At 39.7% G+C, this 72089-nt stretch overlaps 2 protein-coding genes across 2 annotated transcripts in view; both read left to right on the top strand.

The window, feature by feature from the left end:
• Nucleotides 1-9423, top strand: part of myorg (myogenesis regulating glycosidase (putative)) — a 16569-nt gene extending 7146 nt beyond the window's left edge. The window contains exons 2-3 of the mRNA XM_020533454.2: nt 5272-5371; nt 5830-9423. Of these exons, the coding sequence (XP_020389043.1) occupies nt 5935-8043 (2109 nt within the window). The 5' untranslated portion in view covers nt 5272-5371; nt 5830-5934 and the 3' untranslated portion in view covers nt 8044-9423. The remainder of the gene's footprint in view (nt 1-5271; nt 5372-5829) is intronic.
• Nucleotides 9424-22342: 12919 nt separating this feature from the next.
• Nucleotides 22343-51309, top strand: si:dkey-245n4.2. Its single transcript, XM_048595547.1, has 6 exons — nt 22343-22501; nt 22682-22772; nt 26163-26567; nt 38841-38999; nt 39742-39832; nt 49542-51309. The coding sequence occupies exons 2-6, from the start codon at nt 22712-22714 to the stop codon at nt 49714-49716; spliced, it is 891 nt and encodes a 296-aa protein (XP_048451504.1). The 5' UTR covers nt 22343-22501; nt 22682-22711; the 3' UTR covers nt 49717-51309.
• Nucleotides 51310-72089: the final 20780 nt, after the last annotated feature.

The raw sequence follows: 72089 nt of genomic DNA, 5'->3' as shown, positions 1-72089 counted from the left end.
GCAGTTTTTTTTTTTTTTTTTTTTTTTTTGCAGTCATTCTCCATTTGAATAATATTTCGTCTTCCTGCCAAAGTGCATCACTACAAATTTTCCCATTTTACAATCCATCTACCAAGTTTTTGCCCATCAACTTAACTTGTCTTTATTCCAGGGCAGATTCCTTGGGTCATCATCGGCAATTGCCTTGCCACTTAATTTTTATGCCATCTGCAAACTTTGGTTACAGTCCGCTCACTTTCTCATCCAAGTCATTAGTATCTTGTGTAAGTAATTGTGGCTTCAGCACTGATCCCTGTGGCATTCCACAAGTTTGAGGTTTCCACCCTGAAAAAATCCCTCTTATCCAAACACTGTGCCTTCTATTGACCAATCTTCTACCCATGTTAACTCCAAAAATGTGCTCTTATCCTAATTCGTCATTGTTTTTAAAAAAAAATTAGTTAATAAGGGCGACCGATGAATGAATTGTGCTGAACAGCCGAGCTAACGAATAAAACTTTGTTTAAACAATTTTTTTTTTTTTTTGACTTGTTTTAGATTTGGAGACAGATTAGTTCTGATCACTGGTCATGGGGAGGGGATCGGAGCTGACTAAAGAATTGAATTTAACTGTGCTAGCCTTTTATTCAACTTCTGATGCACACTTTAAGCTGTCTTCGAGGATGGTATTCATGCAGAAATGGAGGTCAAAGGCAGGTTGTCTTTCAGCCTTGTTTTTGTTTCCTCTCACTCTGGTATATGGATAGCTTTATTGGAAGGGAGGGTGAGGGTGTGTGCATGTGCATTCCCAATCTCTGGGTTCTGTCTCATTCTTAGCCACAACCTATTAGACACAGGTGAGTGGAAATGAGTGTGTTAGTTTCTAAGAGTTATTGAGAAGTGTAGGGTCAGTTTTCTATTACTGGTTCAGTGTGGTGCCTTGAGATATTTTATTATATTCAAGGCGTTTTACAAATACAAGTAATTGTTATCAGTGTAAATTGATATCCATGGATGTGTGCGAATCTATTGTGGAAATTGAACGACTCTCTTGCAAACCAGGCTGCCTGACATTGCTCAGTAAATGTCTCTCTCTTTTAGGCCTGTCAAGATAGGCATTTTCATATTGGAGAAACCTGTGGTATCAGAAATGTGCTTGAGGCACAAAGGTTGAAGTGGCATATGAGAAATAACAAAATACACAGTATACATTTACCTAAGTAGTCTTAATTCTTCCCATGAATAACAGTATGTTTGTCATTGATGTCCATTTCAAATGGGCATAATTAACATTTGATATCTTGCAGAAATTAATATAGGTTCAATACCTGCTTCACTTGTGACCTCAAATGCTTTGTTTTTGAAGATGCTGAATGGAGACTGCAGTGTTATTCAGCAGAAATGTGTGAAGATGGAAGCGTCTGCCATGTATTTGTATCTACGCTTATCTGTTCATGACAGTCACTTGCAGGGAACATTTGGCTTTGATTCTATACTGCAGCCCATTTTAGCAGGATAACAGAATGGATGTATTGGAATTTCTTCTATAGATCAGAATCACAGAATTGTTACAATTTGGCCCATGACGTCTGCATTAGCTTTTCAAATGAGCTTCATTACCTAATGCCAATCTCTTTATATTTCCCCATAGCTTGCTCCCTATTTCTTCAAATAATCATTCCATGCCCTCTTGAATGACTTAATACAATTTGCTGCCACAACATTTCCTGGGAGTGCATTCCATACTCCAACTATTTAGAATCAGAGATATGTAGCACGGAAACAGACCCTTTGGTCCAACTTGTCAATGTTGACCAGATAACCTATACAAATCTAGTCCCACTTGCCAGCATTTGGACCATGTTCCTCTAAACCCTTCCTATTCATAAACCCATCCAGATGCTTTTTAAATATAGCCTCCACCTCTTCCTCTGGCAGCTTATTCCATTCCTGCAGCGCCGTCTGCGTGAAAAAGTTGCCCCTCTCGCCTTAAACCTATGCCCTCTAGTTTTGGACTCTCCCACCCCAGGGAAAAGACTTTGCCTGTTCATGAGGGCCTATTCATGCCCTTCATGATTTTCTAAACCTCTGTAAAGGTTACACCTCAGCTTCCACTCCAGGGAAAATAGCCCTAGCCTGTTCAACCTTTCTCTACAGCTCAAACCTTCCATACCTGGTAGCATCCTCGTAAATCTTTTCTGACCCCTTCACAACATCCTTCCCATAGCAGGGAGACCAGAATTGCACGCAATAATCCAACCAGGAATAGGCAAGAAATGTTGGCCAGCCAGCGACCCCCACATCCCAATGTCCTGTACAGCTGCAACATGCCCTCCCAACTCCTCTCGTCAATGCACTGACCAATAAAGGCAAGCATGCCAAACTGTCTCCTTCACTATTCTATCTACCTGTGAATCCACTTTCATGGAACTATGAACCTGCACTGCAAGGTGTCTGTTCAGCATCACTCCCAGAACCTTACCATTAAGTGTATAAGTCCTGCTCTGATTTGCCTTTTTCCAAAATGCAGCACCTTACATTTATCTGGATTAAACTCCATCTGCCACTCTTCAGCCCATTGATCAGATCCCGTTGTACTCTGAGGTAACCTTCTTCCACTACATCTCAAATTTTGGTGTCATCTGCAAACTTACTAGCCATACCTCCTATATTTACATCCAGATCACTTATACAAATGACAAAAAGCAGTGGACTCAGCACTGATCCTTGTGGCACACCGCTGGTCACAGGCCTCCAGTCTGAAAAGCAACCCTTCACCACCATCCTCTGTCTTCTGTCTTTGAGCCAGTTCCTGTATCTACATGGCTCATTCCCCCCGTATTCCATGTGATTAAACCTCGCTAAGTAGTCTACCATGAGGAACGTTGTCAAACGCCTTACTGAAGTCCATATGGATCACGTCCATCACTCTGCCCTCATCAATCCTCTTCGATACTTCTTCAAAAACTCAATCAAGTTAGTGAGACACGATTTCCCATGAACAAAGCCATGTTGACTACCCCTCCCTAATTTTCTTTTCTTATATCACCCGTGCTGCTTTTGCACATCACTTTAAATGCATGCCCTCTCATTCTTGTTCCTTTTAAAGAGCAGGAACAGCTTCTTCCTATATACTCACTCTATCCAGCCTGTTCATGATTTTGAAACCTTTATCAAATCTCTTCTCAGCACTTCTCTCCAAGGAGAACAGTCCTAACCTCCACGACCTATGCTCATAACTGTTTCTCGTAACTGTTACGATTCTTGTAAATCGCTTCTGCACTATTTCTCCATCTTTCCTATGATGTGATGCCCACTACTATAACTTCCAGCTTAAGTCTAACAGCTATCTTATAAGTTCAACATCACCACCTTGCTGTTGTATTCTGTGCCCCTATTAACAAAGTGAAGGACACTATGCGTTACTAACTGCACTCTCCACCTTTCCTGCCACCTTAAATGATCTGTGCACCTATACATCCAAGGTCACTCTGCTCTTGCACACCCAAAGATTTCTTCACCAACCAGTTCTGCTTTCATACCAGGAGGCAGCTGTATTTTTTTTTCATTTGGTGTGTCATCTTGATTTTAAAATTGATCACACTCAATATCTAGGTCAGATGGATGTTTAGACACTGTTTACACAAGTACAACAAATTCCTCCTTGAAATAATAGCATTAAAAGCAAACCCACAAGTCGTTTGATTCATCGTATATCACTGCACAAAATGGATATTACTTTTGCATATGTGAGTCATTATAATTATATAATACATTGAATAATTCACTATATTGAACCATGTAGCGTGAACTAGATAGCATAATTTTTTGGAACAGAATAATTCTTAACGGTAACGGGGCTAATCCTCAGGTATGTTCCTCTTTCCCAGTTGTCATATTTATTTATAGAGATTTTTTTTCCCCCCTGTTAACTTGTAATGTGAATTTGCAGTTCTTTTTGAAGTTGTTCCACCACTGATCAGTTTACAATGACCAACACCTCGAGTAATGATGATTCAAAATGGTCTGGACCTGGCTAGCTGACTTAAATTGTAATATTTGTGGTGATCCACCACATGACTTGCCAAAATCACCTTCTGATTTTTGTGTTACTGTGTCCTTTACCAAACAAAGAAAACTTTATCCCAAATATTGGTACAGTTTCATGGATTAAGCTGCAGAACAGTTTGAAAAAATATTTTCCATGTTTTTAATCAATTCATGACTTGACTGTGACTCTGCCTAAGTATGCTGGTATTAGGGATCCAAGTTGCCGACAATTCCGATGAAAGCTACATCATACACCTCTCCCATGTGCAACATCTTAGACCGCCTAGAATTCCGTGCTTTTCTGACTGGTTCAGGCATGTATTCTATGGCTACTGCGGCTTCACAGGAATAAGGTGAAATCCTCCATGAGGAGTTTCCCACCTACACACAGTTCCAAATCCATCTCGTCATAGATCTGTTTCCATGTTGTATGACTGTTCAGTCCAACCAGTCCACACCAACCATGTTCCCAAACTCACCTTATCCATACGTGTCATGTTTTTATAAACCTCATCAAGGTCACCCCTCAACCTCTTACGTTCCCAGTTTTCAAAAAAGAACCTAGTCTTTCCAATCTATTTTTATATCTCAAACCCTCCATTCCCAGCAACGTCTTGGTAAATCTTTTCTGACCCTCTCCAATTTAATAATATCCTCCCTATAACAGGGCTACCAGAATTAGTCCAGAAGAGGCCTCATCAACATCCTGTACAATCTCATCATGTCATCCCAACTCTACACGCAAAGGTCTGAGCAATGAAGGCAAGCTTGCTGAACCTCTTTTTAACTACCCGACTACCTCTGATGCAAATTTCGAAGAATTATGTACCTGAACCCTTTGGGTCTCTGTTCTGCAATACGACCCAAGGCCCTACCAGTAATTGTAGAAGTCCTTTCTTGCCGAAATGCAATACATCACATTTATCCAAGTTTAAACTCCATTGGCCGCTCCTCAGCCCATTTGACCTAACTGATAAAGCTCTCTTTTGTAATCTTTGGATAACTTTCTTCACTGTCCACTCTGCCACCAATTTTGGTGTCAACTGCAAAAAAAAACCGTGCCTCCTATAATCTCATCCTGATCCAGACAATTCAAGGATAAGGAAGGTGTATGCATGGTATCAATTTTCCCCTTTGCTTGATTAATACATTTAATTACTAGATTTATGATGCAGTTGGCGTCTGTGTACAATAATTTTATTAGTTGAATATCATTATTTAATTGTCTTTTCACATTTACAGGCACCTTTGCTTGCCTAACCAAAGGCATTCAATATTTTCGACACAGTTTATTACCAGAATACGTCAATGATGTCTGGAATGCAGTTTTTTTTATTCCAAAGTAAGCAATGAATTATTGCTGTTTTTAAAAATTAAAATATGAAAAGTCAGTAATTAATTGTGGTTGCTGTTTGATTAACAATAGAATGCAGTGCAAGTAAAATGCTGCACTTTCATTTGTAATACAAGGGTCAATTATTGAAGGAATGTGTAATTATAGCATCTATAATAAGCAGCAAACTGTTTGGGGACCTGAATCCAGGATAAGGTAGATGAAGTTTAGTGAAAGCTTTGGTAGGCACAGAATGAAACAGATCAGTAATGCTATTTAGTTTACTCGACTTACCTATAAGGTTTCCCATTTGGATGTTTTTTTTTAATCTGCTTGTCAAAAAAAATAGATTGGGAGCTGATTTAATTTTAGGCTGTTGAAAATTCATTGGAATATGTAATTGAAATCTGTAACTTAGCAGGCTAAGGATTAATAAAGTTTTTGTTTATATTTCCCCTGTCATCTAGAATTCCTACAGAATACTTTCTGGCTCCATTTGGTGATACGGCAGTAATCCATTTGTGGGTTTGCTACAAAACACCAAAGAGACAAGAGTACCTGATGACAACCTTATGCCTCATAGCTACAGACGAGATCAGCTACAGCGTCGGGGAGAAAACTCACAAGTTGATGCAATGTACCAGGTCGTGCCAGGAAGCTTACCTGCTGCTCGAGAGAGACAATCCAAAGAAGTTAAGCCATTGATATGTACTATTTTACTGGGCTTGCTACTGGTAATTGCAGCAGTAGTTGCATGGTGCTATTACACTGCATCATTGAAGAAATTAAACAGTTTCAAAATAGAAGAGTTGGAGCTCTACAAGAATGGATTTTTCATCAAGAATACTGCTAACATGGTTTTATTTGAAATGGGTTTCAAATCTGCTCCTATTGACCTTGAATCATGTTTTCAAGATGAAGCCGGAGGTGAGGTAAACTGCACAAAGTCTGGTGAAGAGAAGGTGGACTTCTTTATCAAAACCTTTAAACCCAAAGATACCATAACTTGCTACAATATTGAATGGAAGACAGTCGTATTGGACTCTGTTGTTGAACATTGCATGCATTGGGCAGATGGACATTGGTATGGAGGTGCAGAAACTAGCACACAGCATTGGCCTATCAAAATTTCAGGTGTAATGAATCCTAAGCCATATGTAACAGGCGATGTGTACTCCATACGTGATGGCTTTGGTGGAATTTTAGAAAGGTATTGGGTCTCCTCTAAATCTGTGGCCGTTCGAGTTAATGACTCAGTCCCTCTGCACGTTGGTTGGAACAGCTCAGACAAAGAAGCATTTTGCCTGCGTGCTCGCTACAAAGATTCTCCATTTCAACCACCCATAGGACAACAACCATTTGTAGAACTAAGTTATCAAGTCTGTATTGGTTCTGATTTAAAAATTATCCACAGATACATGGCCAAAAAACATTTCGGAAAGCCTGCGATTACGCCTTCAGAAATTATGTTCAGGTACCCTAAATGGTCCACATGGGCTCTGTTTAAAACTGAAGTGAACCAGGATAAAGTTTTGCGTTATGCAGAAAAAATCAAGAAGTATCAATTCAACTTCAGTCATATTGAAATAGATGATCAATACTCCAGTAGCTATGGAGAATTTGACTTTGACCCAGTGAAGTTTCCAAATGCTTCAGAACTGCTTCAAAAACTCAGGGATGATGGATTCCAGGTGACATTATGGGTGCATCCCTTTGTTAATTATAATTCTCCCAGTTTTATCAAGGGTGTAGAAAATTCTTATTTTGTGATGGATCCCAATGGGAGATTTCCTGCCTTTGTGGAGTGGTGGAATGGTATTGCAGCAGTTTTGGACTTCACCAATCCCGAAACCACAGATTGGTTTCAGAAAAGATTGGAATACTTAAGGTCAAAGTATGGGATTGTGTCTTTCAAATTTGATGCAGGTGAGACCAGTTACCTTCCTGCAAAGTTTAGCACTCACAAGCCTCTGTCTGATCCTAGCATGTTTAGTAAGTTGTATGCAAAAATTGCAGCTTCGTACTGTATGTTGGCTGAAGTGAGAGTAGGATATCACACACAGATGCTCCCTTGTTTTGTTCGTATGATTGACCGCGATTCTGTTTGGGGTTATGAGCTTGGTTTAAAGTCTTTGATTCCAACTGTCCTCACCATGGGTATTTTAGGGTACCCCTTCATATTGCCTGATATGATTGGAGGAAACGTTTATCCAAACAAAACTGATAGCCCTGATGAGATTCCAGACCGTGAACTTTATATTCGCTGGCTGGAACTGTCAGCTTTTCTTCCAGCTATGCAATTTTCTATTCCTCCTTGGCTTTATGATGAGGAGGTTTTGAAAATTGCGTATAAATTCACACAGCTTCGAGAAAGTTTAGTTGTGCCCCTTATCCTTCGGTTAGCAGAGGAAACCACAAAGACAGGTAATCCAATTATAAGGCCCCTCTGGTGGATTGCTCCAGATGACAAAGTGGCACAAAAGGTAGACACACAGTTTCTCATTGGGGATTATCTTATGGTAGCCCCCATTCTAGAAAAAGGTAAAGAGGCGAGAGATATCTACCTTCCTGATGGTAAATGGCAAAGTTTCAATGGAGACCTTTTTGATAAGACACCAAATTTGCTAACGGACTTTGCAGTTGACCTTGATGAAGTGGCCTATTTCATCCGTATGATCTGATTTCTTTATTTTTAAAGTTTGGAGTATTTCAGTAACTAGTTAAATGAGATTTTTTTTAAAAACAAATGATTACAGTATCTATGTTCGGACATAAATTCCAGGATTATCCACAGACAGACATGTTAATGTTATACTTGGGGCACCTTAAAATTTTAAGAGTGAATGGAGTTTTTTTTAAAAAGATCTGTTTCCCTAAATGAGCCTGTCATTACTTTAAGTAATGACTCCAACTAAGAAGAAAATAAGTGAACAATAAAGCTAAATGAAATCAAGTATTTTTTTTCCAAAATTTCTTTTAAAGAAAAGGCTTGATTCTGTTAAAGTCAAATGAGGTGAGATAGCAGGGAATTGGGTGAAAAAATCCAAGTCTCATGTTTTTAGTAAATCAGATAATCCTAAATTATTTTAGCAAGTCACAGATCAAACGAAACACATTCTATTTTGTGTATATAACAAGTTTGGATGAGGTGATGGAAATGTCACTGAACTCATAATTCTTTGGGACCTGGGTGCAAATCTCACCATGATGATTAATGACAAAAAAATCTTAAAATGAAAGTTAATTTCATGATCTTTATTGAGGCTATCATTGTGAAAACCCATCTGGTTCATTCATATCCTTTTTACTGTCCTTACCTAGTTTGACCTACATGTGACTCCAGATCCATAGCAATTTGGTCGACTCTTGGCTGCCCTCTGAAGTGGCCTAATAGAGATTCAGTTAAAGGGCATTTGAGGATGAACAAAAAATGCCAGCGATGCCTGCATCCCATTAAAAGTTAGAAAATAAGCAGAGAACAATTGAAGTAAAACTAGCTATTGCCAAATAGGGAGCATACAGGAGAGACTACAGGAAATCATACATTTTCCCAAATCTCTTACAAACCAGTGAACTGAAATTAGTTTTGTAGTAGAATTGGCAAAGTGAGTCTTTTCTCACTGCACCTGTTTTCTGCTCCCATTTATGTGAAACAAATCAGAACAGAAAGCAGTATTGACCGTGCAACTTATTGGCCATCAATACCTGAGAATGGTAAAACTTTCTAGTGTGAGGAAATTTGGGCATTATGAATCTTTGAAAGTGAATTACAAATGGAAAAACAATAAAATTGACAGTAGGTTATAGTTGTGAGAAATGTAAGAAACTAGAAAACTATTAAATTTCTCTGCTTCCAGTGATGGAAGAATCTAACCCACAACATTTTGAGAATATATGGGGAAAAAAAACTTGTTGTTAACACTGGGATACAGACTGTCTAGATTAGGAGCAGGAATCTAAGGCTAGAAGACTCTTAAAAACCGAAAGAACTGCAGATGCTGTAAATCAGGAACAAAAACCGAAGTTGCTGGAAAGGCTCAGCAGGTCTGGCAGCATCTGTGAAGGAAAAAAATCAGAGTTAACATTTCAGTTCCTGTTCTGAGGAAGGGTCACCGGACTCAATGTTAACTCTGATTTTTTTTCCTTCACAGATGCTGCCAGCCCTGCTGAGCTTTTCCAGCAACTTCTATTTTTGTTAGAAAACTCTTCTCAGACACAAAATTATTAGAAAATTGAATGTGTTAGACAGTGACTTTGAAGTTTAGGTGAATTATGTATTTATAAAGGATGCAAGGAGAAAAACAATAGAATGAGAAAGGAATAGATGGCACCAAATGAGGAAACGATACTGTCACAGATGCAGTTGGTTGTGACATTTCTGGGACTGATATTTTCAGTTATTTCCTGTCGTAGTTGAAGGAAATTTGAAGCATGAGGAATGCGATTTAGCTAATGTAAGGGCAAGGAAGCATTAGACAATGTAAGTTTCTAAATTTGTTGAATGCATAAGCGAAACAAAACAGTTGTAAATCACCTGCAAGCTCTTGTTCATGTTGCACATCATTCTGACTTTTGAACTATATCACTGTCCTTTTGCTATTGCTGGGTCAAAAGTCTGGAGCTTCCTTCATACTAGTATCATGGGTGTACCTAAACTACAAATACTGTACCTATGGAATTCAGTGGTTTAAGAGCACTTACCACCACTTTTTTCAGGGCAGTTAGAGATGACCAATAGATGCTTGCATTGTCAATGCTTACATCCCATGAGGACATTTTAATAAACTAAAAACAATCCATTAAGCCTAGACATGATCTTGCAAATACTGTAGCATGTACGCTGAATGGACTACTATTGTTCTTTAAGTTTTAAAAAAAAAAACGTCTGAAGTTAAACTTAATCAAATCATACATTTTGAGCCATACTCTGTTTATGGTCTTTTCTCACTGCACCTGTTTTCTGCTCCCATTTATGTGAAACAAATCAGAACAAAGACCAGTTTTGACCATGCAACTTATTGGCCATCAATATACCCTTTTAACCCAGGATCCATACAGTGCAAAGGGAATACAAGACTGCTGCTGTGAAACGACAGATCTTCTCATGTAATGATGACCCCTTTTCTTCCCTTCCCCTGTAATAGAAGTAACCTAAATTAAGATAAAATAGTTTCAAAAAAAAAATCAAGTCAATCTCTAACACTCTTTGGTGAGGAAAATTATCTCTGCCACAACTGGAATAAAGCCAAAGTCTGATTAAATGCTCCCAGCAACCTAAACTTGCACAAATAATAGACCAGCAAACAAAACAAAAAATAAATCATTGCAAAGGATTCTCTCCAATAATCTCTATCACAGAAAACAGGGACAGCGAAATGCCTGGTTAGCCCATCAGTGTCTTATGAATTATTTTGTTAAACTAGCTCAGTACACATGTATGTAAATATCAGTATACGTATCTTTTCAAGGATAGTTGTGGTATATCTAGCTTAAAAATTCAGGATATCAAAAATCTGAAAATATGTTTCTCCTGATCCAAAATTTTGAGCTCTACTAGCTTAATAAAAGAAACTTTTTTGTTCCTAATTAATTAATTAGAATATTTTATTGAATACTGACTGCTGTAGTTTTGTCACCAGTGCTATAATCTAAAAAAGAAACTCCCATTCAGTTCTTTTCAGAAATGGGTGAGAAATTGGTTAAAATCTCAATTGAGCACAACACCCAATGCATGAACAAAAGTACTTAGGATATTTTGCCTTTTAGAACCACAACTTTTAAAGGATATGGAAGGGATGTGATTTAGTTCTGTGTAATTCAATATATTGAATTTTTGCTGTACTTCTCCAATTAAATCCAATGTACAGTTGAAAAATTGCTTACTAGTCGTGCATGCAGCATTAATTAACCGCAATCTACTATTGTTAATTCTGTATATCCTGTTTCTCATTCACATCCCACCCCTCTGTTACATCATTCGAAAACAGTTAGTTTCAAATGTTGATAACACAACAGCAGTGGAGAAATCAAGAAACAGGGTTAAATTTTCAAACTATTTATCCAATATCCAGGACTGGATGAGCATAAATTTATTCAAATTCAATATTAAGAAGACTGACATTGTTTTCAGGCTCAACTCCAAACTCTGTTCTCAAGCTACCAATTCCATTCCTCTCCATGGCAACAATGAAATTAAGCCAGTTTGTTCACAACCTTGGTGTCACACTTCATCCTGAGATGATGAGTTCCCAAACTCATTCATGTCATCACTAAAATCGCACATTTCTACTTCTAACATCACTCAATTACATCCTGGTCTCAGCTCGTCTGCTCCAAAACCATCATTTGTACCGTTTTATTTGTTTCTTTTAGATTTGCCTCTTACAATGCGCTCCTGGCTGGTCCCCTATATCGCTCATCTGAGGACATGAGATTATCCAAACTCGGCTGCTGTTCTCTCAATTTGCTGGAAGTCTTGTTCCCCATTTGCTCCTGTGGTCACATTTCGCTCCCAGACAAGCAATATCATTTTTTAAAAAATTCTAGCCTGTCTTTTCAAAACCCTCCATGTCTCAAGCCTCTCTATCTTTTCAGTTCCAGAATCTTCCAAGGTATTTATATTCCCTAATTCTAGTCTCTTATGCATTGCCAGTTTTGATCACTGTGCCGTCCATGCACTTCTCTGCCTTGCTTGTGTCCTTTTAAATCACTTAAAACTTTTCTCTGACAAGTTTTTAATCAGCCCAAATTTTTGTGCCTCAGTATCGTACTTTGTTTTAAAAAGCTGCTGTGAGCACTATATCAATGTAAGTTGGCATTTTTGATGTTTAAAATATTCAACTTATCCAGTAGTTCAAACTAGACAATTCAACAAAACGCTTTATTACAGAAAGCAGAAATAATTTAAAATAATAAGGCTGTAGCACATTAGCAAAATTTGAACATTCTGAAGACATGCAATACAAATTTGACATTTGCAACAAGCTGATTATATTCTGCTTCTTGCCAACCATACGTTCATAAATTGTCACTTCTGTGTTGTATAGAGAAATGTTCCAACAAGCTCCATTGTGGAAAATTTCCTTTGAAATATCACAGAACTGGACCTGGTTTCTATGGTGGAGCCAGATATCTTTACCTCTGCTTGCTTATTGCACTCAGTGACGTGGTCCTTGTTTTCTCTTGTGTATATTCGCAGTTACGTTTGTCCCAATGACAAAATTTTGAATCTGGAAACCTATGTCCATTGGCAAATCCAACAGACACCAAGGTGTACTGTTTGAGTCTGTGAGAGATCCTTGGCTAATAGACATAGCAGCTGTCTCCTCTGATGGAAAGAATTTTCATTGCCGTAAGCAGTTGCGAGTCAATTCTGCTGAAAGCTGCTCCCTTAGTAGATGAACCATTTGGATTATTTGCAGGTGAATAATAGAAATGATTTGTGAGCATCATATGCAGCATCTACTTTTCAATACTATTGAAGGTAGTTTCATAATGTTATTTACACCATCTGTTAGATGGAACATTCAACTTGTCCAGTAGTTTAAATTAGTCAATTCTTAAAGTGAAGCAACAATTTAAAAAAAAAAAACTCTTCTTGGCAGTAAAAATATCAACTGTCAGACGTTAAGATGATTTTTCTGCCTTATTTTCCTATGCTTTGGGAAAATTGTGCAGTCCAATCGATCTCCACTTATCTCTTTCTGTCTTTTTGTAGGGTTTTAAATTAATGAATGATGCTGACAGATTTGGAAGCAGTTTTCTTTTGATTTTGATTTATGTTTTCAGGACATTGTTTCAATTTAAATTAAACAACTTGAATTATGAGTACACCATAGCATAGGTTATAGAGTTTAGAAGAGTGGGTTTATGAATCTTAAGTTCTTTACGGATGACAATCTTATTGAAGTTTTTCAACTTGCCGGGTGAATATTCTTATTAATACACCTCATTTTCTACCTCTGAAAATCTGTTGCTGTAAACTTAATTCACTGTTACAATAAATACATGAAAAATCATCATTCTTTGGAAGACTTGCATCCGTCTTTTAACGTTTGCATAAACTTTTTAATGCACCAAAGCAACCTAATCATAGGAGTTAAATATACTTTCATTAACATGATACCAGAAATTTGCTCTCTTGAATTAATGTATGCAATGCAATACAATAGTGGGCTTCTTTAAATCTGGGTTAGAAAAACTCTAAGTTTAAGCTATCCCTTGTTGTTTTTTAAAAAAAAATGATCCCTGCACTGTACAGAATGGCAGATGTGGGAGGGATAATAGACAAATTTAGAGAGAAAATATGCAAGCATCTTCTTCTGCTTATTAGCTTCATACTTTATGGATCAGTTGGAGCACATTTTTAAAAAAAATGTTCAGCTGTAGTTTCTTGAATGATCAAAAGATGTCTTGTACTTATACAATTTGACAGGTCACAGGTTTGAGCTGCCTAACTTCATCCTGAGCAATCATTGAAATGCTGCAGAATGCTTCAGTACTATGGTTGGAGGTGAGAAAGAAAAGCAAAATCCGACATCTGACCAAATGACTGGAGCTAGAAAGTTTGCTAATAATGACTAGGAAAATGATGTGGCTCCACTGTAATGTCCTCTACGTTGCTATTAGTTGATCTGATACTTGAATATTGCTCATACTTTTGGAACTGCACTCCAGCATATGTCTGCACCTCCTGAAAGGAAGGGGAAATAGGATGTAACAATAATTTTCAATTTAAAGCTAATTCCTAAATTGTGTCTCATGAGTTTGTTCACTTTACTTTGCCCTTGACATGTCCACAATGAAGTAAGGTGAAGATATCTTCCAGTTTAAGTTTTAGATGCGGTCTTCCCATTTTAGTTTACTGTAGATTCATTCATGAACATAGTCATACGAAGATTAAGAGATATCTATATCACACTTCCACAAAAGCGTTAAGTTCTTTTAAACCAGCACTGATATGTATTAATAGCAAAAGTATTAGATAAATTTAAAAGGTGGATTAAGAAATGTTATGTTTGGGGCTTTTTATGAACCAGTGAAGTAATAATAAATATCTGCAATTAATGTTTTAAAAACATTTAACCTTTTATTGGTTTAGGTTTGTTTCCAATTACACCAAGTAAGTTTCAGTGCCCTGAATGGCATTAAAATCTCAAGAGACCTTGTATAAACTGTGCGCGTTTTGTTTATATCTTTTAGGGAAGCATTATTGTATTTTTTTTTATTTTAAAAGACTTGCATAGACATGGAATCTTAATCCCAAATAAGCCCCATTTTGAAATCTAATATTGTACGTAACCATTTGGATTTGCTTCTCTGAAAAAGCACGAACGAAGCATTTAAAGAATGAGAAATGATAGCCGAAATGTACTGTTTCCTAAAGTCAATAGTTAGCAGCCGCAATGATGTTGTCATAAGCGGGTTGAATTACACAACAGTGAGCAATGAAATATAATTTGCTTAATTTTTCCTTTAGAGTTGGATTTCCTTCTTGTCTGCTGCTGGAAAGACAATACAAATTGAATACAAGCACTTAAATGCCTTAAAAACAAAAACAAAACTATTTTTAAGCAACATAAGATTTAGTGAAAAGCACAATTCTGAATGTATTCTAAATGTACATACAATAATTTCAGTCCCTAAGAAAACTGATTTTCTATGACCAGGAAGTTCACTGTATTTAGTTTATGTTTAATAGAACTTAGCCAAATCTAGGAACAAAGGCACAGAATTAAGCCCTGTTTGCATCCAATTATTGATGTAAACAGGTACCCCAAAATCCAGTCCTTTGCCTGAAGAACATCTGGAAAATGTTGAACTGCAAAATTGGATCAGTCTCCTAAAGAAGGGGTTGAGTCCATTATTAAAATAAATGAAAACTTCTGAAATTGGTCTGCAATGAGTGAGATTGCAGTCAAGCGTTATTTATAAAGAAGATATTTTGCTTGGCACAAATTAATTGATTGCTTTTGAAAGTGAAATTTTACAGTTCACATTGTGTTACTATAGCTATAAAATGTCAGTGTAAACTGCTAGTTTGTTAAATGTTAATGGATTTTTCATTGTGTATAAGAAAATAATGTAAAGTTGATTCCATTTAAATAAATTATTGGTTTTTCACTTGTGTATCTATGTATTTTGTATCTGTATTAGCTTACAAATTTTTTTTTTTTTTATTTGCCCTATTTACAATGTGACTGGTGATTAGATTATGTGGACAAAATAATCTGAGTGAGTTGGTCCATTCCATGACATGCTTAAAGCAAGTGTTCCATTGCCATACCAAAGAACTGAAGTTTAACAGCCATTATAATTAAATTCTGGGGTTCACTGCTGGACTTCGGACAACAATGGATAAGCAAATTTAGTCACAGATGCCAACTGTTTGAGCTTTTCAGTCCCAATTTTAAATTATAATTGTGTATAAGCTGGACTGTACCACATATTATGAAGTCATGTACAATGTGTGGTTCCTTTTAAGGGAGTGCTTTTCTGTATAAATATCTAAGCTTAATAAAAAGAATGCCTGCATGTAGCTGAAGATGTACAGCCAGCTCTAAAACTGAAACATCTATCAATTGGCTATGTGGTTGGAAACTTTAAGCTTGTTTTGGCAACTAGCTGGAATCAGCTAATTAATTTAAACTAAGCACTTAGTGATTGAAAGCCAATTGAATTTAAATCTGATGGTTTTGACAACCTCAGACCAATGCTATTGTGAGGAAAATTGATATGTCATCCAAGGTATATAAAGAGAGGGTTTTGAAAATCGGTGTGAGAGTGAATCGCCATCTGAGAAATAAGCACCTAACGCTCTCAAGAAATAGCTAACTTCTCTAAGAAAGTACCATCTTAGCCATAAAAGGTAACACAGCACTTCTAACTAAGAATCTTCACAGACAAAACATCCCTGACAGCAGGATCAGGCAAAGAAAGGCATTTATGATTGGAGAGACAGTGGAGAAGGCAGAGCATTCTGGAAGACACTTTCTGTGTGGACATTGAGAGACTAAGTTTTAATTTTGTTTTTCTTACTAGTTGGGTAATTATAAGTGGGCTTGTGTTTATTGGAATAGCAAAGCAGTTGAATTTTGTTCACTTAGCAAATAGTTAAGAGTTGGGCGGAATTGTTCGGTTTGTTAGTAGTTCTGTTAATTTGTTCATTGTTAGGGTTAAATAAATGAATAGTTACTTGTTACTTATAAAGGAATATCAGGGATTTTCTTTCACTTTAACCTCCCCTTCTCCCTAACACACAGCATGTGCTATTTGTACTTTGCATGCAATCGGAAGACGTTCAGTCATTCTTGTAATTAAATTGGTGTCCAGAGTGACTGAAGCTGAAGGCATGCATCGTCAACTCTAGTCCGACTATTCCTCAAGCCATAACATAAAATTAAAAAATACCATCCCCCAGATACCGAGGTGACCAATTAGATAATATCTTAATGTAAGGAATTAAACATGCATCTATGAATCAGGCTTTTTATTAAATGATTGTACTTATTGGAACAAAACTTAATGAAGATGGAATAATTGTTTACAGTCAGTAATAATATAGAGGTATTATTATATATTATAAATATATATCCAACCGAATACACCTATGAGATGCACATACTTCAAGAAAAGGGTAAAAAAATGTCTTGGCCACTTTCTTTTCAGAAAAATAAACTGCAAAGTGGTTATTCTTGAAGGCAAAAGGAGCGAGTGCAAGATGTTATGGAGTCCATTATTCTGATGTTCTGACGTGAACAGTGCAAGTCAAGAATCATGCATAGTTGTGTCTAAAACTTTGCAGATATAGCTCACAAAAAGTACAGTCTTGTGATATTTTGCAACAGTAATTGAGAAAACAACAAGGAGGTTTTCTATTCAGAAACAGAAGAGATCAGTTCGGCAGCTTGTTCATGGCAAAATTTTCTCCAACTTGACTTATTCCTATTATGCTTTCCTCCATCTCACTCAGCTGGTTCTTAGCAGGCTTTAGTTCAACTAAACCAGACAAAGCAAGACCTCTCCAAGCCAATCACTGTTTAAAAACAGGCCTAACAGTGTCTACAGCAAAGCAAGCAGTTATCACCAGTCATGGTGACTTACAGGGGATCTTTAAAAAAATTCCAATGTTCACATTAACTTTCAATTACTACTTTACAAAATCCATTATTGCTTGGGTAAGTTTCCCACTCCCATTCTGAGCTGTAGTTGTGTTACAGATCAATCTTTAAGAGGATCCCAGTTGCTGTGGAAACATGCACTTTTTCATTTGAATGTTTATAGCATGAAGGTATTGATGGTGTAGTTCTAAAATCTTTTCCATCATCTGGCTCACCAGGAATCTCTCTCATGCTTACTACCTGCCATTCCCATGTGTCAAAAGGATTTGCAGATTGAATAAACAATATTACAGACAAACCTTCCTTAGCCATCAGGTCTTAGAGTGAGATTTGAACCTAAAGCTCCTGCTGTAGATGTAGGATTACTACGTACTGCAGCACAAGAGCTCCTTCCAAACAACATTAAACATAAAATGACTTCATAACACCTCCATTTCTGGGGGAAAAATGAAATGTTTTAAATATGCCTTGTTATATGTGGACAAAATTTCAAGATCTACATGTTCATTCTCATTTGCTGTCTACACATAACCTATACAATTATTTGTGCTACTTTCTTAGTACTTAGACAATTCAATCAAGATTACATTTTTGAAAAGCATCAGCAATTATGTAACGTTTCCCTGCACTGTTAACAATCTTTAAAAGATAAAACAGCAACAGCAAGAGGAAGTGAGGTCCTTCTGGTATTATCACTAGACTATTAATCCAGAGACCCTGGGGACCCAGGTTTGAAGCCCACCATAGCGGATAGTGGAATTTGAATCCAATAAAAAAATCTGGAATTCAGAGTCTCAGGATGACCGTGAAACTGTTGTTGATTGTCATCAGGGGAAAAATAAATATCAAGTTCACTAATGTCCTTGGGAAGGAAACAGCCATCTTTACCTGGTCTCGCCTATATATGACTTCAGACCCAAAGTACTGTTTTTAACTGTCCTCTGGGAAATTAGGAATGGGCAATAAATACCAGCCTTGCCAGTGGTGCCCACATCCTCTGAATAAAACAGGGAAAAAAACAATCCAGCAAAATAGTGTGGCATTTTGGTTTTTACATTTATTTTGACAAAAGCTAAAGGGTTATGATCATTGAGAAAGCAAGAACTGCAGATGCTGGAGTCAGAGATAACAAAGTATGGAGCTGGAGGAACACGGCAGGCCAGGCAGCATTAGAGGAACAGGAAAGCTGATGTCTCGAGTCAGGACCCTTATGATCATGTTTTGGCTTTAATCACTTTCTGCTGCAGAGAATTCCACAAGCTCAACTCTCTGGGTGAAGACATTTTTCCTCCTCTTAGTGTTAAATAGCTTATCCCTTATCCTTAAACTGTGACCTCTGGCTCACTGAGAACATCCTTCCTGTGTTTACACTGTGTGGTAGAATTTTATCAGTTTCTATGAAATCCCCTCTCATTCTTCTAAGTTCTAGTGAATATAGTCCTAAGTGATTCAGTCCCTCTTCATATGCCAGTCCTGCCATCCCATGAATCAGTCTGATAAATTTCCCTTGCACTCCCTCCAGAACATTCTTCCTCAGATACAGAGTCTAAGACTGTACACAATACTATAGGTGTGATCTCACCAAGGCTCTATACAACTGCAGCGAGACATCCTTGCTCCTGTACTTAAAACCTTTCACTTTGAAAGCCAACATAATTTTTGCTGCCTTCTCCACTGCTGTAACTACATGTTTACTTTCAGTGATTTGCTGTACAAGCACACGCAGATCTTATTGCGCATCCCCCTTTCTCAATTTATCACCATTGAGATCAAAAATAGAGAATGCTGGAGAAACTCCGCAGGTTTAGCAGCATGTGTGGAGAGGGAAACCAAGATAATGTTTCAAGGCTGATATGACTTCAGAAGTAGGCAATGTAGACATGAAGTCTGTTCTGCTATTGATTGAGATCATGGCTGATTTGATAATCTTCAACTCTACTTTCCTGCTTTCTCCCCATAACCCTCGATTCACTTAAGGATTAAAAATCTGTCTATTTCAGATTGAATATACTTAATGATCCAGCCTTAACAACCCTCTGCTATAAAGAATTCCACAGATTCACTACCCTCTGGGAGAAGACATTCCTCTTAATCTCTGTCTTAAAAATGCAACCCCTTATACTGTGAATATCCCCTCTGGTCCTTGACCCTCCTCCAAGAGAAACAACATTTCTGCATTTACTCTGTCTAGTCCCCTAAGACTCTTGTACGTTTCAATGAAGTTGCCTCTCATTCTTATAAATTCCAATGAGTACAGGCCCAATTTACTCACTCTCTGTCCCTTCATAACTCCAGTTTTAATGAAGAGTCACCAGACTTGAAACTTCAACCCTGTTTTCTCCCCACAGGAGCTGTCAGATCTGCTGATTTCTCCTGCAATTTCTGTTTTTATTTTCCTCCATAACTGATTTCAGCCTAGTGAAACGTCTCTGGACTGCCTCCAATACAGGTATATCTTTCAGTGATAAGCACACCCAGGTCTTGTTGCACATCCCCATTTGACAATCCATCGCCATTCACATCAAAAACAGAGAATGCTGGAGAAATTCAGCAGGTTTGGCAGCATCTGTTGATAAGGGGCCCAAAACTGTTCACAGTATTTCAGCAGTGGTCTGACTATTGCTTTGAATAGTTTTAGCAAAAACTCCCTATTTTTACACTTCAATTCCTTCAAAATAAAGGCCAATGTTTCATTTACCTTCCCTTTAACATGCTGACCACTTGTCAGCCTAGGCCTGGCTATTGTCCAGATCTTGTTGCATTTGGACATGGACTGCTTCAGTGTCTGAGGAGTCATGAATGGTGATGAACATTGTCCCAGTTCAGCAAACATCCTCACTTATGATCTAATGATGAAGGGAAAGTTATTGATGAAGCAGTTGAAAATGATTGAGCCACAGACACTATCCTGCAATCTCCACTATCTTCCTATGTACCAAGTATGACTCCAACCAATGACCGTTTTTTCTGATTCCCATTGTGTTTAGTTTTCCTAGGGTTCCTTGATGCTGCAGTCAAGAGATTTTCATTTCAAAGTCAGTCACTTTCACCTTGCCTTTAGAATTCAGCTCCTTTATTCATGTTTGAATCAAAGTTGTAATGAGACCAGGAGCTGAGTGGCCCTGGCAGAACCCAAACTGAGCATCAATGAGCAGCTTATTGCTAAGTAAGTGCTGCTTGATAGCAATATTAGTGACACATTCCATCAATTTACAGATGATAAAGAGTAGACTCGGAGTAGACAAATGGGTGATAATTGGCCACGTTGGATTTGTCTTAGTTTTTGTGTACAGGACATATTCCACATTTTTGGGTAGATGTCAGTGTTTTAGCTATACAGGAACAACTTGGTAAGGTGTGGCACATTTTGGACTCACATCTTCAGTTGTATTGCCAGAGTGTTGTCATAGCCCATAGCCTTTGCAATATCCAATGTCTACAGGGGAGTGAATTGAATTGATAGAAAACTGACATCTGTAATGCAGGGGACTGCTTGGAGAAAGCCGAGACGGATCCACTCAACATTTCCAGATGAAGATTATTGCACATACTTTAGCCTTGTCTTTTGCAGTGATATGCTGGGCTCCCCATTATTGAGGATAGGGATATTTGTGGAGCTGCCATCTCCAATGAGTTGTTTAATTGTCCACCACCATTTCCAATTGGATGTGCAGGACTTGAGAACCAAAAGTAGGAGTTGGCTATTCAGCCCTGACAGCTGTTCTACTATTATGATAATGCCTGATCTCATCTTGATCTCAAATCCACTTTTCTGCCCTTCATAACCCTTCAACCCATTACTAATTAAAAAATCTTTTCATCTCTTCCTTGAATTTATTCAAAGTCCTGGCACCCACCCCACTCTAGGGCAGTGAATGCCACAGATTCATGACACTTTGAGAGGAGTAATTTCTCCTCATCTCCCCTTATCCTGAAACTATGATTTCTCCTTCTAGATTGTCGTACAGGAGGAAATATCCTTTCTACATCTACTTTGTCAATCCCTTTCACATCTTATACACTCCAATTAGATCTCTTCTCATTCTTCTAAACTTTAGAGACTGCAGAGCCTAAATCTGAACCATTGGTTGTGGAATTGCTAAACTCTATCACTTGCTGCTTGTACTGTTTGACAAGTAATCCTGTTTCATAATTTCACCAAATTGGCAACAAATTTTTAGGGGTGTCTGGTGCTACTCTTGGCATGCCGTCCTGCACTTTTCATTGTACCTGGATTGATCGTCTGATTTGATGGTAATGGGGTGGTGAGAAGGGTAATGTTGGGGAGGTCAGTTAGGGGCAGAGAGATGCCAACAGTATGGGTTCAATTCCCACACTGACTGAGTTTATCATGAAGGACTGTACTTACCAGTCTTTCTCCTGGCCTGAGGAGTGGTGACCGTGAAGGTAAACCACCACCTGTCTGTCTAATAAGACAGCAGGCCTATGGTCTTGTGGGACCATGGCGATTTGACGTCTTTGGGAGGGATGATATTGTCTGAAGTGAATGCAGCATAAGTTTTTTTTTGCTGGGCGCTAAATACTTCATAAAGCATGTGATTTTTGTAATTTAGTTCCCTCCTAATAATAATCTTAAGGGCATGTCTATTTTAGTTCGTTTATCACAATAAACGTCGTGAAACGTGAAATCTTTGTTTTGGGAATCCTCCAATTGGTCACTGGGAATTCAATATTTTTAATACAATCTGTCTCCGCTTTTAACAGGATACAGTTGAAGGTATTATTTAAAGTATGAGTGCCAATCTGGAGATTGCAGTCACTTTGCTTCACTGTTTGAATCATTATAAATCGCATCTGTTCATCTGAAAATAAATTCTATTTATTCCCCCCACCACTGACTCAACCAAGCGCTAGAGGGCCCATGTCAAACCAGGCTGTTCAACAATTCAGCCTGTGTTACTTTAAGTTCCAGCATTCGGTCCAATTTATTTGCTTTGGGAAAACAAATCGTTACGAAATTATCTGCCAGCCTCGAAGCAGGAACTAATAACACAACGTGGTGAGTAATATTTTGCAAACGGGAACACAACCACAGAAGGGGAACTCTTAAACTTGTTTTAATTGTATACGATATTTGTTATCTACCCACGTTCAGTTAAAAGCAAAAAAAGTGTCATGTCCTTTCTGTTATACAATTACAACAGTTGTAACTTAACGCTTATCCCCACCCTTCCTTCAGATAGTACCGTTAGAAAGACGTGAAGCCACAATGGAGAGTATCATCTTGGTGTTATTCCTTTTCTGTTCGCTTCAAATAGAGAGGTTTGAAGGTAAGGTTAATTTCCCTGTTTATATTTGATTAAATGCAGGATGCAACATTTAATAAGATAAGACAAACTTCTAATGCAGAACCAATACGGAAAACATTACTGGCCCAATGGTGGAAGATAAATAATTGTGGTATCATTGGCCGACTATAAAATTTGAATGGCTCATTCACAATAAAATTGTGTTTGACTCAAAGTGTGATAACTGTTGGCCACGGAATTGCTTAAACTGACATCAGGATAAGTGTTTCTTGTTTTGTGCATCAAATCCTTGCAGTGTGGAAGCAGTCATTCAGCCCATCGAATTCGCACTGACCCTCAGAAGAGCCACCCGATCCCTGTAGTTCCCATGGCTCATCCACTCAGTCAGCACATCCCTGGATACTCGGGGCAATTTAGCATGACCAATCCACCTAACCTGCACATCTTTGGACTGTGGGACCAAACAAGAGCACCCAGAGGAAACCCAGCAGACACGGGGAGAACGTGTGGAGTTTGCACAGTCACCCGAGGGTGGAATTGAACCTGGGTGCCTGGTGCTGTGAGGCAGCAGTGCTAACTACTGAGCCACTGTGCCACCTTCTCCAAATTTATTTAATGAAACAAATTCTGTCTCTCTATTTCTGTAACCCTTTAAAATGTTACCAGTTAGTATATATATTGTTTCTCCCCAGTCTTCCTTGCAAAATATATGATTTCATGTTTCACTGCATTAAATTTCATTTACCGTGTCAGCAGTCTGTGCCTTCCTAAAGTTTTTGTTCCTCATTGTTCCTCATGTTCCCAGGTTTGGTATCATCATACTCTCTCTACCCAAGTCCATGTCATTAATGTATTTCAAAAATTGCATAGGTCCTTAAAGCCAATCCCTGATGACTTCCCTTCAGTCTGGGAAAAAAGGTTTAGTCTTTCAAGTATTCTGTCTCTGACTCCATTTCATATCTGTGTTGCATCTGCTGTTTTTGAATGTCATTGACTTTCATTTTGATAACAAATCTGTTACATAACACTTCTTCAAATATTTTTTGAACACCATGTACACAGCATCAGCTGCACTACCTTTGTCAATCCACTTTGTTAACTCCGAAGACACAAGTTGGGTGAGGGCCTGTTAGTTCTTTGAAGGGTCTGAGGACTGTGACAGTGTAGAGTTGCCGTTGTAGTCTGCCTTAATGAGCATTGTATGCCCATTTGTGCTACGAGAAATTACACTGAATGTGCAAACAGCTAGCAATTGAGAAGAGTGTGCTAGATGGGATCAGTGAAGTAGAAGATTTGGAGACATGTGACTATTAAATTCAGTGGAGTATTAGGATTATGTATATGAATAGTTGAGCTAAATGGACCTGGGTAGCAATAGTGCAAATTAGAGCAGATAATATAACAAAGCATTGGTTGTGTAAACACTTATTTAAGAGGAGGAGAAAAGTCTTTGTAGTAGGTGAGGAAGAAAGTGGTTGAAAATGTAGAACTCATATAGCACTGTTCTGCAGTACTGGGGACAAGGGAATTAGAATTCAGTAACAGTGCCATCTTCCTCCAGGTAACAATGGACAGAAAATTATGGCTGTATGGCAAACTACTTGCTCCACTCCCCACAGAAGAAAAGTTAGTGGCCAACTGTCTGGCTGGTTAGAGCCTATCCCACAGCTATAAATCACTGCAGGTAGGCGAAACAAGGTCTTAGTGGGACATTCCCCTCTCTCTCTGAAAAGGAATCCCACCCTCAGAACCTGTTGACAATCTAATCTGGCACCCACAATGTAGCAGCACTGCTCGAGCGTCCAACTGAGTGCTGCTGAGATTACTCACAGGCTCATGCAGGAGGCTGAATGAATCCTGGATCTGGGTAAGTCTGAGCTTTGGGCTGAGAAACTTCTAGAAAATAAGGAAGGAGGGTCAAGAGAGGGTAGGGGTGAGGGTTTGAAAGAATGTGTGGGTGGGAAGGAAGCATTTTTTTTTTAATCTTCTTAACAGGGTGCCCCTGATGGACAAATTCCCTCCAATTAAAGAAGCCCCCAACCCACTTTATAAAGAATTATGAATCCCATATCCACCTGACTGCCAGGCCAACCGTGTTATGATGTGGACATTATAATGTTGGGGTCAACTGAGCTTTTAAAAAACTCAATTGATCCTTAGTTATTTATTTACTTAGGTTGTTGGCCTCCTATTTTTAGTACCTATACTCTGTTATGAGGGGCAACTCACGAGTATGTGGAAACATGGTAAGCTAACCACCTCACTGTATTAGATGTCCTGCCCCAGCCAATATATATCGGGGGGGGGTGTAATATGCAGCTTGATGAATTTCAAAGGGTCTTCCTAACACTCCGCTTAGAACTCTGTTGGCCAGTTGTTAATGTCCTTCAGTTCTGCTGAGTACAGAATGATCAAAACATGGAATAGACTCTCAGGTAGGCAACAGAAGACATCTTTGGATTTATTTAAGAATAAAGTAAATGGTGTTTTGCGAGAATGTAGAGATTTTCTGGTTGGATGAACTAAGATGAACTGAATGGGCTTTTCTCACTCAGTAATTCATGATGTGAAGCTTATATGTGAGCAGATTATATCAAGATAGCCAATTTCCCTTTATTATGAGGAAGTATTTTGCTGGGCATGCAGAATTCATCCCTAACATTCTGCTTACGTGTGTTGCAATATTTTATTGTCCATCAACAGCATAGTATTCCTGCTTTGTAATGATGTTTTAAACAATTGTGCTGAAGCTTTCACATTAAGGTTTACGCATTTCTTTCCAGGTTAGTTAGTGTTGGTGCCCCAGGTTCAACCTTTTCTTGCCCAAACCTGTCTCCGTCTATCTCAATATACATATAATTCATAATTCACTTTCACTTGTGGATGTTTTTATGAATTTCTTCAGAATTCAAACAGACATTTAAACTTTGATTCTGTTCTAATCCCTCATGAATTAAGGAATATTTCCAGTGCTTCAGCAGAATTCCAAAAGTCAGGAAGACAATTATATTTATATTCCTCACCTATAACTTTGAGTTTACATTCTTGTCCTGGGGTGTGTAAGTTAAAATTAATTGGTTAAGCAAAATAATACTTTGGTTAAATTTTTACAAACCTGTAGAATTATAAGTTTGTTCTGGGGATAATTATTTTAATGACAACAAAACAAGTGATTTTAGACCAAAGATAATTTGTTTATTTAAGAATGTAGGAAAGTACAAAATTTGAAATGCCATTCTTCATCAAGTCCATTCCTTCAGAGTGTAGATACTTTTTAATATTACAAAGAAAGTGAATAAATGTGTCTGCATATTTTAACTACATGTATATTTAATGCTTTTAAACATTCCTCCTTGACGTATAATGTTATTTAAGTTGTTTTACATCTAACTTTGCTATTAAATATTCTAGGCTTCAACATCAAAAATGTCCATCTGGACAAATGTATCCGTGCAAACAATGAGAAGACTAGAATATCTCTCACTGAATGTAATCCAGATTCTGAGCAGCAGCAATGGAGATGGGATTCCCGCCTAAACTCCATAGTTAGCTTTAAAACTGAGCAGTGTCTGACAGTTCACAAAGCTAATGAATTTGGAACAGTGAAACTGGAACCTTGTGCCAGTGGTCAACATCAGGCGTGGATATGTAGCAAACGGGGTCATCTAACTCTTGAAGGTTTCAGCTTGCATCTCAGCGTAAAGCACGGGACAAACAAAGTTCACATCTCCCACGAAAAAGGCAAATTAAGCAAGTGGCGAACTTTAAAAGATCAAATCATCTGTAAAGAGGCTAACCATATTTGGCAACATGAAGGTACTACAAAAATTTTGGTTTTTCTTCCATTTTTTGGTGTTAACTAAGGTTTAGATTTTAGCAGTATTCTGATAAACCATTGGAGTAATATAGAAAACCATCCCTTCACTCTTGTTGTATGTGCAAATTGAATATTTGGTTTTCAGCAAACTAAGGACATCCAACATAACTACCAGACAATATGGTATATTTTCTCCACAGATGCTTCCAGACCTGCTGAATATTTCCAGTATTTTATATTTTTAATTGCAGATTTCCAGCATTTGCCTTATTTTGTTTCAGAATCATGATATTATGGTTTTCTAGATTAAAATCAATATCTTACATATAATACTTATTATTCACTTACACATTAAAAGAATTTTAACCAGAGAGTTAAAAACAAAGTTTCTTTTACACGTTGTGGAGCAATTGTCCTGTTACCAATTTTGACATCACTTGGAAAATTTCGGGGAATATTCATTAACAACAAAATGTTTATAAATTGAAGGTCTCATGACAAAGGTTCTAAAGATCAGCTAAGAAATGACTATGGGCTAGAAATTGGATAGGCCGAATGTTTTTCATGTTAGTCACAGAGTCATTCGGCACAGAAACAGACCCTTCGGCTCAATCAGATTTCCTAAGCTCAACTCGTCCCGTTTATCTGCATTTGGCCCATATCCCACTAAACCTTTCCAAGCTATGTACCTGCCTAAATGACTTTTCAATGTTCTAATTGTACTCATCTCTACCACTTCCTCTGGCAGCTCGTTCCATATATGCCCCTCCCTCAGTGTGAAAAGTTGCCCCTCACGCCCCTTTTAAATCTTTCCCTTCTCACTTTAAATCTATGCCGTCTAGTTTGGACTCCCCTATCTTGGGGAAAACGCCTTTGTTATTCACATTATTTAAGCCCCTCATGATTTTATAAGCCTCTATAAGGCCACCGCTCAGTCTCCAATGCTCCAGGGAAAAAAGTCCCAGCCTATCCAGCCTCTCCTTATAACTCAAATCTACCAGTCCCATAACATCTTTTTATTTAATAACGCCCATCCTATAGCAGGACAACCAGAATTGTGCACAGTATTCCAAATGTGACCTTACCAATGTCTTGTTGGAGACCACAACTTGTGACCTGCATATGCCCTTACAGATTTTTATTTTGTTCATTCATGGGATTTGGGCAACGCTAGCTTGGCCAGCATTTCTTGCCTAATTACCCAGAGGACAATAAGAGTCAACCACATTGCAGTGGGTCTGGAGTCGCATGTCAGCCAGACCAGGAAAGGATGGCAGATTTCCTTCCCTAAAGGATATTAGTGAACCAGATGGATTTTTCCCACAATTGCCAATGGTTTCATGGTCATCATTCGACTCTTAATTCCAGATTATTATTGAATTCAAATTCTACCATCTGCTGTGGTGGGATTTGAACCCAGGTCCCCAGAACATTAGTTGTGTCTCTGGATTAATAGTCTAGGGATAATACCACTAGGGCATTGCCTATTTTGAAGTGAGAATAGGCAAATTTGGTATCCTCATTTTATGTGAATGTTTGTAATGTTTGACTGAGTGGGGTCCATGCTGTTCTTTTCTTAATATTGTCAGCAACCTCCGTGAAGAAATTGTAACGATGCTACAGAGGATATAGATAGGTTAAGTAAGTGGGCAAAGATCTGGTAAACGAAGTATAATATGAGAGAACTCTTGTGGATTAGTCCAGTACTAAGGGATACTGTTTTCAGATTAGGGAACACCTTTGACACCCTTTTAGGACAGATGAAGTGAGTTTTTTTTTTCTGTTAGAGTGTTATGTGATTTTGGAAGTCTCCACCTCAGAACATGGTGGAGAGGGTTTATTGAATATTTTTACAGGGAAGGTAAATAGATTCTTATGATGTGGAGGTGCTGGTGTTGGACTGGGGTGGACAAGGCCAAAAATCACACGACACCAGGTTATAGTCCAACAGGTTTATTTGAAAACACAAGCTATCGGAGTCTCGCTCCTTCTTCAGGTGTTAGTGAGAGAGGTGGCATCAGGCACAAAAGATCAAAGGTTCACACCGCTGATGATGTGCTAAATCTTTAATCGGTTAGAAGGCTTTAATTAATTAATATGTATATGTAAATCCCCAAATTTCTTTGAAGTCAATGTCCTGAGAGAACTAAAGGTTTTATCAGTGTAAGGAAGAGGTGGCATTTTAGGTCAGGCAATGAATATTAGGTTTGAGGCCTTGTTTTGAATCTGTTTGTGTTTCGGTTTGGGGTCAGACTGGTTTTATTTGTAAAGTAGGAATTTATAAAATGCCACATTGACTGTCTATAAATTGTGTGCTTTTTGAGCAAAATAGAATGTATCTGCAACTACAAGTTCACCCCATAGATTCGTGTGTGTGTGTGTGTGTGTGAGAGAGAGAGAGGGAGAGAGAAAAATTGTGTGTGTGCACATGAGAGAGGATCTGTGTGTGTTTGTGTGTGTATGTATATGTGTGTGTGAGAGTGTATAGTGTGGTGGGATCACTGTTGTGTGACATGAACCCAAGATCCTGGTTGAGGCCGTCCTCATGGGTACCGAACTTGGCTATCAGCCTCTGCTCAATGACTCTGCATTGTTGCATACCCCGAAGTTTGCCTTGGAGGACGTTTACCCTAAGATCCGAGGCTGAATGTCCTTGACTGCTGAAGTGCTCCCCCATTGGGAGGGAACATCCCTGTCTGGTGATTGTTACGCGGTGTCCATTCATCCATTGTCGTAGCGTCTGCATGGTTTTGCCAATATACCGTGCCTCGGGGCATCCTTGCCTTCAGTGTATGAGAAAGACAACATTGGCCAAGTCACGTGAGTATCTGCCATGCACGTGGTGGTGTTCCCACGTGTGATGGTAGTGTCCGTGTCAATGATCTGACATGTCTTGCAGAGATTGCCATTCTTGTTAGGCAGAGGAATCAAAAGTTATCAGGGACAATGGGAATGTGGAATTCAGAACATAAACAGATCAGCTATGATCATATTGAATGACAGAGTAAGCCTGAAGGGCTAAATGGACTGCTTCTATACGTTTGTACCTGACTTAGTGTCTCTCTATGTGGCTCAGTTGTATCTTGCTTCATATCACTCCTGTAAAGTGCTTTGAAATGGTTCATTGCATTAAAGGAGCGATACAAACACAAGTTGTTCAGTAAATTCAACATCAAATCAGACACATAACAAGAACTAAACAAAGAGAAAGAAAGATTGAATTATAAGAGATGAGGAAAAGACAGAAAGGTAAAGATTTAAGTTTGTCATTTTAAATTTTTTTATGGTTTATTAACTGAAACTTGAAGAGATGAAATTAATGGTCAATTGGTAGTGCCACAGAGTTATATAGCAGTAAGTAATACTTAGTGCGTTGTTAACATTTAACATTGCTGAAAGAACATTTGGATTTAAGCTGATAACACATAACTTTACATGGAGGTAACAAAGTGTGGAGCTGGAGGAACACAGCAGGCCAGGCAGCATCAGAGGAACAGGAAAGCTGCTGTTTCTGGTCGGGGCCCTTCTTCAGAAAAACTTTCTGTGGTGAGTTTATTTTGTGCCTAATAAGCTGTTAGAGTCATAGATTCATAGAATCCCTACAGTTTGGAAACAGGCCATTTGGCTGAACAAGTCCACACCTATTGGAGGAACTTTAGACTGTTCAGTGCATGTCACCGGTCAGGCAGTTAGCGAAGAGTCATTTCCACAAAGCTAGTAGCAGAGATGTGCAACACAGACAGGATGTTCTTGGATATTTGAGTTTTACTATTCATTTGCCCATCACCTGAAGTTGTTGCATTGATTACACATATGTGTATTTCAATGGTTTGGACTTGAATGTAGCGGGCACGATAAAGATGTTTTGAGGCAATTTTGAGAAAGCTCTAGACTAGAAAAAGATATTAACAGGGTGTTCATATGAGCCAAGTAGTGGCAAATGGAATGAGAAAGTGAGAATATTGAGCGAGGTGTGGCAATATAAATGGATGAGTAATCCCTATGCAGACCAATGGTGTGGTGTGTGGTTTTGAATCTCACCATGGCAGATGGTGAAATTTTGAATTCAGTAACTATGTGAAAAACCTCATGGTGTCAATGTAATAACTGTCAATTGTAAAAATATCCTTTAGGGAAGAAAGTGTGCCACCCTTACCCGTTTTGGTCTACATGTGACTCCCAACCCACAGCAATTGACTCTTCACTCCCAGATGGGCAATAAAATGCAGACCTAACCAATAATGCCCACATCTTGCGTTTTGTTAAGTTAACAAAGCAAAGGAATTCACAAATAAATGGTAGAATATTGGAAAGTTTAGAGGTATATTGGCAATGAACGTTCACAAATCCCTAAAGCTAGCTGGACAGGTAGAAAAGATTGTCATGATGACTTATAGGATACTTCATTTTATTAGCTGAAGCATAGAATATAATAGCTGGGAGGTTGTTCAAGAACAAGATATAACCCTAGTTAGGCTGGTGCTGCAATACTACTTGCAGTTTTGCAGGAAAAATGTGATTGCTTCAGAGAGGGTACAGAGAACGTTGACAAAGATGTTGCCTGAACTGAAAATTTTAGCCGTGAGAAAAGATTGGTCAGCCTGGTGTTTTCAAGAGAGGATTAGATGATTATTTGAATGGAAACAATATGAATGGTAATGGGGAAAAGGCAGGACAAAGTCTTAATGTTTTTTCGGAGAGCAGTGCAGACATTGTGCCCTGATTGGCTTCCTTCTGCATCATAATAATTTTGTGATACTGGGAAAAGGAGTTTGAAAGGGTATCTAGTTAAAATGGCTAGAATTATGAGGAATTTGGAAAGAGTGGAGAGAGGTCTAGTCGTCGAAATGGGTTGCGTGTCTGACTGTCAGCTTGAAGCTTCAACTTTGAATCACACTCAGGACTTGTTCTTGGTTGAGAGATCCATAACATAGATTTAGGGTGAGAGATTTAGGGGAGATTTAAGGCAAATTCGTTACAGGCAGAGGGTGAAAAGGATCTAAAATTTACTGCTTTAAAGGGTATCAGATGCAGAAACCCTCACAACATTTGAAAGGTTGGATCTGTACTTGAAGTGCCATAACCTAAAAGGCTGTTGGCCAAGAGCAAGAAGGTGGGATTAGGCTGGATTGCTGTTTGTAGTCTGGTGCAGACATGGTGGGCTGAATTTTTATTTAAATTCCTAATTTCTAGTTACTAAAAGAAAAGGGTGAGTGACGTTTGGCTCACCGTTATTTTAGGAGTAAGATTTGACCTATTTTTGATGTTTAGCATATTCCTAGTGAAGTCAGAGGTAAATTTCTCATAGCATCATTGATTAAATTTTTCCTTTTCTGTGCATGTTGAGATTGTTCCATAGTTTGGATTTGTTACTGGTGCAGTATAGTCTTGATGAAAAGCAAGTGTGCTGTGGATATCTCACACTTGATTTTTGCTTCGTGGTGACTAAATCCTCTGTTGCTTTATTAGACTCTCTCTTTGTGCTTTCTCCATAGCAACAACAGAATAGAACATTATGTTGAAGCATTCCTCCAGTGAATATTCTCTGCTGACTAAAAGTGAAATTCTATTAACCCTAAGATGGCTGCACCAGCTATTTCTGAATGAAAAGGCATTTTAGAAGTAACTTGTACTTGGAAACAGTGAACCACGGATTAAATTGTAGGTGTCAAAATGAAAATGATTGAAAGTTACAGCAGTGTTATGCCAAAGAAAGCTAATGTTTAAAGTATATAACATACAGTTTAAGCTATTACAAGTAAATGACTATCACCAGCTTTCATTTCCTCTGGTTATAATGTAGCATTTTGAATATCATGTTAATATTAGGCCAGGTTAGCTACACTACTTTAATACCATTATTCTAATTTTCACTGTTTTAAATGCAGATTGGCATTAAGTGAAAATAGATTGAACGTTGACATTGTTGTACTCATTAAATTGGGTTTGTTCTGAATGTAGCAGGACTTTTTCCCAGTCTTTTAAATTAACTAACCCCCTCCTGAGACAATTCAGTTTTATTTCACATTCTGTTTCCAGGATACTTCAGCCTGCAACCAACCATTTGCAACAAATATCTGTTTACGGATTACCACTGAAAAATACATTTCATGCCAACAACTTGGATGGTGTGAAATTGGACAACTTAGTAAAACTGTTGCCAAAAGTATACAATGAGTTCAAGGTTCTGGGACATCTCGGGAGGAATACAGAAAGAAAATCCAATTTTTAAAATATGGAGGAAAGTGCTGTAAGGGGGAAAGTGCTCCATGTCTTTCTCTAACTTATGTTGTATTTATTTTAGAAGCATCTTTGGATTGGAAGATGGTGAGGTCCAAGTAGACAAAAAAAGTGACACTTAGGATTTTTTCATGGATTATTTGTATTTGCTGACAGTATTTCTGGCTAGGCAGCATTTATTGCCATCTTGAATTGCCCAGAGGGCAGTTAAGAGTCACCCACATTGCTGTGGATCTGAAGTCACATGCAGGCCAGACCAGGTAAAGATGGCACGTTGGTTATCATGTTAACATGGTCACCATTTGACTAGCCGTTTAATCCAGATCTTTTTTATCTTGACTCAAATTTCATCATCTGCCATGGCAGGATTCAACTCCATGTCGTCAAAACATTAAAAGTGGAAAGAACTGTAGAGGCTGTAAATCAGGAACAAAAACAGAATTTGCTGGAAAAGCTCAGCAGATCTGGCAGCAACTATGAAGAAAAATCAGAGTTAATGTTTCGGGTCTGGTGACCCTTCCTCAGAAGGATCTTTTCAGGTGTTTTTGTTCCTCGAAACATTAGCCTGGGATTCTAGATTACCATTTCAGTGGCATTACCACAATGCCACTGCCTCCACAATAATTTGTCAATGTTAAAAAAAGTGAAATGAATCACCATAGTCCCATAAGCTGCTCCCTCATTAGAGAGAGAGGTAACTGGTAGTGCGTTCAACCTGAGGGTCACCACACCTCAGGTGAGGGCTGAGGTTTCTCATGGTGACCTCAGCCAGTACAGGACTTGAACCCACACTGTCGGTGTCACTCTGCAAACCAGCTACGCAGCCAATTGAGAATACAGACCATGAGAAAAGGCTGTCAGACCCATGTGCTTCTTTTGACTTGATTATTTACTGATTTATTGCCTATGCATTGACTATCCCTTCCCAATTTCATGGGGGAGACACAAAAACAGGCCAATCAGAATTGAAAATTCCTGTCTGACTTTACATTGATAGGTAGACAAGCTACAGCAGATTCTTACATTCATTGCATGTTAGTTTGTTGCAATTTACTTAAATGGGGTTGGGGTCTCAGCGAAAGGACAGGGGCGTTAGGGAGTTTGCTTTGGTTGACTTTTATGTTCTTCAAGGTAAATGATGTCAGTGTCAAAAATGAATATACATTTTCTGATGAAGGGACACATTGACCTGAAATGTTGACTGTCTTTCTCTCCACAGATGCTTCCTGATCTGCTGCAGCATTTTCTGATTTTACTACAAATTTCCAGCATCAATAGTGTTTTGCTCTTGTAGGCCTTTTCTACAGTTTGATCCCTGTCACCATTAGCCAATTTAGAGTTTAGTCTGGATCGGCTGCAGTGTAAATCTTCTATTTAACCCTTTCATTGTGCCTTAATTCAACCTGTGTTTTTTTTTTCCAGGAATAGGTACAATAGGTGGATTTTTGTCAGGGTCTGAGGGACATGGGCTACAGTGAAGTGTGTGGCAGAGATGAATGAGAAGCTTGGCGAGGCCCATCTTGACATTTGGGGAAAAAACTCACTTTATCATTTATGCTTTGTTCAAGGGGTGTGGTGAGTTTCTTGCAGTTTGCCAATTAAGGGAGATTATTCCTTGTTAATGGCACAATCCCCCAGTTTAATATTTATTTTATCAAGGCTAGATGTTGGAAAAACTCAACACGGAAACCTGGCAGAATCAGCTCCTCACTTGTTACCAATGACCTCCATGTTGCCTATGACCAAAGTGCAGTCTAGGGCATGATGCATACACAACAGATGCGCACACATTTTGCCCATGGGATATTAACACTCAGTATCTGCCACCCTGTCAATCCCATGACCATGCTGCCTCTCCAGTACATTGACAGTCCACTGTGGAAGTGCAGACTTGCAGTGGAAACCACACCAGTAACTAGCATTGAAAGGCTGCAGCTACATTATAGGAGTGCAGGTTGTGGTCATCGACAGTTGAGAGAACCTTGGTTAAAGGAGGGTGCTATGCATGACCACACCTTGCATGTTTACCTCATATGCCAGGGGCTAGGTGGGAAAGATAGGCAAGTGCCGGTGTTGGGTTGGGTAGGGACCTGGGGAGGTGCAAAGTATATTGAATTTAAAGGATGGGCTACTAAAAAAGGGATGTTCAGGGCTTATTGACATGTTAAGATGGAGTCTGGAAGCCACTGACAGAGGAATACTCACTGTCACCTTCCATCGTGCTGGGAATCAAAAGTGGGCAAAGGGGAAGAAAGTGGCTACACCCACACTTGGAGTGGATGGGGTAAATAACTTGAACAATGAGGGAAGTGGCTATCTGTGGCACCATGATAGAGACTTAAAAGGAAATAGCATTGCTCACAGATATAACAAGGTATAGAGCTGGATGAACACAGCAGGCCAAGCAGCATCAGAGGAGCAGGAAAGCTGACGTTTCAGGTCTAGACCCTTCTACTGTCTCTGTAACATTGCTCACAGGCTCATTTACTGCACATTATGCAGACCTGGATCATCCTTATTGCCTGGCCATCCTAATGCATTGCCTCCCATCCTCCATGTGTTGGACCTCAATGTCACTGAGACTGCTGGACAATTCATTGACAGCAACACTTTGCGCTCAGAGTCTATGAAACAATGGGGATATTACCTGAGAAGGGCTAAAGGTGCCAGGATGCCATATATACGCATTGTTCATCTTGCTTTCCTATAACACAGCAGGCTGTCAGCACATATCTCTGTCCGTGGCACTTCTTCTGTGGCCATGAGTGATGCCTGATGATGTAATAATATCATTTGGTCCTACACAGAGAGACTAACAACCAGATGTTTCATTAAAGCACAAGCATTTATATAAAAATTTACAAGCCATTGTTACTCATGCTGCGGAAGTGTGCTCAATAAGTTTTCTTCTTCCTCTTATGCAGACAATCACACTGCTACAGCTTCTGGGAAATAAGGGTAATTGCAACCCACTTAATTGTCTGTTGCTCCTTTTCCTCCCTGTGTACGTGGATCATGTGACTGATTGCCACCTCAGCGTCCCCTTTTGCCTGGGGCTGAGTAGGTGCCTGGTTTCTGGCAGTTCTCCAAGTGCCACTGGCCTGGAGAGTTCCTTCCTCAGCTAGCTACAGAGCTGTTGCAGTGAGGTGCTCACTAGATTGTGCTTCTATATTTTTGAAACCTAATGTTTCCACCAAGATGTCAGTATCGGATGGTGCAAGAGGGAGCGTTACTGATCCTTCATCTGAGACACTCGGTGTTTCCTTTGTACTTTCATACTCAGTGATCTAGGAAGTGGCTTCTGGTGGATCCAATATTTCTCCACGGAGGTCATGGAGGTGCTGGCTGTACCTGCAAAAAAAAAAGTGAGAAGGTGTCGAAGTCAGTGGTTAGAAATGGTATGCAATGGATGGAACTGACCAGAGGAGTTAATGTGAGAGATGCAGTGGGATGAAGAGAGGTAAAAACTGAAAGAACTGTGGATGCTGTAAATCAGGAACAATAACAAAGTTGCTGGAAAAGCTCAGCAGGTCTGGCAGCATCTGTGAAGAAAGAATCAGAGTTAACGTTATGGGTCCAGTGACCTTTCCTCAGAACTGGTACTTGCTCAGTTGGCAGGACGTGGATATCTGGGCATCCTCACTGGAGTGGTTCTGGTCTTCTCCTGCAAGGGCAAGGATTCTGTCCCCATAGGAAGTGAGGAGCCAAATTTTGATATTCAATTAACCCTTACAGCCTCCCTCTACTCTGTTATGGGCTATCTTTTCCTGAATGAGAGAGATTACAGTAGGTGACATGGCTGATAATGCTGGAGAGGTGGTGAGTTTTTCTGAGGGAATGAAGAGACTATGCAGCCGGCATAGTGGGTTACTGGTTTGGGAAATTAGTCAGAGTAAGAGCCAGTGAGAGAAAGTGCTTAGGCAATGGTGAGAGTGGCAGAGCATGTGACTTAATGGGAGGTGGGTACAGTATCAGAGATAGAATGAGTGTGAGGTAGCTGACAGAAGAATGTAGCACTTACCCTGGCATAGTGGAGAAGATCGTGAACCTTCTTTCAACAGTGCTGGTCATTCTTCTGCACCCTAAAAACCACTTGTGACCAGTGTCCATGTTTATGCCTGGTGTACAACATTGGAGGTCTTTTGGAGCATGCAGTGAGCTGAAGTATCCAAGTCTCGGGGACAATATGAAGCGAGAAATGCATTAAATAAACTTGTTAGCAAACAATAATCCCCCTTAATAGGCAACTCATCGCTACCTAGTGAGAATCTCACCTTGACACCCAGAATATAGTTAAAACATACGGTGAATTGTTCCCAATATCAAATAAGCATGGCTGGAGTCTTGTGCAATTTTGCCACAATTCTCACCACAACCCACATTGTCCAGCATCTTCTGTACTTTGCTTTTACCTAACTTCAGCATTCTGTCTTATAGCAAGCTTCCTGTTCATTCATTTGACCCTGGATTTTACATGTTGTCTTATAGTTACTACATTACCCTCATTTGTTCTTTCTGTTACTTCAAGTATTTAATTATTGAATTTCATGTAACCAAACTTTTTCCTTTTGAATGCTGCACTGCCTTTTGGTATAGGCTCAGTTTATTGATGCATTGCAGAAATTCATCAAGGCTCCTTTAACAGCAACTTCCAAAACCACAACCACTGCTATTTAGAAGGACAATGGCAGCAGAAACGTGGGAACACCATCTACCCACAAGTTCCCCTTCAAGCTAATCAGCATTCACCCCATGGAAATATATCACCGTTCCTTCAGTGTCACGAGTTCAAAGTCCTGAAACTCCCTCCCTAACAGTATTGTGCATATATCTACATCAGATGGACTGGAGCAGTTCAAGAAGGCAGCTCATTATCACCTTCTCAAAGACAATGAGGAATAGGCAATAAATGCTGGCATAGCCAGTGATGACCCCGTGAATTATTTTTTATTTATTTACATTTTGAGTAAAGATAACATTCACCAATTGCTTTATACTTCACAGGATTTGCTACACATGTATCAACACATGAACGTAAGAGTTAGGAGAGGGAGTGGGTCATTTGGTTCCACAAGCTGCCATTGCATATAATCGTTCCCAGACCTGATTATGGTCTCAACCCATTTTCCTGACTACCTATATACCCCTTTTCTCCCTTGCAGTTAAGAATCTATCTACCTCTGCCTTAAAAATATTCATTGTACTGCCCTCCACTGCTCGCTGGGAAATAGAATTCCACAGACTCATGAACCTCTAAGAAAAACATTTCTCCTCATTTTCATCTTAAGTGGGAAACCCTTTATTTTTGAACTGAGTTCCTATTTCTTGTGTCTTCTGCAAGGAGAGTCATCCTTTCAGCATATATCTTGTTGAGTTCCCTCAGAATCTTATTTTTTTGATAAGTATCTTGTTCAATCCCCCTTTTTAAACAAAGGAATTATAGTGGTTATCCACCAGTCTTCTGGTACTATTCCCTTTTCTCATGAATTTTTGTGTTTCAGTCATAGTACCTGTGCCAATTCCTCCCTAACTTTTAATACCCTTTGATTCAATTCAAGCAGATCAGGAATTTAATCCTCCAAGTTTGATTAATTTGCCAATTATCTTCCTGTTTCTACCTTATTCCTTTATGTCTTTGCTTGATTTTCAAATGTAACCCCCCCCCATCTTGTCATTCCTTCTGGTAATAAAGGCTGGACGTTATATTCCTACATTAGTGGGTTTGGAATTGGAGAGGCATGTTAATTTGAGGTGATGACCTTCTGAACAGCCCTGCCCTGAGTACAATTTTCCAGCCTAATTAAGTGCCACTTGCCCCCAGATTTATGCAGAAGAGCCTCATATCAAGCACATAAGCCTGCAGGTTTCCCTAGGCAGCAGGAAGTGGGTGGGGGACATTCCTAGTTGCATTGGGGGGCTCCCCTTAAGTGATTCTGCAACACCTCGCCTCTTGGTCTCTCAAACCCCCTCCTAACTTTCTATTTATTTAAATGAATGGGAATGCCATCTGATATTTACTATTTTCATTTCAGGTCATCACATCAAGGTTTCCGAAACTCAGACAGAAAATATTGAAAAATTAATGGACATTCCTATGGTTAATAATGTGTCTGATGCTTCCTACCCTACTTTTGAAAATATCACACAAATGAAAGAAAATGATAAAACTGTGAGATTCAAATTGAGTGATGGTAAGACAGAATGATTTTCTTTCAGAGAATATGTACTTTCAAGAAATGTAATTAATATTTAGATTGACTGGAATCAGTCAAAAATCTGTTGGGACCTGGATCCACAGAAGTATTGGCTTTAATTAAAATAAAAGCAAAGTTCTGTGAATGCTGGAGAAGTTCCAAAAGGAGTTATATTGAACTCAAAACGTTAACTGTTTCTCTCTCCACAATTGCTGTCAGACATGCTGGGTTTCGCTTGCACTTGCTGTTTTTATTTCAGATCTCCAGCATTTGCATACTTTGCTTTGCTTCCTAGTTTCAGGTTCAAGTTTTGTAGTAACATTGTAGCTGCTCCTCTCTGGAGTTAAATTTTTGTGGTGGCATGCCTATTGGAATTGAACTGTAGAACTCCTGGCAATTCAAAACTTGTGTCCCAACACTTGTACCAAAGTCATCAGAATATACTCATTGTTTAACACTTGCTTCCGATTGACCTATGCTGCACCGTGAGTGTACCTCCATCATGAGGACTTCAGTAGTTTGGTCTCTGGTCTGGTTCCTTATTTTCCTACCTGTACATGAGTACTAAAACCATAATACCTGACCTGAATAAGACACTCTTCCCTTCAAATTGGTTCAGTTTGGCACCTACTGATTGTAAACTCTCTGCAGAGATTTTCTTTCTCTGTGCAACTCAGTAACTCAAGTGTTCCTAAAATTATGTAGATATTACTAACATAATCTATCTCTGTACCTTCAGGTACTACTTGGAGGGTTACAATGCTGATTCTAGGTGCGATAATGTTGATGCTGGGACTAATTATACTGCCATTGAATGTCCTTTATAATAAGTAAGTGTAAAAACAGTAATGGTGAATGTTACTGAAAAAGCACCATTACAATTTTGCATAAATTGTTAGTTTGAAAAAGGAACAAATATCAAACATGTGTCAGTAGTTTGTTTGTGTCTGTGTTAACAATTGTCCAACATCTCAGACAAAGGTGATGCCATCTAACTCTAATTATTGTTGTTGAACCTCAGTACCAACAAACATAATAGGAAATTTGAGCTTACCCTTTGATGTAGCCATGCCTTAAAACAAAAATGTTGGCTATATGGTTGAGAGCCTAAATTTATAAATAATGTATCTATGCACAATTAAAATGAGTGTAAATTGTAGAAAATGAAGGCAATTAAGACAGGTCTTAATTATGTACTATAGATTGTTATCTAATAAATGAACTAAAGACAGAAAGTGATGGAAATCCTGTGCAGATTTGATGTATGTGGTGAGACAGCATCAGTGGGGAGAGAAACAGAGTTAATGTTTCTGGTCTTTGGCCATTTATGAGAGGCATAGAGTCATAGAATCATACAGCACGGAAACAGATCCTTCAATCCAACTTGTCCATGTCAACCAAGTTTCCCAAACTGAAGTTCCATTTACCTGCTTTTGGACCATATCCCTCTAAATCTTTCCTTTTCATGTACCTGTCCAAATGTCTTTTAAATGTTGTAACTCTACCTGTATCCATCAATTCGTCTGGCAACTCATTCCATACATTCAACACCCTCTGCATCAAAAAGTTGCCCCTCAGGTGCCTTTTAAATCTTTCTCCTCTCACCTTAAAGTTAGTTTTGAACACCCCTACCCTAGGGAAAAGGCATTTGGCTATTCGCCTTACCTATGCCCGTCATGATTTTATAAACCTTTATAAGGTCAGTGAAAAGGACTATAATTTGAGTACTTTTTAAAGATACTTTTTATTCTTATTCTGGACTTTGAGTAATTTGAGTACTTTTTAAAACTTTGTATTCCTATGCTAAACTTTTTAAAAAAACTCTTTCAATTCTGTAACGAATACTTAAAGTATCTGTACCTAGGTACCCTGTACCTAAGATGGCGCCAAAGCAGTGACATTACAAACTTTTCGCTGCACTCATTTGAGTGCACATGACAATGAAGGCTATTCTATTCTATTCTAAAAGATCATCCCTCAACCTCCTACACTCCAAATTAAAATGTCCAAGCCTATCCAGTCTCTTCCTACAACTTAAACCATCCACTCCCAGTAACATCTTTGTAAATCTTCACTGCACCCTTTTTTAATTTAATTATATCCTTCCTATATCAGGACAACCAGAACTATACATAGTATGTCAAAAGTGGCCTCACCAATGTCCTGTACAACCACAACATGATGTCCCAACTCCTACACTTAGTGGAATCTGAGCAAAGAAGGCAAGCGTGCTAAACGCCTTCTTTACCACCCTTTCTACCTGTGATGGTTATGCTAAATGGCATTGATCTGAATGGCATTGTTTTCTTTCTGCGCAGGTGCTGCCAGGGCTGTTGAGTGAATGCTTCCAGTAGTTTTGGTTTTATTTAGAATTTTCATTACATCATGAACAATCCTGCACAGCTCATTCCATCTTGCAGATGTCTATTATTTAGCTGATGAAGAAATGCTAAGACTGAGTATAACTGCTGTTGGAAGGTGTTACCTACTAGGTTACAATGGGGTCAAGTATTCAAGTCAATGTTTAATCCATGTCATGATATCCTACTGATGCTCCATATTTCCAGGTAGTATAGCCACCATTAGGTAAAGAATGGTGTATCCAGGCTCTAATTGCTGTGGGGCAATTTTACAAGGCAGATATTCTGGACCTATGTCATTGGTGGGCACAGTCTGAAATATCAGGGTTACAAAATTTTTGCAGCTCAGCCTAATCACTGGTAGAGAAAAAAGGTCCCATCTTAGGAGTAGAACTTTGCAAATTAGTTTTAACATTTACACTCAAAAACAAGATTGAACTGTGAAATTCTGTTCCTTGAGAAATTCCAGTAAAAGCAGATTAAAAGATATAATTCGTCCAGTGCCCTGGCCAATTATAATCCCTCAAACAACATCACTAAATGAGCTTCAGCCACTTCTTTTATTGCTGTTTCTGGGATTTTGCTACGTGCGTAATTAACTGCTGTTTTTCCTGTGACATTGATTACATTTCCAAAAAAAAAGCTTTTGAAAACTAAATTTTGTTTATGTGAGTTTTTGGTACTGAGCAACATAGACAAGAAAATGACCTTGGGCATTTTGATTTCAGTTTTGAAGATATGGTAGATATGGCATAACACTGTAACTGAATTTTAGCACCCCTTGATTTTGCACTTCTGGTGGAGTGCCTCAGCCTCAAGAGTGCACAAATTATACTGCATTGTGGCATTTGACATTCCGCTTATATGTGCATTGAAACTGACAGAAGAATTGTACATATAGGATTTTCTGATTTAGGTATTTACCATTTCAGTTGAGAGTGCATATCAGGATACAGGCTGTGCTCCACATGAATTTTCTGTTTAACCTTGGATGAAACTTCATAAGAATGCACAGCCAAACTTTTCATATACCTCACACCCCATCATAAAATTTACACAAGGAGTGCCGATTTATAAACTTACTGGAAATTTCCACTTTCTAGCACCAACACTTGTAGAACCTTCCAGATCTGAAAGCTTATTCTAATGCTACAGGATAGATTTCAGCACTTAATGCATTTAGCATAAAGGACCAATTCATTTCTATGCTAATCACCCCAGCTCAGGCTTGGAAATCCTCCAATGACACAAAATAAAAGTCTGAACTTCACAAGCAGAAGAGAATTGATGGAGAGTGCAAGGAAGTGGCTCAATCACAGTCTGCCAAGCTCTGCGGGAGAACATGTGACTCTGTGTAGGGATGTTTCCACATCCTGTAGCATTATGTACTCATACAGAATATATATTCTCCTTGCATACTTTTTATTCTGAGCCACAAGAAAGCATTCTGTCCGACTGTGAGGGTAGTAAACAAAATCAAAAAGTGGTCAATGTTCGTTGGTAAGTTAATTAATACACCAACTCAAAATGAAGTGGAAAGGATTTTAAGAATTGGAAAATAAAGGGTTACCCTGAATTATATCATTCTTTCATCTCTTATTCTTATGTAGCTGAAAAATCACTTCAGATTTACTTTTTGGTACTTTCATTTTCTTTATTAAACTAAATTTACTGTTGAAAGTTCATGTTTAGTTAACTGTGAGTTTGTCAAATTGAGCAACACAGACAAGAAATATTCCAGGGTCATTTTAATCCTGTCTGCCCAACAGAAACTAATTAATAGGGCACTAAAAATAGCTACAGAATCTCCTTGTCCACCATTCACTGGGTCCTCCGCCTTCTATGGGTTGCTCTTTTAAACTAAGATCAGAAAGTAATTTGGAACAGGGACTTAAATATGTAATTTCCAAGAAGGTATGTGACTTCGAGTTAAGTGTTTGGTTAGACACCTGTACTATGAACTGGTTGAATGTGTATACTGAAAAGTTTAAGTGTTCCACCTGTTTGAATGGAAACAAGGTTTAGGCTATCAGAAATGAAAACATTCATCCTAGCAGACAAGGAAAGGAGTTGTAAAACTGACTCAGCTGTCCAAGGAAAGGAACTGGGAAGACTGTTAAGCAACAGGCTTGGAATTCTGTGGCGAGTAACTCAGTTCCTGACTACCCAAAACATATGCACCATGTACAAGACACAACTCAGAAGAATGATGGAAAGCTCTCCACTTATGCAAATGAGTGCAACTCCAGCAACACTCAAGCTTGACACCATCCAGGGTAAAACAGTCCACTTGATTCTGAGCCAATTCACCACCTTCAGCATTGGCACATATACAGCAGTGTACCACCTATCAGATGCCCTACAAAAACTCACCAAGACTCTTCAACAGCACCTTCCAAACCCACAACTCCTACCACTTCGAAATACAAGGGTAGCATATACATGGGAACATCTGCAAGTTTCTCTCCTAGCCACACACCATCCTGACTTATAGATATATTCCCATTCCTTCACTATTGCTGGGTCAAAATTCTGGAACTCTCTTCCTAACAACACTGATGTCCCTTCACCACAAGGTTCAAGAAGGCAGCTTACCACTGCTTTCTCCAGGGCAATTAGGAATGGGTAATAAATACTGGTCAAGCCAGCTATGTGCCAATACCATGAACAAATGAAAAAAGGTCTTACCAACTGTTAATGTAGTTAACCAGTTTTAAGGTAATGTAACCAATAAACTTTCTATTATGTAATAGAATAGTTCTTGGGTGGAATCTTCCCAGCCCTTGAGTGACATGTGCAATGGCGTGTCAGTTGGGAAATATTGAGAGATTGGAAAAATGACATTCTCAATGTCAAGAAAAAAAGTCCAATTTTCCATCAAAGGATATAATGCCAAGATGAGAAACTCACAAGTGAGCTGCAAGAGACCTATTTGCATGTATTTATATCTAATTCTTATCTATTCTCACCCCATTTGTTTGAATGATGCTATATTCCAAGGCATCAGAGAGGAACAATATGGAAATAAATCTTGACATGGAAGTCTGAGTGGGTACCAGGTGGCTCCAGCTCGCCACTTGCTCCTCTGGATCCAGTTCAGGATTCCCCAGCATCTCATGGCATACTCCAAGGGCAGCGACAACCTGCATCCTTTGTCCACGGAGATTTTCATAGGACGTTTACCTGCCTCACCACATGCTCATGGCAAAGTCTGAGAGGAGCAGGCCTCAGTCAAGCCAAAGGTGACTTGTCAGTCAGAGGGTACTGGCATAATAAGTCAAGGGCATCATCTGCATCTCAGACCAGGGGCTTGGACATGTGGGCTCTGAGGCCAATCAGTTCAGGCCATGGTCAATTCTGCAGGTCCAGTACAACCAGTTTGGGGATTAGCAATAAGTAAGTCAGCGACTCATCCTATTGTTCAGCCTAGGGGTCCTTTCACTGAAATTCAAGTCATCGTGAGTCAGTGCTGTGGTAGGGATGCAGGGGAGGTTTTTGCTGGGTGAAAGTATCAATGGATAAGGAGTAAATAAAATTAACCATGACCTTTATTGAATGTTGGAGCAAGCACGAAGGATTGGATGTCTTACTCTTGTTTCTCTGTTCCCATGACACTACTTAAAAAAAAACAAAGTTAGTGCAGCACAAAAAGATTAAGGAAGTAAGTGCTCTGTGAACATTGTGTGAGAGTGAGGAATTCAGTGAAAGTGGGAATTCAATGCAGAGGGGTGAAGAGGTGATGCATTTTATTCTTTTTGTTTTACCTCCACTTGTTTGTGTCTGTCTTTTGTCTCAAAGCTAGGAGACTGTAACTTGATTTTTGCTTTACTTTACCAAATTAGTATCTCATTAACTTTTAAAACAAATAAGAAGTTGCAGGGCAGGACATTGCATGCGGTAACTGCAACATGTGGGATTTTATTGAGACTATCGTCAACACAGATAACCATACCTGGGATCAGTGTCTGCAGCTCCTGCAGCTTCAGCTCAGAGTTGTTGAGCTGTTGACAGTGAAGGGCTGCTAGGAGTGGGAGAATTACCTGGAAACTTTATTCAAGAATGCAGTCACAACCCTGAGGGTAACTAGAACTTTAGAGTTGTTCAATAGTCAGGGATAGGAAGGTGCAATTATCAGGCAGATATAGGGATCCAGGACGTAATGTTGGAGGAGACTTAACCCTTGGAATTGAACAACAGATATGATGTACTTGTTACCAGTGTGGATAAGAACAATGACTGTAGGACGATCAGACAAACTGACGAGAGTACCTTGACGCAGGAAGGCATTTAAGTGGGGGAAGTGGAATGGAATGTCATCGTGATAGGGAGCAGTGTAGTCAGCAGGGTAGATGCTGTCCTCTGCAACTGTAATCAGGTGTTCAGAAGGTGGTGTTGCCTTCCTAATGCTGGGATTAAGGATACCTCTTTGCATTTGGAGACAAATTTGGAATTGTGGGGAAGCAATGGCCTAGTGGTATTATTGCCAGGACTATTAATCCAAAACCTCAGCTCATGTTCTGGGGACCTGGGTTCAAATCTCGCCATGGCAGATGGTGGAATTTGAAATCAAGAATCTACTGATGACCATGAATCCATCATCGATTGTTGGGAAAGACCCAACTGGTTCACTAATATCCTTCAGGGAAGGAAATCTGCCATCATCACCTGGTCTGGCCTACATGTGACAACAGAACCACAACAATGTGGTTGACTCTTAACTGTCCTCTGGGCAATTAGAGATGGGCAATAAATGCCAGCCTAGCCAGCGACACCCTCATCCCATGAATGAATAAAACAATTGGAGAGGGAGTTGTTTTGTCCAAATAGAAATTAACAAAATAGGTAGATCTAGAAATAATATTGTACTGAGAGTTTGAGGCGTTAGAATTCTAACTTGAGCCATACACCAGTTGACATAGGGTCAAACATATTATACAACAGGATGAGGCATTCCACTCCCGTACATCTCAGATGTCCTCGTTTTTCAAGGACCGCAATTTCCCCCACCTCAATGGTCGAGAACGCCCTCGACTGTGTTTCCCGCAACTCATCCCTCACACCCCCTCCCCGCAATAACAACCAAAACAGAATCCCCCTCATCCTCACGTACCACCCCACCAACCTCCGGATCCAACGCATCATCCTCCGACACTTCCGCCATCTGCAATCCGACCCCACCACCAAAGACATATTTCCCTCCCCACCTTTATCTGCTTTCTGGAGGGACTGCTCTCTCCGGGACTCCCTTGTCCGCTCCACACTCCCCTCCAGCCCCACCATACCCGGCACTTTTCCCTGCAACTGCAGGAAGTGCTACACCTGCCCCTACACCTCCCCCCTCACCCCCATCCCAGGCCCCAAGAAGACTTTCCACATCAAGCTGATGTTCACCTGCACCTCTGCTAATGTGGTATACTGTATCCGCTGTTCCCGTTGTGGCCTCCTCTATATCGGGGAAACCAAGCGGAGGCTTGGGGACCGCTTTACAGAACACCTACGTTCGGTTCGCACTAAACAACTGCACCTCCCAGTCGCAAACCATTTCAACTCCCCCTCCCATTCCTCAGACGACATGTCCATCCTGGGCCTCCTGCAGTGCCACAACGATGCCACCTGAAGGTTGCAGGAACAGCACCTCATATTCCGTTTGGGAACCCTGCAGCCCAATGGTATCAACGTGGACTTCACAAGCTTCAAAATCTCCCCTCCCCCTACCGCATCCCAAAACCAGCCCAGCACATCCCCGCCTCCCTAACCTGTCCTTCCTCCCACCTATCCCCTCCTCCCACCTCAAGCCCCACCCCCATCTCCTACCTACTAACTTCATCCCGCCCCCTTGACCTGTCCGTCCTCCCTGGACTGACCTATCTCCTCCCTAACTCCCCACCTACAATCCTTTACTGGCTCCATCCCTGCCTCTTTGACCTGTCTGTCTCCTCTCCATCTATCTTCTCCTCTATCCATCTTCTATCCGCCTCCCCCTCTCTCCCTATTTATTTCAGAATCCCCTTCCCCTCCCCCATTTCTGAAGAAGGGTCTAGGCCCGAAATAATCAAGAGGCCCGTAAGAATGAGCAGGGAGAAAGATATTGGAGAAACTTGGGCTGAAGGCTGACAGATCTTCAGGACTTAATGGCCTCCATGCTGGGGTTCCAAAAGCGGCCACTGCAGAGATAATACATGCAGTGGTATTATTTACCAAAATTCCTCAACTTCTAGCATAGTCCCAGTCAAGTGGAAGTTAGCACGTTGAATCCTGATATTCAAAAAAGGAGGAGAGGGGAATAAAGGTCAGTTAGGCTGATATCAATCAGGTAAAAATTCTGGAATATTTTTAAGGAAGTCTTAATAAATAATGATTTTCAAACATTGGATAGCATCAACGTGATTTCACAGGAGAAAAATTATGCTTGACTTGTTTGATTGAACTTCTGAGAAGGTGACTAATAGGATTGATAAAAGAGATCCTGTAGATTAAGCACAGTTGGAATTTCTGAAAGGCACTGAATAAATTCTGCACTAAAAGTTAATATACCCGATAAGAGAATACATTTGCATGTTTGGAGGATTGATTTTCATTTTCAAATTGACAAGCTGTGAATGGTGATGTTCAATAAGGATCATTGCTGGAGCCTCAGCTATTTGTAACATGTATCTCATGACTGAGAAAGATTGAGAGTAATGCATCTAAGCTTGATGACTGTACAAATCGAGATGGAATAAGCTGTGAGGAAGATACAAAGAGATACAGACATGTTTTGGTGAGCAACAGGTAGCAGACAGATATAGAATATGCTATAGGTAAATGTGAGGTTACTCACTTTGGAAGTAAGAATAGGAAGATGGTATATTTTTTAAAAGGCATGAAATCTGTAAATGTTGACGCTTGTAGAGACTTAGGTCTTGTACTTGTACAAAGAGCACCAAAATAAAAATTCTGAAAGGAGTGAAGAATGCAAATTACACATTGGCCCAGATTGCAAGGGTAGTGGAATAAAGAATAAGGAAGTCTTGCTATAGTACTGTAGGATTTTGAAGAGAGCATATTACTGAATACTCTGTTTTGGAATCCATGTTTAAGGAAAGATATAATTACATTGCAAGTATAGATTCACCAGAGTGGTTCCAAGGATGAGAGAATTGCCCTGTGATGGAAGACTGAATAAATTGGGTTTATATTCTGAGTTTAGATGAATGAGAGGTGATTTTGTTGAAACATATAAGATTCTGAAGAGGCTTAAAAGAGAAATCACTGAGATTTCTTCTCTGGCTGGTGAATCCAGAGCATGGGAGCATAGTCTCAGGATAAGTACTGAATTGAGAGGAAATGTTGTGACTCAGGGTTCTGAGTTCTCTAGTCCAGAGGGTTGTGAATGGTCTATCATTGAGTATATATAAGGTCAATTAAGGCCATCTCAAGACAAGTATTTGGTATCAGGGAATGTGAGAAATGGGGAGGGGTGTGGGCATTTGAAGTTGAAGCTGAAGATCAGCCCTGATCGTAGGCAATAGTAGAACAAGCTCAAGTGGCCCTACGGTTCCTGCACCGATATTCTTCTTCCAAAGTGTCAGTCAACAATCTTGATGAAGGAAAATACCATAGAAAATAACCTTTGTTTTATCATCTAGCAGCTATTTTCACTTATTTTTCACTGCCACAAAATGGTATTTTATTGATTGCAATTATTATGGTAGAGTCATAGAGTTGTACAGCACAGAAACAGACCCTTCGGTCCAACTCATCCATGCTGACCAGATATCCTAAATTAATCTAGTCCCATTTGCCAGTCTTTGGCCCATATCCCTCTAAACCCTTCTTATCATATACCCATCCAGATGTTTTCCAAATGTTCTGATTGTACCAGTCCCCACCACTTCCTCTGGTAGCTCGTTCCATACACACATCATCTTCTGCGTGAAAAAGTTGCCCCTTAGGTCCCCTCTCACCTTAAACCTATGCCCTCTAGTTTTGGACTCCCCCACACCAAGGAAAAGACATTGGCTATTCAACCTATCTAATGCCCATCATGATTTTATAAACCTCCATAAGTGGTTAACAAATTTTAAATATTAGAAGCAGAGTAATCTGCTTTCACTCTTAATTACTTTAATTGTAGATGTTGAGTGGTGAAAATTTACCTTATTAACGCTGGAAACTGTTCCATTCTTCTTCTCAATAGTCGAAAGAAGAAATCACGTGCTGAAATTGGTGCTGAGTCAGCTGATGAGAAAACCTCCTTAACAACAGGATTGAAACTGCAGCATGATGCTTCTCGCTCCCCATCTTTAAGACATGGAGAAATACTGATTGAATGGAAAGATGGCAAGATAACACCTCTTTTCGATGACAATTAAGATGCCAACTGTTAGAGTCTTAGGGATTGGACCAGACCTGCCAACACTGGGGAAGTCCAGCCTCATTCTAAAGTATTTATATTGCGTGCAAATAGGTTGAGTACTACAGAAGGAGACCATTATTTCATTCATGGATAGGTGGGTGCGAAAGAAACCTCTTCTGGAAGTCAGTCCATCATTCCTGGAGATTTGACTGTTTCAGTTCTTTGAAAAGTAACCCTGTGAGTGGCCTCAGACCTAAGGTGTTGCATTTCGCAAAACAGTTTTCATTTGTTGGGAAGGAATATGTTGTGGAACAGTCTTTTGAAATCTGAAGTATAGAAATCTGAATTATAGCAGGAAGAAGGCTATTTGGCCCTTCGAGCCTACTCCCCTATTCAGTAGGTTCACAGCTGATCCTCCATCTCAATGCTATATTCCTGCTTTCTCCGCATTCTCCTGATGCCTTGAAAATCTAAAAATATATCTATCTCTTTCTCGAATATATTCATTGACTTTGTCTTTTCAGCCTTCTCTGATAGTGAATTCCATAGGTTCCCTACACTTTGAATGAAGAAATTTTTCCTCATCTCACCTTAAATGGTCTATCCTGTGTACTGAGACTGTGTCCCCTGTTTTAAACTCTCCAACTAGGAAAAACATCCTCCCTGCATCTAATCTGTACAGTTCTGTTAGGATTTATGCATTTCAATCAGATCCCCTCTCATCCTTCTAAACTCTGTAGAATACAGGCCCAGTTGAACCAATCTCTCCTCGTAGGACAGTCCTGCAATCCCTGGTATTAGCCTAGTGAACTTCCATTGTACTCCCTGTATGGCAAATATATCCTTTCTTAGGTAGGGTGTCAAAACTGCATGCAACACTTGAGGTGTGATCTCACCGAGGCCCTGTATAGTTGCTGTCAGACTTATCCATTCTGAACTCAAATCCTCTTGCATTGAAGGCCAACATACCATTTGCCTTCCTAATTGCTTCCTGCACCTGCCTGTATATTTTTTATTGACTTGTGTATAAGGATACCTAGATCCCTTTGTACATTCACACTTCCCAATATATCAACATTTAAATAATACTCCTCCCACCAACATATAACTTCACATTTGGTCACATTATGTGCATCTGCCATATGTTTGCCCACATCTTCTAAATCACACGGAAGCCTCCACTCCACAACTCATAATTCCATCTAGTTTTGTGTCATCATTAAACTTGGAAATCTTAAATTTCTTTTATCCACATTATTTACTTACTTTATGAATAGCTGGGGCCCCAGCACTGATCCTTGTGGTACAGTGTTAATCATTGCCTGCCACTCAGGGGTAAAAAAACAATTTATTTCTATTCTCAGTTTCCTATCTGTCAAACAATTCTTGATTCATGCTAAAATGTTATCCCCATCCCATCTGCTTTGGCTTTGCCCTCTGACCTCTTATGAGGAATCTTATCAAAAGCCTTCTGAAAATCCAAATACACCACATCTTTGGTTCTCTCATATTTATTCAACTAGTTACATCCTCAAAGAACAAAAGAACAAAGAAATTTACAGCACAAGAACAGGCCCTTTGGCCCTCCAAGCCTGCACTGATCCAGATCCCCTATTTAAACCTGTTGCCTATTTTCCAAGGATCTGTATCCCTCTGCTCCCTGCCCATTCATGTATCTGTCTAGATACATCTTAAATGATGTTATCGTGCCCACCTGTACCACCTCCGCTGGCAATGCATTCCAGGCACCCACCACCCTCTGCGTAAAGAACTTTTCAAGCATATCTCCCTTAAACTTTTCCCCTCTCACCTTGAAAACGTGATCCTTAGTAATTGAGTCCCCGACTCTGGGAAAAAGTTTTTTGCTATCCACCCTGTCTATACCTCTCATGATTTTGTAGACCTCAATCAGGTCCCCCCTCAACCTCCGTCTTTCTAATGTAAATAATCCTAATCTACTCAACCTCTCTTCATAGCTAGCACCCTCCATACCAGGCAACATCCTGGTGAACCTCCTCTGCACCCTCTCCAAAGCATCCACATCCTTTTGGTAATGTGGTGACCAGAACTGTACGCAGTATTCCAAATGTGGTCGAACCAAAGTCCTATACAACTGTAACATGACCTGCTAACTCTTGTACTCAATACCCTGTCCGATGAATGAAAGCATGCCGTATGCCTTCTTGACCACTCTATTGACCTGCGTTGCCACCTTCAGGGTACAATGGACCTGAACACCTGGATCTCTCAGTGCATCAATTTTCCCCACGGCTTTTTCATTTACTGTATATTCGCTCTTGAATTGGATCTTCCAAAATGCATCACCTCGCATTTGCCTGGATTGAACTCCATCTGCCATTTCTCCGCCCAACTCTCCAATCTGTCTATATTCTGCTGCATTCTCCGACAGCCCCCTTCACTATCTGCTACTCCATCTTAGTGTCATCTACAAACTTGCTGATCAGACCATCTATACCTTCTTCCAGATCATTTATGTATATCACAAAATATTATGTATGTCCTCAAAAAATCTCTAGTCATTTTGTTAAGCATAAATTGCCCTTTATAAACTATGTTGGCTTTGTCCAGCCCTGTTGAGGCTTTCCAAATTTCTGTTGTCACAACTTTCATAAAATATTAACATTTTCCCAATACTGGCATTAGGTTCATTGTCTGTAATTCTTTGTTTATTTCCTTCAATCCCTTTTTAAACAGTGGGGTTACATTTGCCACCCTCCAATCTGGAGGAACTTTGGAAGATGATCACCAATATTTAATATTGGTGCATCTAATATTTCCAGGATCACCTCTTTTAGTATTCTGGGCTGGAGATTATCAGGTGACCTATCAGTCTTTAACCCCATTAATTTTTCCCGCACCATTTTCTTACTAATGCTGATTTCTTTTAATTCTATATTTGTCATTAGTAATCTTTTACGCTTATGATATTTATAGAAGTTTTAATGATCAGTTTCTTTGTTCCCTCCAATTTTACTCTCAGACTTTATTTCTCCCCTCTTGATTAAACTTCTTGTCCTCTTTTGCTAAATTCTAAAATGCTCCTAATTGTCACGTTTACCACTTTTCCTGGCAATTTTATATGTCTCCTCTTTGGATCAAATACTGTCCCTAAGTTATTTTGTAAACTGTGGTTAATCCATCTGTTAGAGATAGTAGGAACTGCCGATGCTGGAGAATCTGAGATAACAAGGTGTAGAGCTGGATGAACACAGCAGGCCACCTCAGGAGAGCAGGAAAGCTGACGTTTCGGGCCTAGACCCTTCTTCAGAATTGGGGGAGGGGAAGGGGATTCTGAAATAAATAGGGAGAGATGGGGAGGCAGATAGAAGATGGATAAAGGAGAAGATAGGTGGAGAGGAGACAGACAGGTTTTCCTCTTTTATTTTGTGCCAGGGAGGATTGAATAATTGTTGTAACTATTGCTCATGTTCTTTAAATATGAATCATGCCTAACTACTGTTAACTCCTTTAGTAAGGCTCCCCAGTCTGACATTGCCAATTCATACATATTATCCTCATAGTTCCTTTTGTTTAGATTTAGGACCTTAACTTTTGGATTTGACTACTTCACTCTCCATCTTATTGAAGTATTCTATCATATTGTGGTCACTGTTTCCCAAGGGACTCTGCACAATAATGTTTGTATTTAATCCTTTCTCATTGCTCAGTGTCCCAGAATAACTTGTTATCTGATTTATTTCTCAACGTATTTTGGTCTTAAAAACCCAGCAGGTATGCACTCTCGGAACAACTCCTCCACAGTCCCATTGAAAGTTGGTTTGTCCTTTCTGTATGTAAATTGATTGATTGCATACATTTTATTTTCCTTTACTAACAATGTTATCTCACCTTTCCCTTTTTGTCTGTCCTTCCTAAAATAAGAATACCCCTGGATATTCAGTTTCCATCCTTGGTAATCCTGCAGCCGTGGATCTGTGATTGCAACTATTATCATAAGTATTTATATATTTTTGCACTGCTAATCCATCAACCTATTGCAAATGCTCTGTGCAGTAAGGTACAAAGATTTTAGACTTGTCTTTTTAACCTTGTTAGTCATCTTAGATCTATTTTGCAATATTGAGCCATTTGTTTTCTGTCCTTGTCTTTTCTGTCTTTCACATTTATTTCTGTACTTGTTTCTCCCTCCTCTGACTTGCGGCTCCACTTCCCATTCCCCTGCCATCCTTGTTTAAACCATATCTGACAGCACTAGCAAACACGGTCCCCAAGAATATTGGTCCTGGTCCTGTCCAGATGCAACCCATCCACCTTCCCCAGAACTGGCCCCAGTGTCCCAGGAATCTGAATCCCTTACCACTGAACCATCTTTCCAGCCATGTATTCATCTGATATATCCTGGTGTATTACTTTCACTCTCGCTAGAACATGGCACTGCTAGTGTTTCCGAGATTATCTTTAAGGTCTGACTTTTTAAATTTAAGTCCTAGCTCCCTACATTATGATTGTAGAACCTCATGATTTTATTTTTCCAATAAGTACCACAACCACTGGCTCTTAAAAATGCCCTGCGACCTACTCAGAGCCAGCCTCAACCCTGGCACCAGGAAGGCAACATTCCTTCCTGGAATCTCTTTTGCAGTCTGTCTGTTCTCTTAACTATTGCATTCCCTGTCACTGTAGCCCTGCTTTGTTCTTTCTCCACTCTGCATCACAGCTACCCATATTGACATGGACTTGGCTTCAATCTGCTGCAATCCCCTAAGAAGATTCCCCTTCCAGCAGTATGCAAGATGGTATATCAGTTAGAGAGGGGACGGTCACAGGTGTGTCCTGCACAACTTGCCTTCCTTTACTCTGCCTGATGGTCACCTATTCCCTTTCTGTTTGTTCCACTGCCATCCACGACAATCTCAGCATCACGGATATTCCCCAGTGAGTCTACCTGCTGCTCCACCTCTGAAATGCAGTTACCTATTAGCTGCAGCTAGACACAGCTCCCACACATGTAGTCTGCCAGGAGCACTGGAAGTGATTATGACTTCCCATATAGAGCACGTGTAGTGTAAAACAGGTGTGAGCTCTGCTGCCATGACTTCCCTTTTAGATTAAGCTTGTTATTTACTCATGTTAAAGGGTATTAATTATGTTAGGGTCTTCAAACATCACTTTAAACATTCCTACTGTGAAAAGTCCTTGCCTTAAGTCTTTGGAAACCTTACTTTTAGTCTTAATTTTACTTCTGTTATGTTACTTTTATTACTTATATTGGCCCAGTTAAATCCAGATAAAGCTACTTATTTATCCATACTTTTCTAATTTACAGTGATTTGTTAACAATCTCTAAAAACAGTTTCTTACCAACCAATAAACTTAAGGTTTTCCTGTAATGTTACTCTGTTTTCTTATCCCCTTGTTTTGAGCTCAGCACCAGCTACTCCTAGCATGTATTGCTGCTTCTGTGACTCCCAAAGAAGTGGTGTAGGCACAAGCCTCAGCTGGGATTTATATCTTCCCACTCCATGCTGCTCCCTCACATGTCTCACTGCCTCTCTATTGCCTCAGGTAACCTTCCAAATATTCAATACTATGGCCAGTCAGCAGATAGATTTTCTGTGATGTCACACATTATTTTTCTCAACAAGGAAAGACTGTGGGACACGCTTCCCAGCAAACAGTCAAAGACTGGAACCATTTTCACAGTTTGGTCCTTAATAACATGCTTTGGTGAGCTGTTTGCACTTTCAGAGCAGACTGTTCAATGGAAGGCATTGGAATTCTACAGTTCCACTCCAGAGTGCAGCATGTGCAAGTGCTTAAGACTAAGGGGTAACAGTGATCTTGGGGAAATGGGAAATGTGAGAGTTAATTTTTGAATAGCTGGAAGGAGCCTCACATAAATCATTTTATAGAATCAGAAATGCTCGTAGCAGGGGAGAAGGCTATTTAGCCCATCATGTTCTTTGAAAGAGATGTCAGTCTAAGTCCAACACCCCTACTTTTTGTCCATAATTTGACAACCTCAAGTGCATAAATGGAATTAATGGAACCAGTTCCCATCATTTTTTCAGGTTTAACGCTTGAGATCCCAGAAATCATTGCATCAGCTTTTTATTTTGAGCAACCTGCAACAATCCTAGTTAGTCCTAACAATCCTAACTAGTCAGGGCTACTCAGCATAAAGTACCAGTGGGTGGAGTGCACATGCTTTGTTGGTTGATGGCTCAAAATTGCATCAGGGTAATATTGATGCCATGGGATTACATTTTTCCCGGTCTAAGAAAGCTCCCATCAGCTTTCTGTCTGCACCAAAATTGCAGAGATCTCGATGTCGGTAGGAATGGAGCAGTAATTTTGGCATTGCTGTTTTGTTCTTACTAATGTCCTATTACTGTCTGGTGTTGGGGCAATGGTGAAGATTGGCCTCTGTATTAGTGAAACCACAAAGAATAAGTCATACTTTAAAATAAAGTACAATCCTCTCCCCTTACTGCCACAACAAATTGCTCAGTGCATTTACAGTATCTGAGCCACATGGACCACAAAGATCCAAAGTTCAATTAGTTGATATGAGTCAGTTAGCGGCAATTGCTTATACTGTCCCTGGGTTAGTGGGGAGAAGGTTGTCAGAAGTTCGTGCTGCTGATTATTATCTGGTAATCCTTGCTAGAAATGTATTGTGCAGATATCAGTTAAGGTGCTCGGTTATGATGCTTTACACAAATTGCTGTTCTCACCTCGAAGATTCACACGTGAAGAATGACCACTTGTTTGATACATCAGAAGATTCCCCTTCATTTAAGACCAACACATAATCAATGTCTTTCAGAGGGTGGGGGATACATTTGCCAAGGATCAAAAACCTAAAACAAAAAAAATCAAAAACTTCACAGGGTTAATGTAGATGAGGTGGGCCGTTAAACCCATGACAACTCATTCAACCAGTTAAGTAGATGGAGATTATTGCATCCAGATTTGTGACCTTCATTACCATTTTGAAAAGTCTTTTCCAGGTGCTGATTACACAATCTGAGAAGATCTTCCAGGAGTTAATGTTAAATAGTGGTTTTTTTCAAGGTTTCATTTAAAATGATTAATTCCACTCCCCTTGCACCAGATCCAAATGAGAGAGAAAGAAATGATTTCTGGTAGGACTTTGCCAACTTTATATTTGTTTACTTCATACAACAGTAGAATAGATTGATTCACTCTGATATTTTGCTTGCTCCTTCCTGTGTTGTGGAAAAGGGGTTCACTCAGTTGGCTGGAAAGCTGGTTTGCAATGCAGAGTGACAGCACCAGCATGGGTTCAATTGATGTACTGGCTAAGGTCACCATGAAGATCTTGCCTTTTTAATCTCACACTTTGCCTTTAATTCCACAACCAATCATCTCTCTGTAGTGAGCGTGCATGACTATTGTGTTATGGACAGCACTTGCCCTTTAGTTATCACTTTTCCAGTTCAGGAGAGGCGATGGCCTAGTGGTATTATTGCTGGACTGTTAATCCAGAGAATGATTTGGGGACCTGGATTCAAATTCTGCCATGGCAGATGGTGGAATTTGAAGTCAATAAATATCTGGAATTAAGAATTTAATGATGACGGTGAAGCCATTGTCGACTGTCGGAAAAACCCATCTGGTTCACTAATGTCTTTTAGGGAAGGAAACTGCCATCCTGATCTGGTCAGGCCTACATGTGACTCCAGACCCACAGCAATGTGGTTGACTCTGAACTGCCCACTGGGCAATTAGGGATGGGCAATAAATACTGCCTCGCCATCGATGCCCTCATCCTGTTAATGAATAAAAAAAAAAGTTCTGCTGAAATGAAGGATTTTGTTATGTGGCAAAATGTGGCTGTAAATAACCATGCCATTGTGTATAAGTTGGTCAATTTGGTACTCATGCTGTTTTGTTTATTTTAAAATGGGATTTATAACAATGGAATATAAATCATTCTAAAATTTGTAATATTTAAGGGAAAGTCTAATTATTTTCTTAGTATCCAGAATAAACACCTGGCATAATTAGAAATGCACTGCCAGAGCACATGTTATATTAAACAAACAATAGACTTCTAGCAGAATAATTCAGTTCTTGCCTTTTCTAATAACTTTAATCAATTTAACTATCCTTTATCTCAATATAAATACAGAAGGCCTATGAAAAACAACAATTCCTTTATTATGTCAACCTTAAAAGGGTGGTATCAGATAGAAATGGTTGTGAGTTTAAGCTTCAATTCAGAGTCTTGAGCAAATAATCTGGAAATTTCAGAGGTGCAGTTTTTCAGGTAAGACATTAAAACGAGATTCTGCCAGCCCTGTATGGATTATATAGCACAGGATCTGATGTGACAATAAAACTTCAGTTATGGAGCAGCATTATTAAGAGAAAGAGAGGACAAATTTATACATCTAAAGAAAGCTCTAGGCAAACTATGTAAACTATGTACTTCCCATATCAAAACTGGACAGAGAACACACTTCTTCTCTTGTAGTTTGCAGTCTTGTGCATTTTTCAGGTTTCTACCTTCCCGCATGGTTTTCAGCTTTCTTCTTGATTTTTATTGTAATCTTCCTTCTGCTTCTTCTCCAATCATACCCAACCTGTTCAAAGGATCTCCTCTTATGCTGATGCTTCTCTAGCAAACTGCCCTGAGGCTACCAGTTAGAAAGACCCCAATATTTCACCAGACAAGCGTGCAACTCTGGTCCAGTCACCGGTGTGCTCATGTGAACAGCTCTCTCCTGTACATGAACACACATACCTTCCCCAGTGACCACATGCAGCTTCTGAAAATCCATTGTTTCACACTTCTGATCATAAGCAGGTTTAAAGCTTAGCAATTTCTCATGATTACTTCACTTTGTCAATCCATGCAAACGTGTCTAATTCTCATAAACTCAATACAAAATATGTAATTATTACACCCCTCACTTGTGAACTAAAAGGCTGTGGAAGGAAAAAACAGATATATCTGTGTGTCATTAAACCAGATTATCTCATCATTTTCCCATTATTTTGGAATCTTGCTGAGATCAAATTGGCTTCAAAATGAATTGGCTGCAAAACATATTTAAATCTGTGTGGTAAAAGGTGAAATCTAAATGCAGATTTATTTTTTACTTCTGTTTGGAAATTTGCTACATATTTGCGACCAGAAAATTGTGGAGCTGCACAAGCCCGAATTTGATTTGCCTTATCAACCAAACCAGAATACAGTAAATAGGAATAATGGAAACTCGTAGGGTATGCACAAAAATTCCCAATATATTCTCCTACAAATCAGATTCCATTGTTTTGGGAATATACTGGTTTGGAGATATTGCTATAACATTTCACAGTCATGCATGCCTTCCACAATGATTCCATTTCCGGTAGTCATTAAATCACGCGCAGGTATAACAGCCCTATTATTACTTTCATCATTGTATCACACATAATTGCAGTATTGCTGCAGAATAGAGGGAGACAATTTAGCCTGTCAAATCTGTGCCAGCTCTTCAAATGAGAAATTCACTTAGGGCCAAACAACCCCCACCCCACCTTCTTTTCAAAACCTGCAAATTTTCCTTTACAGATAATAATTCATTTCTCTCTTGAATACGTTGAGTGGCCCCATCTCTACCACACTCTCAGGTGGTGTATTCTAGATCTTAATCACTTGCTACTTGAAAAAAAATCTCTTCATGGCTTCATTTCTCCTTATGCCAATTACCTTAAATCTGTTCCCTCTTAGTCTCAATTCCTCCATCGGTGGAAGTTTTTTTTTGCCTACTAACTCTTTCCAAACCCTCCATGATTTAAAACACCTTTGTTAAATTGCCTCTCAATCTTCTTTTCTCCAAAGAAAATAGTACCAACTTCTCCAACCAATCAATATAACTGAATTTCCTTATCCCTGGAATTATTTAAGTGAATCCTTTCTGGACTCCCTCTTGTACTTTGACATCTTTCCTGAAGTGTGGCACACAGAGCTGGACATGCTCAAACTACATGATATACATGTTTCAAATTATCTTTCTATTTTAACTAGCACCAGTGCATTTCCTGTGACACTGTTCACAAGCAGTCTGGAGTTTACTTCTAAACTGGAGCCACACTTATTCCTTTAAGGCTATCCCCTATGGGGAAATAATCTACATCAGCAAATCCAGGTTATTTTAGCTGCTGTTATATTCCTGAGGTGTTTGAAGTAGCTGCTTGTCCAAATTTCTGGCTCAGGAGCATTGCAATATAGCATTCCTTGGTTGGGTGTTCCCTGACTATGCAGCAAGTAGTGTCAATGAGGGTTGTGGAAGCAGAGACAATCAATAATTTTATAAGAAAGTTGGGTGGGACATAAAGAAGGTAAATGCGTATGGTCACAGTGATAGGCCATGAATATAAAAAAAGAGCAGGAGAATAAGGCTGACTGGCTATAGCAAAACTGACATTATCGTGATGGGTTAAATGACTCCCTGATGTGCCATCTGGACATCTATCTATCTTTTATAGTTTATTATCATCTGTTCCAAATGTTAACTTTTGGATAATGATGGACCAGCCAGAGGTTCTTTTTATTAATAGACCTAATTAAGGCACGTGATGTTCTAGTGTAAAGGTACCTGCCTCATGTTCATTCTGTCTGTATCATGAAATCAGAATAAGTGGTCTTTAGTCAGTCAGCTATATGAATGAAATGTGTAGCAGCATCAGTAAGTACAAAAGCTGGACTGTGTGTGTAGGCAATGAATTATATTGTAGCCATATGAATAGTTAGTATTGTTAATATATTTCAAAACATCTGTCTCAGTCAGAATCCGATAGAAGAGATTATAACTGGGTTGGAGGGGTCTTTGGTTATTTTGGTTGCTTTCCCGATGTAACAGGAAATATAGATGGAGTCGCTGCATGGAAGGCTGATTTGTGGGATGGACTGAGCTGTGTTCACGACTCTCTGTGGTTTCTCGCAGTCTTGGGTTGAGCAGTTGCCATACCACGCTGTGATGCATCCAGATAGGATGCTTTCTATGGTGCATCTATAAAAAGTTGGTAAGAGTCCTTGTGGCAGTGCCGAATTTCCGTAGCCTTCTTAGGAAGTAGAGATGTTGTGTTTTCTTGACCATTGCATCCATGTGGGTGGACCAGGACAGATTGTTGGTGATTATCACTTCCAGGAACTTGATGCTCTTGACCATCTCGACCTCAGCACCATTGACCAGCTCCTTCATTTTGGTGACGTTGATAGAGAGCATGGAACAAAAACAAATTTGCTGGTAAAGCTCAGCAGGTCTGACAGCATCTGCGAAGGTAAAAACAGAGTTAACGTTTCAGGTCCGGTGACCCTTCCTCAGAAATGAGTTCTGAGGAAGGGTCACCAGACCTGAAATGTTAACTCTGTTTTTTCCTTCACAGATGCTGCCAGACCTGCTGAGCTTTTTCAGCAAATTTGTTTTTGTTCCTGATTTACAGCATCTGCAGTTCTTTTGGTTTTTATTTTGATAGAGAGCATGTTGACTTTACACCTTGCTGCTAAGCACTCAATCTCTTTCCTGTATTGGGATCTCATTGTTGTTTGAGATCCGACCTACAACAGCAGTGTCATCAGCAAACTTGTAAATGATGTCGGGGTGGAATTTGGCCACACAGTCAACTCTGTATAAGTATAGTAGGGGACTGAGCATGCAGTCTTGTGGGATATCAGTATTGAGGATTATGATGGTGGAAATGTTGTCTTACTGTTTGCAGGGAATGGGTCAGGAAGTTGAGGACCCAGTTACAGACGGGTGCCAAGACCTAGGTCTCGGAGCTTAAAGCTGAGTTTGTTTGGAATTATGGTGTTGAAGGTGGAACTGTAGTCAATATGTAAAAGCCCAATGTGGGTATCCTTGTTATCCAAATGTTCCAGGGATGAGTGTAGGGCCAGGGAGATAGCTTCTGCTGTCATGCTGGTAGATGAATTGCAAAGGATCAAGGCAATTTGGTAGGCTGGAGTTGATTTGGCCTAACTGCTATAAAACCTACGGTGTAACATTTGCTGAAATTTAACATTGGTGAAAGGGGCTTCCCATGCCAGTTGTAGAGCCACCAGGAGTGCCAGGTTGCCACTGTTGGGGAAGGCCCAGAAGAATTAAATATCCATTGAAATACTGAATTGGCCAGTGCAGGCCTTCCTTGGGATTGAGGACTCTGGAAGCAGACATTCTGGCCACATCCTACCCTCTTTCCAACAGCTGCTGACCAGTCAAAGGCTGGCAGCTCTCAAACTACCTGACACCACCACTGGAAGTAGTTTCAGCTGGTAATGCAGCGACCAGATGCCTTTCAACCAGACCCGTTCTGAGGAAGGGTCACCGGACCCGAAACGTTAACTTTGTTTTCTCCTTCACAGATGCTGCCAGACCCGCTGAGCTTTTCCAGCAACTTTGTTTTTGTCCCTGATTTACAGCGTCCACAGTTCTTTTGGTTTTTATTTAACCAGATGCCTGAGATTGCCAAAAGATGCAGTCCAAAGTGGGTGAAGGCAGAATGAGATTGGCAGCAAGGGGATCAGCAGTTTGAAGAGGGGGTGGGGTGTACAAAGGTTGGAAGAGAGGAAAGGGGCCTGCCGCTCAGCAGGACCTCCCTAACTGGTCATTGGTCCCTCATTCAGCTGTGTTGAATGAAGACTAGCAGGTTTGTTTTTCAGGCTCCTCAAGTGGCAACCAAGTGCTGGTTGAATATAACCGGTGGTGGGATGGGGTTATTATGTGGATGTTAATTACCCAAGCAAAGAGCTGTTAGAGTCTGGATGGAAAGGTGTCCATGACCCATCCTGCTCTGGACTTAACTGGAGAGAGGCATGGATCAGTGACAGCCCTGCTCTGTATCCTCCTGCCCAATTAAACGCCCTCCACCTCCAAGTGCAATGCTGGGGATGGTGACGAGCGGGGCATTAAATTTCACTTATTATATCGGTCCAATCAGTGACAAGATATCCAGTTGTCATTGGGACAAAACAAGAACACAAATATGACCAATTTCTAGTCAGGGCTGATAATTGTTTTAGAGTTATACAGGGAGGGGTCGTTAGTTTAGGAAAATTGAGTGGCAGTTTGGGATTCAAAGGCTAAACAAGGACACTCAATTTGAATGACAATAGCTGGTGAGATTTATATTATTCAAGTAGGATTAAATATCTTTGCACGTTGAATACACTCCACAAAACTAGTCACTCACACAAAGGATTTACAAAACCTTCCCTGCTGGTTTAATACAAGGTCTGAAGAATGGATGCTTTTTTTTAATCATTTAAGCTTAAATAATTGTTAACATGAGTCTAAACTTGGCTGATGGACACAGACTAGTTGACACTTCAGGCATCTGAATAAAACCTTTAGAAAACTCTTTTGTTCAATAGAGAAGGATGGCTCCGGGAATTATATTCTATTTTTTCAAATCCAGTTTTATGCTGAGAGTGTTGGACAGTAAGTTTCTGTCTCTGTAGGTTCTGTGCAACCGGGGAGACAATTCCAAAGTGAATTGAATGTATTGAACAGATCCACAATACCATACAAACACAGAATGCTGGAGAATCTCAGCAGATCTGGCAGCATGTTTAAAGAAGTCATACTGGACTTGAAATATTAACTACTTTGGCCTCCATAGATGCTACCAGACCTGCTGAGTTTCTCCAGCATTTTCTGTTTGTTTCAGATTTACAGCATCTGTAGTATTTTGTTTTTAGCACAAAACCAAGCCCTTTGGCTATTTTTACCGGGTTTTCTGGCATCAGAATTTAGCAAGTTTAGGTTGGAGTTGCCATTTTCTGGCACCCAATAATTTATTTCCAGCAGGACCAGCACTCCACCAAGTTCAGTATAAAATTTGCTTTAGTGTTGCAACATCTTTCACAGTAGGAGACATATTGCTCAATCAGTGCCATGAAATCCTTTGTTAAAATTAGTCTCGAGATAACAGCTCAGTCATTGGCAGAATAGGTGAATGGTGAGAGTGAGAGGTAGGGAGTGAGAGGAGGAGAGGGAACAGTAGGGGAAGGGAAGGTAGGAAAGGTGAGACAGATGGTGAGGGATTGCAGCAGCGGCTACCAGGGCTTAATGCAGGTCTGAGGGCAAAACACGAGTCCCAGGCTCCAGCCACATGGATATGGTGGACCGAAGCCCCAGGCCTGAACTTGAACAGCAGCGTCTGGTTGGATCAAGCCAAGCTGTACGTGTCTAGGGGTGTTTATTTGGGGGACAGTCTAGAGGGAGACTTGTTTCCTTAACCAAGGAAAGATAACAGTTAACTTAGTTGACTGGACAGCTGGTTTGTGATGCAGAGTGACACCAACCATATGGATTTAGCTCCAGTACTGGCTGAGGTGACTATGATGATCCTGCCTTCTCAACCTCAGTCTTTGCCAGAGTCTGGTGACCCTTAGGTTAAACTCATCACCAACTGAATTTCTCTAATGAGAGGGTGAGACTGTGGGGACTCGACCTAATTTTAATATACTAGCATTAGAGGCAGTACAGAGAAAGTTCACTTGTATGATATTAGATTTGGAGGGACTGTCTTATGAAGAGAGGGCTTGAACAGGTTGGGCCTATGCTCATTGGAATATAGAAGAATGAAATGTGATTATTGAAACATATAAGATTCTTTTGGGACTTGACAGGATAGATGTGGAAAATGTACATTTTTAATCAGTAGATCAGTCAATAACAGGGCAAATTGTTTAAGCTAAGGAGCAAGATGTTTACTCAGGAGTTGTGAAAAATATTTTTCACCAGAGAGTCATTGGTATCTGGAACTCACTGCAGGAAATATTGTAGAGACAGGGATCCTCAAGACATTTAAGAATTATTTAGATAGCCACTTTAACCAAGGCTACAGACCAAGTGTTGCAAAATGGGATTTGATTAGATAGATGTTTGATGACCAGAATGGACATGATGGGGAGAGGGGCCTCTTTCCATACAGTACAATTCTATGCATCTCACCCCATGCTGTACCTGTCCTGGAAGTGTTTGATGGGGTTGTCTTTCAGAAACGTTACTCTGAATGTAGGGGAATCAAGGGTTACAGGGAAAGCACAGGAAAGTGAAGCTGAGAATTATCAGATCAGCCATGATTTCACATAATGGTGGAGCAGACTCAATGGGCTGAATGGCTTACTTCTGCTCCTATTGTCTTATGGTCTAATTGATCTCCTAACGTTAGTACAAAAGAAAAAGTGCTTACCTCATATACATTGTTACCAGAATAAACCTTTGAAATTGGAAATTTAACATTAAATATTGTAGTTAAAATGCTAACCTAAGGCAGAAAACTATAGAATGCACACGTGTTTATAAACATGCAGATATTTATATACCTGGGTGCTCTTCCGACATGATCGTAGTTGTGTTCTAGTTGTAGGAGAATGTAGGTAGCTATACATTCTTCATCATAACAATAAAAAGATTCAGTAATAAATTTATAAAATGTTGAAGAGATCCAGTGGACTAACTGAAACATTTTTAAGTTCAATATTACACTTAATTAGACTTGCTTTTCATGCAGCCTGATGTAAAACTCAAGAAATAAAATGGCCTCCCAAAGGGTTGTGGAAGCACTCAGCTTCAGAACATTCTGGAATTTGATTAGAACTTTACTTGAGATGTACACCCAATACAATGCCAAAATGTAGTAAATTGTGGAAAAACTAGAATAAATCAGAAATCCTGATCCTCAAAAACTGCTCCTTTAGTAACAATATTCAACATTTCTGCATTAAATAAACTCTCGGGTAAACTTCTGTACTTGTTTATCCCAAACCTGCATAAAGTGTTGATTGCAAATAAAGGAATTAAGCAAAATAAACAAGATGTCAATAGATCATACTATTCTAATTATCTTAACTCAGTAACATTATGCTCTGAATGTTTCAGCAATGCATTATCTTTAATTACCAAAAATTTTGTTTTACATTTATGTGACTATTATGTGACTGAATATTGTATTTGACTATTTCAAAGGACTGGGCATGCGGAATAACAATCACAGGACATAAATTTAATATGCTCAACTGAGGCCTCCTTGTGGCAGACCTTTTAACAAACTAAAATAACAAAAATAGAGAGCCTGCAATGTTCAATATACTGACCCCTTTGATTCTGAGTAAATGTGCTGCCCATGGTGCTACCACCACTATTTATTTCTGAAATGGTTGATTATAAAGCTTATTAATGAAGACATGTGACATATCAAATTTGAAACGTTAACTGTTACTCTTGCTGTTTCCCTTTCCCTTTGATGCAAAAATTGAATTTTCAATGTTATTTTGAAATAAAATCTGACCGACAGACTTTGCTAAATGAACAAATATTATGTTTTACCTGAAATAGTATATATTAATAAAGTTTCCTTCTTTAATATCTCGGTCCCATGCCCATCAAGTCATTTTTTTTAAAATAGCAAGCATTTGTAGCATTTCCTAGAAATAGAACTAGGTTGACTTGTGAACAAATGGAAGGGCCCTCCTGCTGAACCATGAGGTATTGTTGCTTCATTTTAGGTGCCACACATGAACGTGTTATAAGAAATGCTGTATGCCAATAATAATTCAAAATTATTTTCTTTAAAACATTACTGAGATGAAAATGTTTCACATTTCAGAAATCTGGTCATTTCTTATCAGTTCATTAATATTTAATAATCATAGTTCCTGTAAAAGCAAATAATAAAATTGAATTTAAATGCTGCAGTATTTTGTAATCTTCTTTCATTTAGTTTCAATTACTAATTGCAGACTTATAGTACTTCTGACTTATGGGCATGTGTGGCAAAAAGTTATCAGTTTGAGCCCTGGACAAACAGACCTGACAAAGAGAGACCGGCTGTATGAATAGGTTAATATTCAGCACGATATTCACATGTGATGGAAGTAGAGTGCCTTCTGTACCATCCAAACCCTAGGAAGCCAGAGGCCAGAGATCTAACTTCTGAGAACTGGTTGACAAACAGCAAAGTATATTTCATCTAATATGACTCCAACTCTTCCCACCAGAGCTCAAGCTTCTGAAAGCTGGGTTGACATGCAATGAGGTACGTGCCAGCATTGAAGTGGTGACTTTATTACATCTCTCCAATTAAGTTTATACCCTCTCCAAATCAACTGGGATACAATGTCCCTGGATACAATAAAGAACATGAGATAACAAGGTGTAGAGCTGGATGAACACAGCAGGCCAAGCAGCATCAGAGGAGCAGGAAAGCTGACGTTTCGGGTCTAGACCCTTCTTCCTTTGATGCTGCTTGGCCTGCTGTGTTCATCCGGCTCTACACCTTGTTACCACAGATTCTCCAGCATCGGCAGTTCCTACTATCTCTGTAACAATCAAGAACATGATTTGCTGGAGATAAAGCAGTGGAAGAATTGGAGACAACAAGGTGCAGGGCTGGATGAACACAGCAGGCCAAGCAGCATCATAGGAGCAGAGAGGCTGACGTTTCAGGCCTAGACCCAATTGGGTTGCTTTATGCATTGTTGGGCATGGAACAAAAAGGCTGAAGGTGCAAGTAAGACAATGATATTTGTATGCCACACCTAATCACTCAGATCCAGGAGATCTCCAAGTTTGCAGATTTTTATATCAAGTTTAAACCTTTGGAACTCAACAACAAGGTGCAAGATTCACTGAAAATAAAACCCCGAAAGAACTGCAGATGTTGTAAATCAGGAGCAAAAATAAAGTTGGTGGAAAAGCTCAGCAGGTCTGGCAGCATCTGTGAAGGAAAACACAGAGTTAATGTTTCGGGTCCGGTGACCCTTCCTCAGAACTGATAGTGGCTGGGAAAACGTCAGTTTATATGCAGAAAATAGGGAGGTGGGTGGAGTAGGGAGTAAATGATAGGATAGAGCCCAAAGAGCGAGAAAGACAGTTGGACAGACAAAGGAGTTGCTAACGATCAGGCTGGGAGGGTGAATAGTTGTTAATGGGGACTGTTAGTGACTAACAACAGGGGGTGTGTAATGGCAGGCTATGTGGTAACAAGGCCTGGTGTGTGGGGTAGGGGGCTGGGACATGGGAGAGTTTATGCCCTAAAATTATTGAACTCAATATTGAGTCTAGAGGGCTGTAGGCTCCCCAAGCGGAAAATGAGGTGTTGTTCCTCCTGCTTGCATTGGGCTTCGCTAGAACACTGCAGCAAGCCTGAGAGATGTTGGCCAGGGAGCAGGGTGGTGCACTAAAGTGGCAGGCAACAGGTAGTTCAGGGTCTTTTTTGCGAGCAGAACTGTGAAGCGGTTGCCAAGTCTACAAGTCGTTTCCCCAATGTAGAGGAAACCACATTGTGAGCAGCGAATGCAGTAGACTAGATTCTTGGAAGTGCAGGTGAAGTGTTGCTTCACCTGAAAGGTATGTTTGGGCCCTTGGATACTGAGGAGGGAGGAGGTAAATGGGCAGGTTACAGGGGAAGGTGCCATAGGGCTGTGGGGAGGTGTTGGGGGCGAAGGAAGTGTGGACCAGGGTGTCCCGGAGGGAATGGTCCCTGCGGAAGGCGGACAAGGGAGGGGACAGTCACCAAGGCTGGAATTGAACCCGAGTCCTTAGCGCTGTGAGGCAGCAGTGCTTGTAGATATATTGGTGGTAGAGTGAGTTGATTTTTGTGGATGCAGTGCCAATCAGGTGGGTTGCTTTGTCCTGGATAGCGACAAGCTTCTTGTGTGTTGTTGGAAATGCAATAGTCTGGCATGCAGGAAGTATTCCATCACACTACTGACTTGTGCCTTGTAAATGCTGGACAGGCTTTGGGGAGTCAAAGAGTGAGTATTTCTTACATAATTCCTAACCTCTTAACTGCTGTTCTAGCTACAGTATTTATATGGTCATTCCAGTTCAGTTTCTGGTCATGTTGATAGTGGAAGATCATGGAATCAACAGAATCCCTGCAGTGCAGAAAGAGGTCACTGAAGAGTACCCCACCCAAACTCACACCCCCAGCACTACCCTATCCCCGTAACCTCGCATTTACCATGAATAAACCACCTAGCCTGCATGTCCCTGGACAGTACAGGGCAATTTAACATGGTTAATCCACCTAACCTGCACATCTTTGGACTGTGGGAGGAAACCAGAGCAGCCAGAGGAAACCCATGCAGCGACAGCGAGATCGTGCAAACTTCACACAGACAGTCACCTGAGGATGGAATCACAACCAGGTCCCTAGTGCCATGAGGCAGCAGTGCTAACCACTGCGCTACCATGCCACCTTATTCAATGATGGTAATATGATGTGGGACAATGGTTCGATTCTCTCTTTCTAGAGATAGTCATTGCCTGGCAATTTGTGCGGCATAGATGTTATTTGCCATTTTTCAGCACTATTGAGACCATTATTTTATTTGTTATCATTTTTGGTTTGGAGCTATCAACTGTGAGCTGGGAAAGTGACCTTTGAGATGTGAGCAGCAGCTTTTGTTTAAAACAAAGACAACAAAAGAAAACTGATATTTGTTTATAAGGCCAGGCCTGGAAATTAATTGCAGGTAATTCTTGTTCAAAGAGCTCCAAAACAGCTTTGACTCTGGACAGGCATTACAGCTAGTCCCTGGGTTACAAACTGTTGTCTATGCTTTGGGCACTTTGATGAGTTTGTGTATTAAAAACATTTTACCGAAGTGCTCTTGTCAGTTTCCAGTTGAACTTGATTTTATTAACAAAAATTCCTTATTAAAACACTACGTGAGCATGTCCCAAATTCCCACGATATTTACTTGCTATCTGGCTCTATCCCTTGGAGAAAAGATATTACCCAGAATGATCCAGTGTTTGAGCCAGTTGGTTGAAATCTTCCTCTCCAATGTAGGGTTGGCTCTCTTCCATAAAGGTGGGTCTTGCAGGTCAAGGTTGATGTTCTCCTGGGTTCCTGCACAGTCTTCTACCATGATTCTTGTTGTGAATCTTTTCTGCGAATCTTTGCTGAGTTTTCACTGAGTCTTCACTGATAGAGTGGCCAGGTATGTATTCTTATCAGCCCTCACCCCTAAACTTCCAGAATGTTCTGTAGCCTTTAGCCAGTGGGGATATGAGCTGGGTTCAAACCATCCAATGGAGTCACACCAACACTCTTTACTGTTGCCATTTTCAGGCAGTCAAGATACCAGAATGTCTGATCAACACATCTCCAATACACAACCCTCGGGCTGTTGGTAGCTGGTTCCCCTTGAACCTTTGCAGCCACATTGATCTTGATTTCCACCATTCTCTGTAGCAGATAGCTACTGGCTGCTGTCAAATTTAATTTGGTCAATTTTCTGTCAGGACTGATGTCTCTGCTGCAGGTCCATTTAGAATGTCCAATTTTAAGCCTGTGGTTGTTTGACCACAGAATAGGTTCCATTCTCGAATTGTACACAAGTCAGACACAATGCAGGACATTGTAAAGCAGCTGTTCGTAAGTACAGGAAATGTTTGTATGTCAAGTCTTTAAAATTAAACCCCTGTATGGGATTGTGTCCATAAGTACACGTGTTCACATTCGTAAATCTGGACCCCCTGTATGCTCAAACAGACAGTCGATGTTTGGACATTAATTAGTGCCTCCCGGGAAGACTCAAGTCAACCAGTCTAATAAGGAGACTATGAAAAAAATCAGAAAGAGAAACCAAAGTTTGAATTGGGTTTGAACTGTGTCTTTTTTGTCAGAAGGATTATATGGCTACCAAAGCTACAGGAAGGAGATCTTATTGCTCTCTATTTATCCTCCCATTATCAACTTACTGAAATTTTGAAGAATAGAATCTCAATTATAAGAATTAAATGAATATTCCTCAGAGCTTATTGGAAGCTATTCGCATCAACTGGTGTCTTCAGAAATAAAGCAAGTTACAATCCCATGTGCCTGTGATCAAATTGAAACTACCTAAGTGAATTGGCCATTTACATCTCTCTTACTTCTTTAAAATTTATCTCTTAATTGTTTCTATGTGTGAATGGGGAGCTAGAATCAAAGAAGATTGGATTTAGATCACAGACATTATTAGATTACTGTGTGGAGATGGAGGAACACAGCAGGCCAGGCAGCATCAGAGGAGCAGGAAAGTTGACGTTTCGGGTCGGGACCCTTCTTCAGATTTCTGCTTCTCTGATGCTGCCTGGCCTGCTGTGTTCCTCCAGCTCCACACTGTGTTATCTCTGACTCCAGCATTTGCAGCTCTTGCTATCTCTGAACTAGATTACATTGTTGTTTAACTTTGCTTTGCTAAAGTCATTGTATTATTAATAAATTGTTAATTCTTTTATTTAAACTATAAATTTGGCATCTGGTATTAGTTATTCAAAAAGTATGGTTAGGAAGCTGTGAGGCAATTTTGAGCCTTATTGAATGTTCAAATTTTATTCTGTTGTGAATACAAGAATGGGGAGGCTGATTTGATTTGGCTGTCTTTCTTTGTGTTGTAACAGCTCAAACCTGGACTTTGTCCATGCCTTGCTGCATTTGGACATGGACTGTATACCTTTAAATCTTTGCATATGAATGTATTTAGGTTAATTAAAAACTCTCTAACCTTCAGTTAAAAAACTGGACATAAATAGGGGAGGCTGTTGCTGTCGTATATTGCTAGGCTATTAACCCAGAAATGTAGGTAACCTTCTGGGGACCTGGGTTCAAATCTCGTCACAGTGGAAATTGAATTTAATAAATATCTGGAATTAACACCACTGTCCATTGTTGGACAAACCCACCTAGTTCACTAATGTCCTTCAGGGAATGAAATCTGCCATTCTCACGAGTCCAGAGTCACAGCATTGCGGTTGACTCTCAACTACCCCCTGAAATGGCCTAGCAAGCCAGTTGTATCAATTGCTACAAAGTCTCAAAAAATAAATAAAACTAAACTGTCCAACTGGCATCAACCTAGGCACTGGATACAATAATGCCAAAGCAGCCCTGTCAAGTCCTCCTTACTAACACTGAGGGCTAGTCCCAAGATTGGAAGAGCTGTCTCAAACACTAATTATGCAACAGCCTGTCATAGTCGTGCTCACGAAATCATACCTTATAAACAATGTCCTAGGCATTGCCATCCCGGACATATAATTCGGATATAATAAAAATAAAAATAATGCGGAGATAAATAAGTCAAAGAAAACAGTGACACCATTTCTTCTTTACAACTCAATGAGATGAAATATATTTTCAAACTTATAACAATAATATTTTTGTTTAACTCACTACATGTCCAAATAGTCCCAAGTGCACACAATAGCATCTCTGCAAATAGAAACAGAAAATGCTGGAAATACTCAGCACAACTGCAGCATCTTTCAGCAAAAACATACAGTTAATGGACAGGATTTCCCAATCCATTGGCAATAGGCTGGAAGATAGAAGGGACTAGGAGGATTGCCTTACACAAAGGGCCTGTCACTGCGTTGGGAGTCTTCCAGA

The sequence above is a fragment of the Rhincodon typus genome, chromosome 1 (assembly GCF_021869965.1).
Source record: "Rhincodon typus isolate 14 chromosome 1, sRhiTyp1.1, whole genome shotgun sequence".
NCBI classification, from domain to species: Eukaryota; Metazoa; Chordata; class Chondrichthyes; order Orectolobiformes; family Rhincodontidae; genus Rhincodon; species Rhincodon typus.
Note: the sequence above shows the minus strand (reverse complement) of the source record. Positions and strands in the feature narration are given on the sequence as shown.

What these genes read in the sequence shown, in the direction of transcription:
- si:dkey-245n4.2 (XM_048595547.1), top strand. Translation starts at nt 22,712, where the DNA reads ATGGAGAGTATCATCTTGGTGTTATTCCTTTTCTGTTCGCTTCAAATA. An exon ending in CCATATTTGGCAACATGAAG is followed by an intron (nt 26,568 to 38,840) that starts GTACTACAAAAA and finishes TTTTCATTTCAG; the next exon opens with GTCATCACATCAAGGTTTCC. An exon ending in TTGAATGTCCTTTATAATAA is followed by an intron (nt 39,833 to 49,541) that starts GTAAGTGTAAAA and finishes TCTTCTCAATAG; the next exon opens with TCGAAAGAAGAAATCACGTG.